The 61,519-nt window shown below is 37.4% G+C and overlaps 11 protein-coding genes and 1 long non-coding RNA gene across 15 annotated transcripts; 8 read left to right on the top strand and 4 right to left on the bottom strand.

Moving 5' to 3' along the window:
* Positions 1–1,165: 1,165 nt before the first annotated feature.
* Positions 1,166–12,983, bottom strand: LOC133845689 (uncharacterized). Of its 2 annotated transcripts, none has more exons than XM_062280234.1 (6): positions 12,879–12,983; positions 5,568–5,722; positions 5,399–5,460; positions 4,666–4,831; positions 4,132–4,364; positions 1,166–2,225 (listed from the first exon to the last, which is right to left on the bottom strand). In XM_062280234.1, exons 2-6 carry the CDS (start codon positions 5,585–5,587, stop codon positions 1,450–1,452), a joined length of 1,257 nt encoding a protein of 418 aa, XP_062136218.1. In that variant the 5' UTR covers positions 5,588–5,722; positions 12,879–12,983; the 3' UTR covers positions 1,166–1,449. The 2 variants fall into 2 exon arrangements, with proteins under 2 accessions (XP_062136218.1, XP_062136226.1); XM_062280242.1 differs by having other exon boundaries at positions 12,831–12,962.
* An 881-nt stretch (positions 12,984–13,864) lies between these two features.
* On the top strand, positions 13,865–14,319 carry LOC133845756 (anaphase-promoting complex subunit 11). The gene has a single exon (XM_062280318.1). The coding sequence runs from the start codon at positions 14,062–14,064 to the stop codon at positions 14,317–14,319; it is 258 nt and encodes an 85-aa protein (XP_062136302.1). The 5' UTR covers positions 13,865–14,061.
* A 144-nt stretch (positions 14,320–14,463) lies between these two features.
* LOC133845706 (MPN domain-containing protein CG4751) lies at positions 14,464–18,310 on the top strand. The gene has a single exon (XM_062280253.1). It carries the CDS (start codon positions 14,464–14,466, stop codon positions 15,616–15,618), a length of 1,155 nt encoding a protein of 384 aa, XP_062136237.1. The 3' UTR covers positions 15,619–18,310.
* LOC133845620 (angiotensin-converting enzyme-related protein) lies at positions 17,117–20,516 on the bottom strand. Its single transcript, XM_062280124.1, has 4 exons — positions 20,117–20,516; positions 19,495–20,062; positions 18,157–19,398; positions 17,117–18,094 (listed from the first exon to the last, which is right to left on the bottom strand). Exons 1-4 carry the CDS (start codon positions 20,165–20,167, stop codon positions 18,057–18,059), a joined length of 1,899 nt encoding a protein of 632 aa, XP_062136108.1. The 5' UTR covers positions 20,168–20,516; the 3' UTR covers positions 17,117–18,056.
* Positions 20,517–21,682: 1,166 nt separating this feature from the next.
* On the top strand, positions 21,683–22,494 carry LOC133845716 (calcium load-activated calcium channel). The gene is given in 4 exon segments (XM_062280264.1): positions 21,683–21,841; positions 21,901–21,978; positions 22,042–22,268; positions 22,270–22,494. Coding segments are annotated over 4 exon segments (552 nt in total). The 5' UTR covers positions 21,683–21,780; the 3' UTR covers positions 22,456–22,494.
* A 19-nt stretch (positions 22,495–22,513) lies between these two features.
* On the bottom strand, positions 22,514–24,299 carry LOC133845628 (FAD-dependent oxidoreductase domain-containing protein 1). Its single transcript, XM_062280132.1, has 2 exons — positions 23,766–24,299; positions 22,514–23,656 (listed from the first exon to the last, which is right to left on the bottom strand). The coding sequence occupies exons 1-2, from the start codon at positions 24,162–24,164 to the stop codon at positions 22,514–22,516; spliced, it is 1,542 nt and encodes a 513-aa protein (XP_062136116.1). The 5' UTR covers positions 24,165–24,299.
* Positions 24,300–24,431: 132 nt separating this feature from the next.
* LOC133845649 (probable 26S proteasome non-ATPase regulatory subunit 3) lies at positions 24,432–26,169 on the top strand. Its single transcript, XM_062280154.1, has 2 exons — positions 24,432–24,696; positions 24,759–26,169. Exons 1-2 carry the CDS (start codon positions 24,539–24,541, stop codon positions 26,077–26,079), a joined length of 1,479 nt encoding a protein of 492 aa, XP_062136138.1. The 5' UTR covers positions 24,432–24,538; the 3' UTR covers positions 26,080–26,169.
* A 2,005-nt stretch (positions 26,170–28,174) lies between these two features.
* LOC133845611 (histone-lysine N-methyltransferase 2D) lies at positions 28,175–32,767 on the top strand. Its single transcript, XM_062280112.1, has 3 exons — positions 28,175–29,614; positions 29,702–30,160; positions 30,229–32,767. The coding sequence occupies exons 1-3, from the start codon at positions 28,910–28,912 to the stop codon at positions 31,612–31,614; spliced, it is 2,550 nt and encodes an 849-aa protein (XP_062136096.1). The 5' UTR covers positions 28,175–28,909; the 3' UTR covers positions 31,615–32,767.
* A 133-nt stretch (positions 32,768–32,900) lies between these two features.
* On the top strand, positions 32,901–38,815 carry LOC133845586 (protein phosphatase PHLPP-like protein). Its single transcript, XM_062280083.1, has 5 exons — positions 32,901–33,586; positions 33,751–34,179; positions 34,258–34,411; positions 35,500–36,938; positions 37,631–38,815. The coding sequence occupies exons 2-5, from the start codon at positions 33,868–33,870 to the stop codon at positions 38,708–38,710; spliced, it is 2,985 nt and encodes a 994-aa protein (XP_062136067.1). The 5' UTR covers positions 32,901–33,586; positions 33,751–33,867; the 3' UTR covers positions 38,711–38,815.
* A 272-nt stretch (positions 38,816–39,087) lies between these two features.
* Positions 39,088–39,716, top strand: LOC133845746 (keratin, type II cytoskeletal 1b-like). Its single transcript, XM_062280308.1, has 2 exons — positions 39,088–39,250; positions 39,314–39,716. The coding sequence occupies exons 1-2, from the start codon at positions 39,239–39,241 to the stop codon at positions 39,581–39,583; spliced, it is 282 nt and encodes a 93-aa protein (XP_062136292.1). The 5' UTR covers positions 39,088–39,238; the 3' UTR covers positions 39,584–39,716.
* Positions 39,717–46,761: 7,045 nt separating this feature from the next.
* On the top strand, positions 46,762–49,346 carry LOC133845521 (kinesin-like protein Klp59C). The gene is made up of 2 exons (XM_062279998.1): positions 46,762–48,053; positions 48,117–49,346. Exons 1-2 carry the CDS (start codon positions 46,968–46,970, stop codon positions 49,233–49,235), a joined length of 2,205 nt encoding a protein of 734 aa, XP_062135982.1. The 5' UTR covers positions 46,762–46,967; the 3' UTR covers positions 49,236–49,346.
* A 3,885-nt stretch (positions 49,347–53,231) lies between these two features.
* Positions 53,232–56,734, bottom strand: LOC133847234 (uncharacterized). Of its 3 annotated transcripts, XR_009895142.1 has the most exons (4): positions 56,540–56,734; positions 55,179–55,280; positions 54,944–55,111; positions 54,587–54,884 (listed from the first exon to the last, which is right to left on the bottom strand). It is a non-coding gene; the product is annotated as an uncharacterized LOC133847234 (long non-coding RNA). The 3 variants fall into 3 exon arrangements; XR_009895141.1 differs by lacking the exons at positions 54,587–54,884; positions 54,944–55,111; positions 55,179–55,280 and adding exons at positions 53,232–53,611; positions 53,681–53,754 and having other exon boundaries at positions 56,540–56,706; XR_009895140.1 differs by having other exon boundaries at positions 54,634–55,111; positions 56,540–56,729.
* Between the last annotated feature and the right edge of the window lie 4,785 nt (positions 56,735–61,519).

The following is a 61,519-nucleotide window of genomic DNA, read 5'->3' as shown; positions in this document are numbered from 1 at the left end:
TCCCATACAACCTTAGTATGGCTTATATGCCGATAGTGCGCCAAAATACTTCCGGTGGAGTTACAGTGCTAAAATTTGATTATTAGCATCCAAGATATGCATAAGAGTATTTAAGTTACCTTTCTGCTTTCTTCTACTAAACTAATTACTTTTCGAGTTTTTTCTGCATTCATGCCCTCTTCTGTGCACCAAAGATCAAAGATGTACATGCGTTAAAGCTCGTAGTTATAAGAAGCGCCAATAAAAAATGATAATATAAAAATAAGCGAAAAAAAGAATATGTAAAATTGTCCACAAACACAAAAAACATCACAAAGGCAAAGAAGGAGCAGCAGATTGCTCGCAAATTTGACCTTGAAAACAGTAAGATAGCTTGAGTTTATTAATGAGTATATACACATCTGCAAAAATCTGCAGCTGAACTTAACATTTTATTACCTGAAAACATTGGCAAATGCACTGATATCACTATAAAGGGGAATCGGGGCAACATACCTAAAAATCTACTTAAACAGAGATAATGACGATCACAATTCACTGAAAATTACTATTAATTAAAATTAAACAATAACAAATAATAAATAATTCAAATTAATTTCAGTAAAAGAACTTGTTAAAGTAAATATCTTCAACTTTAATACCCTTTTTAAATATTTCAATTTGGTGAATTTTTGCGAACGTCCGACCACTTTGAACTTCACTTTTAAAAGCTCACTAAACGCAGTTGCAGCAGCAAAATTGAAGACGTGTTCACACTTTGCATTCTATTTTTAGAATGTTCCGTTAGATTTCCAGAAAAATCTAGTTTGCAATGAAGAAGCTTGGACATTTTAGTAACGATTTGTTTACTTTTCGTAAATTTTTGTTGTTATGACTTTTATTATTTTTGGCCTATGGGCGGAACCACTGTGCATTCTATTATGGCTATTAAAAATAATGTCAACTATGATGCTTTAGGATTACGCATTGTATTGTTATTATTTTTGCAAGACTCTTGTGGTATTTTATTTTAATAAAAATATATAATATAGGAATATAAAAATAACTATATATAGAATTTTTACCACTTTATGTATGTATATAAATCATATTTTTAAATATATTTAAAAATTTAAGCAGAATTCTATAATAACCTTGGTTTAAATTCATAAAATACAAAATTGAATAGTGTAGTGGCAAAAATCACTTTATTAGAATGATATAACAGTGATATCAGAGTTGCAACCAATAGTGCAATGAAGGTATAACATTATCATTTAACTATAAAGAGTAATACAATGATAATACCAATAATGTTTATAATACATACAACATTTAAGATTAAACAAGCATACGAGTATACGAGTGTACTTTTTTCGTTCAATATTATACATTCCCTTTAACATTAACAAAACAGATTTAGTAAATATACTTTTGTCGTTGTGTGAATCCGTTAATGTGGTACAATGCCTAATCGACTTGTCTGCTTTCGTCCCGATTGCGCTTGAAGGAGACTGAATGGATAAGAAGTGGTGGCAAGTTGCCACGCAACATCTGCAGACGCTTGCTCTTTACCTGCTCGGGACGACGCAATTCGTCCTTGGATGAAGAGGTAGAGGCAGCTGAAGCAGATGTGGATAGGGATGCGAGCGAAGTGGAGCCGGGCAGAATTTCAGTGCTTTGTGTCGTCAAGAGAATGTTGGATCTGCGGAAGTAGCGCGGCATGGAATAATCATCCTGCGAAGCCCGAGCTGCATTCGCATTCTGAATGGAGAAGAGACTCTGCGAGACGCGATACTTTTCAATTGTCGGCGTGTCTTCGTAGTTCTTCGGCAGATTGCTAAACGATATTGACGGTACCTCGGGCGTCATACTGATCTGGCTGCCAGTTCCAGTGATCGCGAATATATCAGTTTCGCTGACCGCATCCCTAACGTTCATGTGGGGCACGCTCTTCGCAGATCGAAGAATGCGCTTCGATGTTGCTGACATTCCGCCAACGCTTGGCATCAAGTGTGGATGTCGATCAATAAGGCGAGGTCGCAATATCACCTCATCATCCTTCTCCTCTTCCTTATCTACCTCGGCAATCGGTTCGAACTTTTTCGGGGTCAACGTCTGACTTCCCTCTGGTGACGAGTCCGAGGGGGCTAATGTGAATGTGATTCGTTTTTCCGTTGTAGCAGAAGGCACCACAGCCTCAAGTTCAGGCTTCGTAGAGTCGGTGGCATCTCTCTGAAGACCAGCTGTAAATACGAAAAAGTTGAGTTAATGAATTTAATTTACTTAGTTTTAGCTCTTATCACATTGTTTGCCATCTAATTAGTTCAATCTATCAACACAAATGACTAAGGTAGCAACAGATCGTCAGAATGGGCAAGACGTAAGATAACATATACATATGTATGAGTTCAACCAACATCATTTGTATTTGGAGTTATTAAGAAGAGTTTTTTATTTATTATTACTTGCGTATTGAATCTAAATAAACTTGATAGCTATAGCGCTATTGATCTCTGACACAGACAAACATCTCTCAGATATTTCTTCAATTCAATATGATCAATTAATTTTAATTGTATTTCATGTTCATGACTCTACTACTTTGCTTTGTTACATTCGACTACTTATAAGTTATTATAACTCTATACATCTTGGGTATAGGGTACAAATAATTATTTCCTTTACATAATGGAGTGCAAAAGAACAGTCGAAGAAGAGGTGAAACAGCACGAATTCACTTTATCTGTATACACATTATATTGGCTTTACTTATCATCGAAGTAAACAAAAATAAAAATAAATGATTTACGTTCTATACTTGTCCAGCGATTGGAGCATACACGATTACGCCACGGTTGGCATTATCTATTGAATATGGTGCAACTTTCCTGAACCCATGGAAGAAACGATGTGCATAGTCTTGAGAGAAAGACTATATACATATGTATGTTTTAGTCATAATCAAATTTGTATATTATCCATTATCATCAATTAGCCATCCTAAAACTTATTATCACATTTTTTGGCTCCTTACTTCTAGTGGTCGATAAATATTTAATAATTATTTAATCACGTCCAACCACATTATTGCCAATAATGAATGAAATAAATAATCATGGTATCCTGATATTTATTATGATACCTATAACAAATCTTCATTTGTAGTCTCTTATGGTCAAAAGTTTCCCATCCGCGAAATGCTTCTCTAACAGCACAGCGCCGCCTGGTGTTTGTTTAATGCGTAATGGTGTTGTGGCTAACCCTGCATATGAACAATCTTGATAACACCGACTTAATATTGCTATCTTTTACATTGTAATAAACAAATAGCAGTGTGAATTATACAGACACACGATTGAAGTCGATTTATGCAAAGAGGGGGCATGAAAGGGTCCCAGACTAAAGAGCGAATCGCGTGGTAACCGGTATCTTTACTGGTTGTAGATCCTTTAGGGGCAATATTTCGACAAAAGAATACCTCCAGCAATTTCATTTCCTTGTACAAACATTACACATCAAGATTGTTTTATCAGGGTTTTTCGATTTTCGTGCTCTTCCTCTCAACTTTCAAGTCAACTTCAATAAGTATAAACAAATTATAAGAATATAAGTACAAGATTGTTTATAAAATACATGCGGTAGGTTTTCGGTTAATTGTTATTTTGTTTTACCATTTTCATTTTCATTTCATTAGAACTACATTACAAGGTCTAACAATGTCCATACATAAAACTTAAATGTAGCTAAGTACTTACAATAACATAATACTAGTAATAATAAAATCTAAGTGTTTTTTTTTTGTTTTTTTCTCACTCTTTGCCATCTAAGTTGGCTAACTAATTATTAATATTTATAATATTAAGTCATTTCTCACTAATGTCTTAATGAAATTAGTATCTCCCATATTTACGCTGGGGAAAATAAGTATCTTTGGCACAAATACTGCTGCAGGAAGTTACCAAGATTTGTCAACGCAATCGACTTTGAGCTAGATTTTCAGAATTCGCCGATTGAACGCCATTTAGCTTAGATAGAACTTAACCTTGGGAACGCCGGCAGAGACAATACTGCTACTGCGCGTGCTCTTGCCACTAGTCTTGCCACTGCCCCCAATTGGAACGATGTGAGCATGACAATGGCCATCATTACCTTCCAAACGGCGCAGCAAGCGATCCTGTTCGCTGAGGCGTGGTGTTGTGGGCATCTCCTTGTTGGGCGAGTGGACGCCAGCTAAGTAAGTCTTTGTGCTGATACGGTTTAGCTTAGTCGGTTGGTGATCCTGGAAGATCTGCGAGTTGGCAAACACCGCCAGTATCTCTGGTCCGAGCATCGGTACATTCGTTTGCGTCACCCTTCGATAATCTTCCTCATGTATCTTGCCGCTATTCAGGTTGAGATCGAAATCCAATATAACAAAACAACATTAAATTTGCATACTAATTTTAAAACTGCAAATTGATATTGAATGAAATTACCGCGAGATGCAAATGCCAAAGGCAAATAATTCGCGTTCGCATTTGCACGTCGCTTGTTGTCGTCAACTCAATTGATCAATGGCCAGCAATTCAAATCAGATACACAAGTAATTTAATAAAAGATGTGTGAAAGCATTCGCCATTGACTAACTGAGAGCTTGGACAATTTACTACCATTCGACGATATATTTTCCCCGTTAATTAGTACCTCATCAGGCCAGAGTTACCACCCCTCCCCACGGGCTGATCGCAAATCGGCTGCGGCACAGTTAGCAGATTGTTGTTGTCGGTAGCCGTAGGTTGGATTCGGTTAATGATGACGCCGTTCTTCTGGGAAGCCAGATATTCCTCATCATCGTCTGCATTGTAGTTAGCTGTAAAGGGCAACATATAAATACTTCATCAGTAGCAGTTTAACATTGTAACAATCATAAAACTTCAACGATTTGTCCTGATTTGCAATTGATCCACTCTTTTTACATATGGAACTATCTCTTAATATTTATCTTATTTTCCCCCTTTTGTCATCAATTCAGCTATTACTTAGTTTTAGTTTCTATGTATGTATACAATTAAGTTTATTTTTCGCTCCCTCTTTCATGTTAATCACGTTCACCTCAAGGCGCACGTGCTTAAGTGTGTGCGTGTGTGTATGTATGTTGAAGATCTACATTGAAAACGACTGTCGCATAATTTAACGGCTTCAAAAACACACACACAAACACACACACATTCTATATATGTATGTATGAACAAAGCACCGCGTAAGGTAAACATGCACCGGCTAACCATCAACTGCCTAACAACAGCAACATCAACAACAAGACAGGCGGACAGCGCAAAATAAAGAAAGAGAGTACAATGATTGTGAGCAAAAAGCTAAATAAATATGTATGAGTATGTATGTACATGTACTCGTATATATGTAAATTGAGACTTACCGATCGATTCATCATAGCAAAAGCGTTCCTCAAAGCAGTTCCAGTATAAATCTTCTAAGCAGCTGAAAGGTGCATAAGTATATGTGGGTGTGGAGGAGAAAAGTAAGTTGGGAGGGCATTCAAATATTAGCAGTAACTCAAGTTGGATAACATTTTAAGTTTTGCTTACTTCTGACAACAGCGGCACATGTTGATGGCCCCCCGAAGAGTGGAGAGAAGCGGGTATCTAAAATTTTACCGTACTCGAAGTACCCGTGTGGCCCGTGCTGTCGTGTTTGGCTTGAAGTGTTTTCGCCTTGTTGAAATTTATTTACTTCTCTGTTGCTGATTATGTGCGACATGGAAGAAGCGAAACAAATTACATTTATGTATTACGAGTATTGTGGAATGTATTGTCGTGTGACTCGTTCGAAAATAATTATTTTCGTGACGCAGAGCGTGGAGCGTGGAATCAGTTTGACGTTTTATCGGCAACTGAAGTAGTAAGGCCCAAGAGTATCTCTCAGATAGCGCAATGCTACCTCGCTCTTGAAATCTCTCTCCCTCTCTCCCTGTATCTCTTGCTCATTCATACCTCCCTCTCTCGCTCGGTCTATCTCGCTCGTCCGTTAGTTGACAAGCAACAAAGAGCGCGGAGTTTCCAAATCTCACACCTGTGCCTATGTATTTGTAATAATATCAACCCATACACCTATAAGTTTAAATATGTGAACACACATTTTATTTACGATTGTATGTGTGAGTGTCTTGCTTAATACAGTTTTGCGAGCAAACGAAGCTTTTGTCAACTACGTATGCCGCTCCAGCTCCAATTCATTCGACTTGCACAGTCTTTATAACAAACCAATTTTGACTCGTTAACGTAAGCTCATAGAGAGCATCGTACGATTGATCGACGACAAAAGCCAGAGCGAGCCTACGCTTGCGCCGAACGTATTCACTCTCTTGGTAATGCGCTCTCCCTCAATCTCGCTTAGTCACTCGCAAAAGCATGAATAAAGTTACTCTCTCGCATTATTATTTCGCTTTGCACAGTGCAACTAAGGTGATAATATTCAAAAATAATATTAAAATATTATATCGGCATGTAGTTTAATTGCTTAATTCAACTAATGCTAAAAATATAATTACATTTCATACATTGTTATTACAGTCGAATAACGAGCTTATAACCTAAAGTGCACATTTATATCATCTCAATTTTGAAGTGTGTATCAATCGTAGGTAGACAGTGTATTTGAATATTTCAATCACTCTTGCACATACTTGCGCCTATACTGCGATAGCGTTTACTTAGCACTTTTAGCGATAAGCAAGCCGAACAGCGTCTGCGATTTGGGCCAGATTTCGAACAGAGGTTGCACGATCACGGACTCCAGTGTCTATCTTGGACGAAGGCAAGACGGAAATTTTGAAAAATATAGAATATACTTTTAGGGTTTAATGGGATAAGTACATTAAGATGCGTATATTTCGTAGAGTCTGGATATCCATGTGATAACTGATTTTTTATGATCTTGCTGGTGGAGAACTGGAAATTATTTGACTGCATGGTAAAAATATTTGAAATTCTCAAATGTAAATTACTTAGTAACTCTTCCAGTTTCGGCAAAAAGATAGGCTGAAACAAAAAAAATTTGTTTGATTTTAAGCCTCTATCTAAATGAGATATATATATCTTCACATTAAATGCTTCTTTAAAAAAAGTCAGTGTCTTATTGACAAGATACATTTGATAAATGAAAGGAAAAAAAAAATATAATTCGGTTTGTACGAACAATACACACTATATTATTTATCAATAATGTGTGATATAAACTATATTGAATTATTGAATATATCTGAAATTAGATAAGGGAAGATATAATCTTTGAGCATAGGAGGTGTAAGATTATATGTTCACACTACATACAATATCAAAGGGCAATCACAAAGATTGAAACACAAGTATTGAATCACAATATATTTTCATTTACTACACTTCATACTTAATGATTAATAAAACGAGTTTCTTGTTTTATTTTATTTTTATCTTACAAACAAGGTGTAGTTCAAAGCTCAGTCGTCATTTGAGAATGCGGTTCCAGTGCATGAAAAATCCCCAGCAGTTCATTAACAAGTTCATGAATAACGAAAAGCATTTACAGATGAAATCCGATCGATATGTAACCGTATGCCGTATACTCTTTAACTGTTCGAGCACTAAGTTTCTGACCCCGGAGAATAGAAATGCGTTCTATACTCATTTGGAATTGGTTACAAAATTAGCAATATTGTTACGTAAGTCTGTTCTCGTCATCTATATTCATTTTTCTTTTCACATTTGAGATTCAAATAAATGTCAATATTATAAAGTGTTGAATGGTAAGTGACATTATAAGTGACAATGATAATTAAATCGATATTATTTGGCCATGCCCTTTCTATCCACCATACAAATAAAATAATAACTATATATTAAAATCAAATTATAGAGCAACAAAATACCTACCACAATATGAATCCAAATCTACAACAAGGATAATTAATAAAAGGCATTATATACTTATAATATATGAAATTATAAATGCTTTAAACTGGATTTAACAATCAAAATGTTCATCTTTCCAGTTTCATTGAGATAACAACAACACAAACGAAAGCGAATTTTTGAAAATAACTTCCGCTCGCTTAAAACAATACGAAAAAAATGAAGCATTAGCAAAAGTCACAGAAATATAAAATACCACAATAGCTTTTAACATACAACCACTCAACCGAATCACGCGATGATGTCGATTACTCGAGTGCTTACTCGATCCTGTTCATATGTACATTTGCATGCAATTGAAAATTTACTTACATAATTATATTAAAAACAATAATACAAATTTAAATCAAGTAAAAATGCTACTGTCGAGTGTCCTCGACTGTGAGATATCCACTACCCATTTTGAAATAAAACAAATTAGACTACTATGGTATATTTCGGATATAAAACTTCATAAATATACCGAATATGACCTTCGGTAGATTTTTGTGTATTTTCGGTAAAGCACACAGCGATTTAACAATCTGTAGTTAAACACAAGTGAGAGAGTAATATTAATGTTATATTAATTGTAAATAAATATGAAATTCAATGAAAAATCACAAAGTTTAAGAGGGAAGAAAATAAACACGTCCGACTGCGACTGCGAGAGCGAGCGGATAAAATTTAAGAAGAAGAAAAGATGTACATGGCCATATCATCTCGGCTGCTAACGCTGAATAAAAATATATATACTTAATGAGGTCAGAGATGACCCTTTCTGCCTATTACCTTCATTGCCAATTTCCACAAAGTTTTATTACCCCACAGCTATAAAATAAAAATTTCATTCTTTGTCACTGGTGAAAACAAATTTTGCTCTAATATATAACATATATTATACGATTAGCTTATTAGTTACTCAGTTAATGCCATCAATTTTTCTAATAATAAAATGCAAATGAATGTGCATAAAACTAATATAAAATTTCTGACTGGAATAATGCAAAGTTGTTGTTTCCAACAAAACATTTGTGTATTTGATATTAACCTTAGTTCAAAAGACTATTTTGTAATGCTTAAGGTTTAGTGCTTGTTAACCTGAAGATATGATAGAATGTGAGAACTAAAATGTCATTAAATTTAAATACGATCCAAATCGATCCAAATGATTTACGTATCAACATTCCATTAAATAATGTACTGTGGGTATGTAACAGTCGAGCTTACTCGACTACTAACTATATACTGGTTTTTAAATAGGCATTCGGGAACTCAATATGAATAAATTCAGCTTGAACATGTATTCACTTTAAAACAAATGAGAGAGTATGCTTGAGTACGAGATGCCCTATGAGTATTCCTTAATAATCGTAATAAACATGAGCGAAGAGATATGTTATCAGAGTTCTGGCAAAAGCTTTTCTCAATTTCGACGCAAAACATTTTGTGATTTATGTATGATTGCTTGTACCTTAATTATACTTATAATCTGGGTATTGAAGAATATACATATGCAACTAAGGATATTTGTATAAGGACAGGGTATAAACAAAACAATTCAAAACAGTTACAGTCAACTGTAAGACTATTCCAGTGAATCGATTATATATTATATTATATAAAAAACGAAAAGAAACTTAAATGTCTGCATGATCATTCTTAAAATATAACTTTGTAAATGACAAGCAAACAATAACAAAGAATGAGTCATCATATAAGCAATCGCTCCAATAAACGCAAATTAAAACAAGCTATAGCTATATATATATATATATACATATATATATGTACCTATGGGTATCTACATATATACTCAACCAATTGGATAAACGCTAACAAGTTAAACAATGGCTAAACGCAAGCATCAAGTCATGACTGAAAAATATTTGAGTGCTCCATTACAGCCAACTTACTAATTGATAATTTCAATATAGATTGTTGCGCGTGTTTAACGAAGTCGGCAGTGGTAAACTAAAAAAATACCTAGTAATTTATTTCAGAATATCTTTTTAGATTGTTATCTTATTTTTTGGATCATATCGTCTTTGATTACAATAAATCTGCGTATAATTCTGCATTAACTTTTTGGTTGAATTGATTGGAAAGTCTGACTATATATATATATAATTAGCACTCTCTCACATATCTTACATGTTCTCATACACGTACAATTTAAACTAACTGACTCGAATAATGCTCTTGCATATTCGAAAAGATATTAGTTTAATTCGAGTTCTTTCCAATTGAATCCCCTCTAACTAATCTCGTGTGTTCGAATGAATATACACTTTATATACATATGTATGCATAATGTTTATGTATGCGTTAGAGCTGCATCAAAAATAAATAAACAAAAATGAAGTCAGACCAGCGAAACTCGACTGGAATTGGAACACGACCGGTTGATCGTTGCATCGATCGATCGATTGCATGCGCAAAATACAACCACTTGATTTTTAACTGTCAAAGCCAAAAAAAAGGGGACAGACAGTGCTTGCTGGTCTGGTTTAAATTGTAGATACGATAGGCCATGAACATCGAACGTGCAAACGGTTATTGACACTTTCGAAGTGGCCTGAATGTTTCAATGAACATTTACGGCGTAGTAATCGTATACGATTTATACACACATATGTATATTTTATATTTATCTGTATTGTCTCTTGATATTCACGCACATGTGTAGTCAAATACTGAAATTAAGATTGAAGCCGAACCTTAAAATAAAGTTGGAATGCAACTCGAGTAAGGTTTTGGTGTAAATACGATTTTAAATACAACTAAAAGTTAACAACGTTATGCATAGTTTCAATAAATACACACACCACGCATTGTTATAAAGTTTTTTAATTTTACATGTCTCTCAAGGTCTTTTAAAGCTTTTTGTCTAGTGTTTTATTTAATAGGTAATTGAAGAGATCAATTCCAAATATTAGAAACAAATAAAATGTGACCAAATTTTAAATAAAAAAATATTATATTTTTATTTACAAAACCGATTCCAGCAACAAATAACCTTTCAGATTTCTGTGAAAATGGGTAGCCATATTGCTATTGTAATTTGTATTTAAATGTATTGTTATTAATTGTCTTTGCGTACATAGTACAAATTGTGTTCATATGTATTTGTACATACAAATGCAAAGACACAGCCACTCTCCACGAGATAGTTGTTTATAAGCAATTTACAACGAAACGGCATGCGTATTTACCAGATCTAAGCGCGGACAGGTTTTGAATCATTCAACCCTAATAGATAAGTTAAAATGCTTTTAACATTCACTCCGCATTCTGATACACATCAACGTATATCCTCGTTCCCGCGAGTGAGTATTATATAATGTATCTATTGTGTCTCAAAGTATATTCTACGCACTTAAGTCGATAATTCTCAGTAATTTTAATAATTGCTTTTCTTAATCTGAGTTCCGCTTGCTTGAATACAAAGTCAATCAGTCACGAGAGATGTTGGAAGACGGAAGATAATGAATCATACATCAACTAAAAATTGAATCTATGAAATAGCTTTGAAAATGCATTTTTAGGTTAACCTGTCTAAATACAATAAAGTCGTTTTGTGTGTTGAAAACATTGTGTTTAAGATTTCAAGCTAAATATCATATTCATGATTAGAGTGAACATTTTATCAGTTGGCTAATTGCCCTTTTGCTTATAAATGACAAACGTACACAGTACATGTGTGTACATGTGTTTGTATGCTTTATACAGTGTTCATAGTTAAGATAGCAAGTGCCTTTTGAGGCTAAATCGTCAGACATTGAGCGATTGACACAAACCTTATCATTATTGAATGCCTTTGTAGCTAATTTCGATTATTTGTGATGTTGACAATCATATTGATATTTGCCACAAGTCGTGTCTTACAAGCTTCATTAATTGGCCTCTCGACAAAAATATAAATAAGTTTCCCTTGCTCTATAAACTATGGACATTTACTTACATGCATATGTACTTAAACAAACAAAAGTTTGAAAATAAGTAATTGTCAAGCAATATCAATTTGTTTCAAAGATGTGATTGCACTTCACGCATTAAAATACACTCGAGAATACAAATTAGTGAATATTGTTGTTATTGTTATTAGCGACTTTTTATTGCAAAGGCACATGACTGCTCACGCGCATATTTTCACAGACAGCACACCACATTTTGCACAAATCGAAGAAATTGAATTCGCATTTGATTTGTAATTGCAGGCACATAATCACACACTCACTCACGTTTATATGTATGTATGCATGTTGATGTAAATATACCAGTACATACATATATGTATTTTTAGTTGATTTCAGGTTTCAGTAATTCGAAGAACTCGGGAAAAGCTCAGAAATGACCTTAACGAGAAACAGAGAATCTCGTCTCGAGATCTGCATCTGGCGAATCCGACATTACAACGGTATTCTTTTCTCTCTTTGTGCGCATACGCATGAGCCCAAGAGTTGAGACAAGTGATTACAACTGCAACATTAACAGCTCAAAAGAGACAGACGGTTCGTTAGTAGTCGCGAATTTTCGTGCACAACAGTTTGTGCCTCAGGGTCAGCATAAATACACATGTATGTACAACACTCGTACACATACTCACGTACACACGTATGTATACACACACTCGCAAAAACAGTTTTGTTGCGTTTTCAATTACAGGTTTCTGATCAAAATTTTATGTATTATTTTCATTTGAAGTTAATCACATCACATTTAAAATGTTAGCAAACATATACCCAAGGTACGAGGAGCCCCAAATCTATTTTTTACTTTCTCTCATATCATAAATGTTTGTTTGTATTTATTTAACAATTTCCTTGAAGCTTAAAAAAGCATTCACCAACTCCTTATTCACTCTCAAGAACTAAAATATTCAAATGGAGTTTCCAGCACTTTTGACACTTAATTATTTACCACATTCGACGTCTTTAATCAAAGAATGAAATGACTTTTAGCACGTACTTTTTCACAGATGGAATAAACCAAAACAAACCGTGGTTTGAACGACAAAAGCTCGACGCGCACGTTAATCAAGTTCAACATTCGTCGGTTTACTGAATGCGTCAACAACGACACAGCACGACGACACGAACTTCTCGTCAACGATCTGAATACAATACAGTTTAAAAGAGTTTGCAAGGCATGATGGTAAATTGAGCGTTGGCATATAATATATTTGTCTCCAGGAAATGTTATGAAACTCGGTTCTATATGCATAATACAGAATACTCAAGTACAAGTGAGTCACAAAGTAAAGTTAAAAACAAGTGCATACTTACAAATTATATTTTGCAAAAACCGCACTTTTTAAATTTGTTTACTTTTTTTAAATAATTCCAAAAAATAAATAAATTAAATGAATGGAAAACATTTTTAAAAACTTCAAAAACTTCAAACTTCAAATTTGAAACTGAAATTTTCAAATTAAATAAATAATTTCTACAATAGCTAGAGGTGGAAGTGAAAAATCGGTGATATACGATGCATTCAACATTTTTTAATATTTTTTATGATCGCATCGCTGTTTTTTGCACTCAAGTAACATAATTATTATTAAATATTTTCTATTAAATAAATCATACTGTTCCCTATTTATTTTAAAGATTTACTGTTTACTAACATTCAAGTGTCACATTTTAAATAAATTCAAAGTACTTTCTTATTCTGTATTTGTTAAGATGTCTATACAATGGATATGAAATGAAGATTAAAAAAAGCAATAATCTGATGAACATCAATGAACTTAAAAAAGTTCAGATTGACGCCTTGTTTAATTACAATTTTTAGTATTTTGTTAACGGCAAGCAATAAATGGTCAAACTTCGATTCGATCTGCGCAATCGATTACATTTATGTATGAATCTAATCGAAACACACAACATCCCTAAGTGTACTAACAGTCTCATTTGGAGCATAACAGATGTTAATATTAACATTTCCCAACGAGTACAACAAGAAAACCACGGCAAAAACGAGAGAAAAGAGGAAAACACATCGCTGCGCTCGACCTATTTTCTCAGGTAGTAGGCGAAAAAGCAATATTTTTGCGAAAACGAACGAAAAAAATAGCTGCCTGACTGAGTATATCGCTTATAGTACATTTGAATGAGCATTATCAACATATTCGATAGCAAATGTGCGCAAAATGAAAGTAACAATCAAGTCATGGACGGGAGTTGCATCTTGGCGTTGGATAGCAAATGATGAGAACTGTGGCATTTGTCGCATGTCCTTCGAGAGCACTTGCCCCGAGTGTGCGCTGCCCGGTGACGATTGCCCCCTGGTGTGGGGTGTCTGCTCCCATTGCTTTCACATGCATTGCATTGTCAAGTGGCTAAACTTGCAACCGTTGAACAAACAGTGTCCAATGTGCCGCCAAAGTTGGAAATTCAATATACATTAAAAGCAAAAATTAATTTGAGAAGTATACACACACACAAACGAGAAGCAAAAAAAAAAAAGTAAATCGAAAAGCAACCACAAGGAATTCAACAAAGAAGAACAATAAGCGAATCGGTTGAGCTTGAAACTCAAAATTGTATTTAAAATGATGGATAACCCTGAGCAACAACAACGTCAACAGCAGCTGCAGCTGCAACAACAAAACTCTTTAGCTGGTCTGCCACCACTGCCAAAAAGTCTTAGCGCTGCTGCAACCACAATCGGTCCTGCTGTTCCAGGACATGGGCTTGGACAGGGTCAGACTCAAGTACGTTCCCACACTTCGTCGCCGTCGTTGCAGTTGCAGGCAGTGGCTCCAGTGGTAGCCCTAACCGTGGCCGCTGGAGATCTCTATCTGGGACCATCCACCTCGACGGCGGCAGCATCGCGGAATCGCAACTACAATGGCCACGGGCGCCACGGCAGCCTAAGCTCCACGCAAGAATCGTTGAGTGATCGCGAGAGCGTTCATAGTCGCGCCTCGTCCACCTACAGCGCTAGCGGTGGCAGTGGAGCAACTCAGCAGCACACACCAACGAACAACGCGTCCAGCACCATTGACAACCAGTTGGCCATATTGCGACGTGAAATGTATGGATTGCGTCAATTGGATTTGTCACTTTTGTCGCAGCTTTGGGCGCTCAACGAGTCGATTCAAGGATTTCGCGTATTTCTACAAGAGCAGGACGCGATCTCGCCGCCGTCGCGATCCCGCACGCCCTCCGATGCCAACTCGCTGTCGTCAGACGAGGACGATGGGTCCTATGCGCCAGTTCCAGTGCCCAAGCTTAATGCGGCGCCAGCCGTGATTGCGGCTGCTCTGGGATCGCCAGCGGCTAGCGGCGGTTTGCCGACCAAACTCGCGACGGGCTCAACGACATCGCACGCCTCGACAAGTTCAACATCGGGAGCATCCGGCTCTTCATCAGCAGCCTCTTCCATGGGCAAACACCATCAGCAACAGTTACAGCAGCAGCAGCTGCCACATTATCATCATCATCACCATCAGCGATCAGCAGCACCACCAGCACCGCCAGCTCAACACAAGGCACATCCTCAACTGCCGCGAATCTTGCAGCAACGCATGCGGCATGCACCGCCTCCACCGCCTCCCACACGGCCCAAGGGCAGTGGTGGTGGGGCGAGCAGCAGCAGCAGCAACCACAGCATAAGCAGCGTCACACAACAACAACAACAACAGCAGCAACAACAATTGCATCAACATCAGCATGCAGTGGGACATCATCAAAGGCCTGTATGACAAAACCCGTTCTTGGACTAAGACTGCCATGGTCCAAGAACGTAGTGCAACTAGAGACAACAAGCACAGCAACATCAACAGCATCAGATACTACCACACCCAAGCAACAAATAAGAAAAAGAAACAAAACATTTCACAAATGTCAATTGCACATTCATCAAGGAGTCAATTTAAATCTGTTGATTACAGTTGAATCATCCAACTCATCCATGCTTGCCATTTTTGAACGTTTCCTTGCAAGCTTTTGTAACGAATCTTTTGGTGTGCATTCGACAACCACAAAAAAAGTCTAGTGTATTATTGCGAAAATGGCAAGGAAATTGTATTCAATAATATTCTTTAAATAGTAAAGGATAAGATCCTTCAATAAGCTACATACATAAATACATTTATCGCTTATACCATATATATCGCATATATATATGTATATATATATATGTATATTACTTACTTGCTACTTGGAAATACAAATCTTGCATCGAAATAAATAATAGTAGGGAATCTTTTGTTGCAGAGAGTTCTTGAATGGATAAAAAATATTTGATGATGATGTTGAAATGATAGAGCAAACACATATATAATTAGTTAAATTACTTATTGTACTACTTGAAGCTATTCTAAATAATTAAAAACTAAAACACATTACCTACCATTAACCAAAACTAAACTCTTGGCCTAAACACATTAAAGCTAGCCATTATATCGATAAATATCCATACATTTTTCGTTGCACTTTAAAAAGAAACCTTAAAATCTTGGTTCAATCGCGATTCTACTTAAAAGAAATGTTACTATGCGTAATTACCAATATGGAGAAGCACTTGGGAATCACGAAGTCCGATTGTTTTTTCTCTCTTTCGTGTCAGATTTGATCAATTCAATAGTGAACTCAAGAAATAACCACTATTATCGGTAATTTAATTATCCTCTGTAGACTCGGAAAGTAAATACCCGCTTCATAGGTGCTTGAGAATATACATAGATGGGATCTTAGAATATTCATATACATATGTGAAAAGTAACATCGGTGCAGAGAATAGAAATTATCGACACGAACAAATCGATAATACACATAATAATAATATATGTAATTTGAAATTGGTTAAATTGACACGTTTGCTGATGCTGATGATATTCTGTACCCTATATAAACATATTCTTATATTATCGGGGATGCCTCCCTTCGATCGTTACAATACATTTACATTTACACAAATTTATTACACCCACTCCATTTAATGGGTACACAAGGGAGATTTACATTAAATTAGTCTTGTATCTGCGGTTACTGTCAAGGATTAATCTCAAGAAAACTCCTATATCAACATTACATGATTCGTGTGTATTCGAAAAGAAAAACAATATGCTAGCTTAGTTCGCGCATATCAAAATGTATGTTCGTAACGTATGTGTAACTAACTAATCGTAAGGAAGTTCATGTTTTCTTCTATATTAGCATTATTTATGCAAGAAACCAACAACGATTTTTGGCCTAACCTTTTTCCTTCTTCATAGAGAATTCAATCAAAATGTGAAAACCATGAGTCAAATAAATGGATTTTTATATGAAGTGAAAGAAATTGCATTTATTGTACTAGACACTTAGCAATGTGCAGAATAGTTTTCTAGTACGAAGAAAACATTCGAGAGCAAAATCTGAATCACTTTTTAGTGTGCGATGTACGAACTATTTGGTAAGCAATTTGTTGATATTTATAACTGGACGGTCGGTTTTTGTAATGTAGTCATAAAAGAAAATCAAACAATATCGTCGATATGTAACGTGTACTGCAAATAATTTAAAAGAATGAAATGAAAGATCTGAACAATAAATATCACCTTAAATATTATACTTGTTCTGGTTTATGTGGGATTTGCTACAATCAATTTAACGTTAGTTTCGATGGAGATACAGAATTTCTGGTAATATTTAATATTCAATAAATGTCTATTTCGGTTTATTAAAAATAATCTTTATCCTTCAGTCAATATCTACAAAATACGCTGAGACTTGTACATGTCATTCTGATAAATATCGGCAAATTTTATTGAAAAGTAACTGCAATACAACACAATCAAGTCTTGCAAAATAATACTCAATCAAAAATAATTGTAACCTCTTTGTACATCATTTACAGACATTGCAATAGTGGATCAAGAAAAAGACACGCAGGTTCCATTCTCTAAATTTATTATTTGTATAATTGTAGTATCATAGTCCTACCTTTTTTTGGATACGCGGGGATAGTTCAATTATATTTTAATTATGATGTATTTATATGGTAATGATCTTGATTTACTTATATGTTACTAGATTGCTAATATTTTTAGAAAAAATATATATTATTTATTTTTTTAATATTACTTAAGCTATGCATAGGAAATTAAGTCTATAGCTGGTCAAATTGAAAATAAATGGGTGTCCTCGATATTCGATATTAAGTACTGAACGGCCCACAGCAATTCGAAGAGATCTCTGCAAGAAAGCAAAAAATATATATATATTAGATGTGACAACATAAGTTCCTTGCCACTTACTGTTGGTATCACCCCAACCCAGAGGAACACCAAGGCGTCTGTTTTCCTGCTTCAGCCATTGGTAGAGCGGATCAAAATATTCCAGCAACGCAGCAGAATCCATCTCGGTTTCGCCCGTGAACTCCTCCAATATTTGCTTCCAATGCCTTGAATTGCCGGCTGACAAAAACTTCTTGAATGCTTCTCCAGCCTTCTTGCTGCCAAATATGTCGCAGTTATCCAAAGTGAGGCGACTGTCGCCGGGCACATACTGATCGGCTAGACGGCACAAAGCCTTGTGAAACTGGAATTGGAATATGTGGGCTGCAAAGTAGCGCAAGTATTCGACATCGGCATCTATATGGTATTTGGCCGGTGGATCAAAGTCGGTCTCGTTGCGTGCAAATGGCGGATCGACGCCACCGAACTCCGAGCGCATTTGCCAAAAGCCACAGTTCCATTGTGATTCATCGAGTTCATTGCGGAAAACAGAATAACGATACTTGTCCATGGTATAGCCAAAGGGCAGGAAAACAATTTTTGAAAGCGCCTGCTTGAACAGCTCATTGATGCGACTCTTTTCATCCCAACGCCCATTGGTGATGAGACCAATGCTTTTCAGATGTTTGGCGGACATCACAGACAATGCTATGACATCGCCGACAGCCTCGTGGAAGCCAGGATTCGGGGCTCCACGAAACACAGCGGGCTGTTGCTCATACTGCAAGTAGTATTGAATATGACCAAGCTCATGGTGGACAACATACAAGTAGTGAGTGTTGATCTCGGTACACATCTTGATACGCACATCACTATCCTGATAAAAGTCCCAGGCTGAGGCGTGACAAACGACTTCGCGATCATTGGGACGAGTGAGCACACTTAGGTTCCAAAAACTTGGGGGCAAGGCTCGCATGCCGAGCGATTGAAAGAACTGATCGCCCAACTGGAATAATTTCTGCACACTGTACTGCTGCCTGTTCATTTCCGCGGTGACATCGACAAATGATTTCTCGGGGAATGGTGTAAATAAGTCGATGACGTCGTTCCACGACTGTGCCCACATGTTGCCAAGCAGATGCATCGGAATGTTACCCTCGGCAGGCACTACATCAGAACCATAATGCTGACGCAAACGATAGCGAACATAACCATGGATTTGTCTGTAGAATGGCAGCAATGCTTTGTAGGTGTCATCCAGCTGACGCTCAAAATCGGCATCTTCGTAAAAGTGCACCCAGTAGTCGGCATACGAACGGAAGCCTATAAAGATCGAGTATATTTATATTTATAGTACAACTAGAGAGCTCATTATAGTAAAGGTTGATGGGGTTATCAGACAGTCGATCGATCACTCACCATTAAGTTGCGCTGCTTTGCGTGTTAGACGCACATACTTGCCAAAGTTCTGGCGCATGGGCGTACCCGCCTTGTCGTACCATTCACGCCAATACCAGGCCAGCTCAGCAGGATCACGACTTTTGGATAGGCGCTCTTGTATGTGTGGCTCCAGGGTTAGAGAGCAATCACTGCGATTGGCAAAGGAGCAGACACTGGTAGTGGCATAGTTCGACTGCATTGCGCTAATAGCATTCTTCAGCTCTAGATAATCGCTGGCCTCGAGCACATCCGCACCCAGATTCTGCAGCATCCTTGCCTGCCTGCGTATGCTCGCGTCACTTGACTTCACATAATCGCCCGACTTCACAGCCTGGGCCAGCAGCTTGTTGTCCCTGGCACTGTCTGCATACACTTGAATCATGGCCTGTCTGTTCTCCTCGGTCACATTCGTGTTGTAGGCGTACGCAGCTGAGTACTCCGCATGGTATCGTTCCCGTAGCTTAGAGTTCTCCTGATCGAAGAAGCGGCGCGCCTGGAGCTCAAATGCTGAGCAGCTGTTGCTACCATCGCCCTGGCCAAGGGGCAGCTGAATACAAAGGGATCAGACAGCTTTCCAAATTAATAAAAGTGTTACACTTACCCAGAATAAAATGGCAAATACGAATATTAATGACACCAGGTGTCCGTCCATTTTGTGATCTTAGTCTAAAATATTTTAGACTAGGAAATTCTTACATCGACCGCCTTTTAATACCTTAAATTTAGTCTGTCAATGCCTGCTATTACTTGATTGGTCTCGAATTTCAGGCAAAATATTTAGTCCTTGTAGTCGATACTCCTTAGCTTCCAGGCAATCTGCTCCGATAGTTTCAATCTATTCTAATGCTAGTCCGCTTCTGAGCCGAAGTTGAGAAACAGAACTGCTTATATGCCTATTTGGCGCCCATTGACACAGGTATGTGTACTCGCAAATGCAAATACACAGACTCGCATGCCGATACCGATAACAAGCAAAGCGCAAGTTTCACACTTGCTGCAAATAAAATATGTTAGCAATTGATTTTTTCTTTCATGTTTTTTTATTTAAACAATGAACACCCGTCCCAATTCTGAAACCAGCACCTGCCTTTTAATCTACACTTGCAGCCACTGTCAGTGTGAAGCATTTCTGTGTATTGCATTTGTACTGCAAATGATCAGTGCACACGAACACATGCTTGGAAGCTTATCAGCTGTTGTTGAGTTTTCTATTTGAATGGAAACGGAATATTAGCATTTCTTCCAAATATTTAAATGAACTAATTGTTATTATAATATTAAGATGAGAGACTATGATCTACATAGACACAAGCATTATTCAATATTTGCATTTCTATAATAGTATAAAATCTATTATATCAAAGCAACCTTAAAAAGATATCTTATATTTTGCATTATATTATACAAATTCTGATTCCATTAATTTTTAATGAGCCTGAGCATTAAATTTTAAGTTTTATAACAAATTTGCTAATATCGTTAAATATCGAGTTGCTAAATTCGATAATTGCTGACGCTTGGCATTGTTATCAATTATTTACAGCCTGATTAATTCGACTTTGTGATAAAAATTGAACCAAACTGAATTTATTCGAAGATACGTTTATAAAAATATAAAGATTTACAAAAAGCAATTTAATTAATAATGTGGGCTGAAAAAATTTGCAAATGCAATAATCAGCTGGTTGCCATTTATGGGGCTTTTTCCGATACATATACCGAAATATTAGAAGGAAAAAAGGGCCACACTTTCCAAATCATTGTAGATGCGACTTCTAGCCTGTTTTCGCAATCACTCCTTATTTTCTACAATGCAGCCAATATGCGGCGAAAGATTCGACTTTGGCTGTATTAGCCTAATTTATTATAACTGACAATTAATTATTAAATATTATCTGCTCTTTTTAGCAAAATAAAATTGATAATAAGTTTTACGTTGCACAACCGAAAAAATCGGCAAAAAATGGTTTGATAAGATTATTTTTATTTCAAAGCGAAAATTAAGAAAATTACATAAATGAGAATAATTAATTAAAAGTTAAATATTAATTAATATTTTAAAATTAAATTGATAGATTTTCAATAAAGTAGATCGACTTCATAGAGTAGAAGCTAAATGGAATTCGGTATATTTTTCGACCTTAAATAAAGTATTTTATAAATGACAGTCACCTGTTCTCTGAGTTGCTTTTCGATTACATTATGTGGGTCAAAGTAGTAGAACTTTAATCAGTATCATTAACAATTAAACTTTAAAGAAGAGAAATGTGGTCAGACACCTTTTTAATCGTTTTTATATCAATATGCACAGCATTTTTGGGCGAAGGTATGGAAAAAATACAGACATTAAGCAAAAGTTAATTCATTTTCAATTGAATTTATTAGGCCTTACCTGGGTGCTCGTATATCGCACAGAAAAATACCAAAGACTAAAGACTGAGGTGGACAAGCAGAGCAAGAAGCGTAAGTGATGAATGAAAAATTAAAAATGCGAAATGACATGCCGCGCAATTCTATTTGTTGCAGTGGAACGACGAAAGGAGACGCATGGCGATTCCTTGGACAAGTCGGTGAAGAAGAGAATTGAACGTTATGAGGAGAAACTGAAGAACAACAATCGCGATTTGTCGCTGGTCAAGATGAAATCAATGTTTGCCACGGGTTTCGCGTTCACCGCCTTGCTTAGCATGTTCAACAGCATTTTCGATGGTCGCGTCGTGGCCCAATTGCCGTTTACGCCCATCTCCTGGATCCCAAGGTCTAAGCCATCGTAATTTGTCTGGTGATGATTACACCGACTGTTCTTTCATCTTCCTTTATATCCTGTGCACTATGTCGATTCGACAGAATATCCAAAAACTCTTGGGCTTCGCTCCATCGCGTGCAGCAAGTAAACAAGGCGGTGGACTTTTTGGTCCCACACCCGGTCAATTTAAATAGAAATTTCAGTGGAAATTTTGTTTTTTTTTTGGTTTTTTTCTTAAAAAAGTACAATAAATTAAATTGAATTTAAAGAATTGAACTCATACATCGGCTTGTCCACAATTAATCTATCGAAACTGAGTCGCGACAAGTCCAGAGTGCGAAATTGTCCATCCATGATAAGCTCGGAGACGGCGCGTCCCACAGCTGGCGACTGCTGCATACCTTGGCCACTGAATCCCGTCGCAATATACAGATTATGGTAATACGGATGTGCGCCTAAAATGCCGTTCTCGTCGTAAACATTGTAAGCGTAACTGCCGCTTGAGCAATGTTCAATTGTGGCACCCTCAAATGCTGGAATTCGCTTTGTGAGTGACGGTCTGATCATCAAATCAAAGTTGGTGGAATCTGCTGCTGACGCAGAATTGATTCCATAGACATAGTGACCTCCCAATCCTTGACGGCGAATGTACGAACCTGAGGTGTCGACAATCATTGGCATTGACATTGCCATTGAATGTGTTTTCTCTTCCTGCGTGCTGATGACATAAGTGTGACGCTGTCGTGCATCAATTGGTAGTGGAACCTGCAGTATTCCAGCTCCTTGACCAATGTGCGCTAGCCGCGCAACTTGGCCGGAGTCGCTGCCAGCTGCAATGACGCAGAGAGCAAACTTAATTGTGCGTTCAGTACCATCTGGCATTTGAACAAGAACTTTGTCCAAACTTTGGTAGTTGCTCTCAGTAGTGCCGCTGGTGTCGCCGGTCACAATAATGTCAGACTGACTCTGGTACTGGAATCCTGTCACCTGGCCATGAACAATATGGGCACCATAACCGCATGCTGCGCGCCGCAGATTAGTGAGCAGCGCCCACGAATCGAACCAACCTTCGCCCTCCAAGCTGAGACAGCCGAGTGCAACGTTTTGGGTGTTGAGCCAGGGAAATCTTGTTTGTAGACGATCAGGAGTCAGCAGTTGATTGCGAGCACCCAACTCATTCTGTAGCTGCGAGGATTGCTGCAGTGCAACCGCATCGGACTCCTGGGCGAGCACCAGCTGACCATGTGGAGTGTAGTGTAGTGGAATATCTGAGCCAAAGTGTTCGTTGGCCTTGCGCATGAATTCGGCCCCGAAGAGCGACATCTGTATGTTCTCCGGCAAAGAGAATTGCTGACACAATGCTCCCGTGGACACGTGAACGCCAGACTTGGCATACTGGAAATAATCATAAGGTGTAAATTAATTCAAATGGATCAAATACACCAGCTTATAAAACTAGCTGATAGTTTATGCCCACAAATCCTGGTAACATTGTTCTACATACCGTCTCGTCTTTTTCAACAACAACCACATTGAGACCATCGCGCGCCTTTTGCTTGAGCCAAAAGGCAATGGAGCTGCCGATGGCGCCACCTCCGATAATTAGGACATCACAATGCGTTTGAAATTCATCGAGATTTCCTTTGTCGCCGCCAAATTTACCCAGATTTTTCGCTGGGCCTTTTTTGTATTCTAATTGGCTGTCAATCTCTTGTTCCTGTGGCACAAAGAACTCCTTTATCTTTCGCATATCATTGCCCAGCAATCGAAAAGTTCGCCTAATGGGGTGAGAATCCTCCTTTCCTTCTGATTCGTTGTCGCCACCCTTGGACTTGTCGCTAGTTGCATAGGCACGATGAAATGGCATCTGTAGCCGACTCATTAGATGTCGACAGCGCAGCATATTTACATATGTCGATCATTCAATATTCACTCGCAAATTAGTTTAAAACACGTCAAAAATATATTTAGGCCTTATGCCATAACGAACATGCATTCCAACTGCAATAGGTAGCGCTCCGACAAAGAGCGTGACTGACGTCACAAACTGAATACCAGCTGACCGCTATTTACATCGCAACTAAATCGATAAGTGTAAAAATACTTGCGGTATCACGTGAATGGTCTGCCAAAATGAGTAACGAGCAAACTTTAGTATGTTGTCATAACATAATTCTTTGGCCACACTGGTTGGCTTTGCATTACTCGGCAAATTTAATGCAAGGGAGAGAATCGTACATAAAATATAAATAAAATCAGAAATTAAAATTACTTGAAATGACAAAAACGCAAGAGACACATGACCTCGACATGGAGGTGGATCCCACAGCCGAGACCTTAGCAGATGAAAAAAAAAATCAAGATCTTGCCACGGTCCAGGAAATACGCGAGCAAATTCGTCAGATAGAAAAGTCAGTCGCTTCGAAGGAGTCGCGGTAAGTTTTTCCCGTTGTTGTTGATTATTCAGCAAATCTGTATGCAAAGTATATCTTTGCAGTTTTATTTTGCGTGTGCTGCGTAATTTGCCCAACACACGACGCAAACTAAACAGCGTCGTGTTCCGCAACCTGGCACAAAGTATTTATCCAGTTGGTGCCGATCGTGAGGCTGTTTTGGCGCTGACACCCGAGCTTGAAAAGGACGCTAGCGAATTGCCCGATGTGGTCAAGAAGCAAGTAGCAACTAAGGCACCAATTGCCGAGGTGGATGCCTACTTTTATTTGTTATTGCTGGTTAAACTGATCGATGCCAGTGATTTAAAGCGTGCTGGAACTTGCGCCGACGCATTGATGTCCAAAATATCCGTACAGAATCGTCGCACTCTGGATCTGATAGGGGCCAAGTCGTATTTCTACTATTCACGCGTAGCAGAGCTCAACAACGCTCTTGAAGGCATCCGCGCATTTCTCCACGCTCGCTTACGCACCGCAACTCTACGCAATGACTTCGAAGGTCAGGCTGTGCTATTGAACTGCCTGCTTCGCAATTATTTGCACTATGCCCTCTACGATCAAGCGGATAAGTTGGTGAAAAAGTCAGTGTACCCGGAGTCAGCCAGTAACAATGAATGGGCGCGTTTCCTATACTATTTAGGTCGCATAAAGGCGGCCAAGCTGGAGTATAGTGATGCACATAAGCATCTGGTGCAGGCCCTGCGCAAGTCGCCGCAACATGCAGCTATCGGTTTTCGCCAGACAGTGCAGAAGTTAATCATTGTTGTGGAACTGTTGCTGGGCAACATTCCGGAACGTGTTGTTTTCCGGCAGTCTGGACTTCGTCAATCCTTGGGACCATACTTCCAGCTAACACAGGCTGTGCGCTTGGGTAACTTGAAGCGATTCGGTGATGTTGTGTCGCAGTTTGGACCCAAGTTCCAAATGGATCACACCTTCACCTTGATCATACGTTTGCGTCACAATGTTATTAAGACCGCCATACGCTCCATTGGACTATCGTATTCGCGTATTTCGCCAAAGGACATTGCAAAGCGTTTAATGCTCGACTCGGCAGAGGATGCCGAGTTTATTGTATCAAAGGCCATACGTGATGGTGTGATTGAGGCGACTCTGGATCCAGCTCAGAACTATATGCGCAGCAAAGAGAGCACCGATATTTATAGTACTCGCGAACCTCAGTTGGCTTTTCATGAACGCATCTCATTTTGCCTGAATCTGCATAATCAGAGCGTCAAGGCTATGCGCTATCCTCCCAAGTCGTACGGAAAAGATTTAGAAAGTGCCGAGGAACGACGCGAGCGAGAGCAACAGGACTTGGAGCTAGCCAAGGAAATGGCCGAGGATGACGAGGATGGTTTCTAAAAGTATTGTGTATTCTGGAATTGCAAATTATACATTACTAATTCATAAATGTGTCGCTGATTTAATAATAAAATTAATTTTCAATACTAAGGAGTTCTATATTTTCTTAATGAGTTGTAAATACATTTGCAAGCCAATTTTACAGTTGTTGCATCCTAAACACAGTGGAGGAATAACAAATTAAATAAATTAACTGAGTTTCATTCCAATCCATAACCCATTTGCGTTGGGCAATTGATCATGGAATATCTCATAATGGAATCTCCTAAAACCTTCAGGGCGAGTGGGAAAAATACATATATTAATTCTTTAACATTAACACTTTAGTATTTACAAAAAAAAAATGTAATACAAAAGTTGTTATTGGATTAAACAAATGACTAAAGTGGCTATGACCCTTTAGTCACCTCCGTTTTTTGTCAGATTATGTGTTTATAAATTGTGATAAATTCGGCTCTCATTTTGGTTGATTAAACAATTTCAATAATTTTCCTCATCATCGTTTTGCAGAAGAGTAATCTATTTTATTCTTAGCAAAAGCAACTAAGACCCAAGGCAGTAGGCGTTTTATACCATATAAAAGTATTTGGACGTAGCGAAATTTGTGCAAAAATAATAAGTGTTGTCGACATATTGTCGTATTCTTATCGAAAAAAGGCGGTATTGATTATTTATTTCACTTGCAAATTTTTGCGCCTTCAAATCGCTTTGCAATTCTTAAAAACAAAAGTCGAAAAAATTAAAGGAAATAGACAGAGCCATAAGAAAGTGTTTAAAGATAATCGCCAAGGTGATAAATTGAACAACTTTGTATTGAAATATGATCGTTGTAGGGCGAGTTGCTTATTATGATGTAAAATCAATTGATGAATAAAAAATATCGTTTATATAAACATATAATTTTTGAATGCCCTCAGCGTCGCATAATTTATAAAATAGCTTATATTCGGTTGATTTTTTATTGCCTTTTATATTCTTTTTCTTCCTGCCTCCGGTTTTTACCTTTTCACCCTTAAATATCAGTTCGCGTGATGCAGTTTTGGTGTAAACACTTGCATCATAGAACTGCATCATTGAAACAGATGCACGAGGTCTAAATAAAGCATATAATGCAATAATTTACACCAACGGCGCATCGTTCGTGCAGCTGTTTAGTCTATAAAATTAAACAAATTCAGTCTGGAAAAAGAAAATATTCAAAGGAAATAAAAACCAATTTACTATTCATTTATTGATTAAACTATTTCCGTTTTGTATAATATTAAATAAATAATAAACTCGATCTGCAATGATTAGGTTTCTGAACAAAGTGGTCAAATTGGTCCTCTTGGCGATTTTTTTCAAAATTTTTTTTTTGTTTCTGTCTATTTCCTTTTTTCAAAATACATAATTTTTAAGGAGTTGGTGAGCAATTTAAAATAATATTAAACCGCCAAAATTGGAATAATTAGAATAATCATCTGATTTCCTTCGATAACAAAAACAAAATATTATGGACTTTTAGAATCAATTACATCATTGAAGATGTGGCTTCATCAGCCGTTTTAGGGAAAAGTGCACCAGAAGGTTCAACTTTTCAAAAATTTAAAGTGATAATGTTAGTATTAATAGGGTAAAAATTTTGTTTGGGATCTATCGGAATCGCTTTCTTTTGAGAGTAGAATTGCTCGTTGGTATATAATTATTTTTAAAAAGTACTAAAAGTGTTTAGTGGTATTTTTTTGGGAACTTAAAATTGCTGCTACTTACACATCTTTGCTTTAAGTCCATTTGAATGGAAAAAAGCTGCTACTCTTTCTTTGATCTCAGATTTTCATTGAGATCTTTTTATTACCGGGGATCTGAAAAGCTGAAGGAAGATTATCGAATATTTTCGGGTATTTGCTGTTTAAAAAGTGGAGCGGCTTTAGCAGTGTTAGAACTGTGTTCTAAACAAGAAAAATTTGCAATATAGAAAATAACGAAATTAATTTAAATGATAATTTGGAGTTATAAGCATTGATATTCGCAATGAAAATCGATATTTTGATAAAATTAAAAAAACATCGGCTTATCGATTTTTCCATCGATGTTTCGCCACCATCTCTACTTTGTCTGTCATCAACCCTATCAGTTGGTTGCATTATTTTTGCTTGGAGCAGCGAAGAAAATTTTGTGAATACTCAGGCGGAATTAAAATGATGTAAAGTGCGCAAATGTAATTACAAAAGAATGAGTTCAATTATGTGGTCAGAGCCAAATAAATAAAAAGTGTTCATGCGTTATTTATAGTCGGAAAAAATACATGCAAAAGAAATAGCAGCAGTCGCAGCATTCTGTGGCAGCGACGAGTAGCGAGTAGATTGTATTTGGAGTCTCTCTGGCCACATTGGTGCAGCAGCAGCGCCCGCAAATGTATGCGACAAGCAACAACAAGAACAATAAAAACAACAACAACTAGTTGTGGGCAGCAGCAGTCTTTGTGAAGCATACAAAGAAGAAGCAGAAGCGAAAAGAAGAGAAACAACACACACAAAAAGTTAGAACAAAATAAAACGTGCGTAAAAGTTAATTAGCTGCCGCTTGCTTAGCGACGAGCTTAAAGGAGTGAGTGATTGAGAGGGCAAGTTGAATATCAGCAGCTGCTGCTCTAAAGAATTCGACATATTAGCTATATTTTTTCTTTATTATTTTTGTTGTTGCGGTTTTTGCACCCACCAGACGTAACTAGAGCAGCAGCCACTCTACAAACACATACGCATACACAAACACAAATAAACAAACACACATACATAGAAATCCTTTGGGTAGACTTAGCAGTAGATGCGTGCGAGCCGCAACAAGATTGGAAATGATTTGTCCAAAAGACGTGCTGCAGTGGTTTAAGACTCTGGAGAGCTACAAACGCATCGATACCATGTGTTCATTGCTCGAAGCGTGCCTGCCCTTTGAGCTACGCTTTCTGGGCACCTGCCTGGAGGAGCTCGGGCGCCGAGATTCGCCCGAGTTTCGCAGCATGGAGTTACGTGCGAACAATCCACAGGATCTGGCCACCGATATGCACAACTGTCAGAAGGGTGAGCCAACTGACATCAAGATTCGACGAAAGATGGCTTTATATTTGGCCATGATACGCGCCTGTAATCGCAGCTGTGTTACCGAAATATTTCGCACCCTCGAGTGCTGGGGCGAAAGAGATTTTGCCAGCATGAGCGATCAGGATACGTTGCTGGAGCTGTTGCTTGTCTACACAATGGCCGCCAGACATCCGGTATTCTCGTACCATCAGCATACCAAATGTGGTGAGATTTTGGCTAAGATCAAGGAGGTGAAACGTGTCACGGACGAAACAACGCAAACTGAGAGTCCGCCTCAGCAGCAACAGCAGCAGCCACCGCAACTCCAACAGCAGCAGCATCCGCAACTTGTGCTGCATCAGCAGCAACAACAACCGGGTCAATCGCAACCACAGCCGTCGTATCATTCACAGATGGTGCAAATGTTGCAGACGCCGCAAGGAACAACTCCAATGATATTTTCACAACATTGGCCCAAAGTAAGCGTTACTTGCGTATTCCCCCAACTACTATCAAGGTCACTAACAATTCAATTCCCTTACGCATATGCTATTATTTTTCTTCAGCTTATGCCTAGCAATGAAGTCGATGGCATGTCACATTTGATGCCATCCAACATCACCATTCCAGCGGACTCAAATGCCATAGCTGCGGCAGCGGGCGCTTGGTCTATGCGCAGCATGTATGCGGCGCCGCCGCCACCGCAACATGGACAACAGAGCAGCATGGACCATCAGGTGCCGCCGCCTCCACAAGCCAGCTCGCCCATGTTGAGTAGTCAGCAGTCATCTCCATCGAGCAGTCGCACCACAAGTCCACAGCGTGAGCGTGTGGGCAGTGCGCCATTACAGCAACAACAACAGCAGCAGCAGCAACTGCGAAGTTTGTCGCAGCGCATAACAGGCGGTGTTAAAAATGTACGTCGACCGTCGGTGGAAACAACGCCACCACCTCCATCATCATCCTCATCCATTGGCAGTGGAGACCCAACCATGTCTGCACAGCATGGCAAGCACTTGGATGAGGTAAAATTGGACTGATTTCGTGTCTCTCTGTATTTTATATTGTTTTTGGTCTCTTTGTAAACTTACAGAGTATCAGCGAAAGTGGCGGCACCTCTACAGGAGCAAGCCTGCCCAGTATTATACGCAACAGTTTTCCGAGAGCGGTGCATCAGCGTATTAATGCGAATGCTTATATGTCACCTCACCAGCAACAGCAGCAGCAGTCGCCGGTGAGTCAACAGTCGCAGCAGCAACAGCAGCAGCACTATCAGATGAATAACTACATTAAACCCAGCACGATTGTTTACACTATGCATAACATGCATATTAATGATGATGGCAGCGGCTCAATGAGGAGCATAAATTCTAGTAAAAGCGCTGCAACAACTGGTAGTGAATCGGGCAGCTCGAATGGATCGTGTGGTGAGATATCGCCACCGGAAACGCCAACGCCGCTCTCGATGCATTGTACGGTAGGTACAGGCATGCCCCTTGTGCCTGGTTATCAGCAGCCTCAGCCGCAGCAGCAGCAACAACACCAACAACAACAGAAACAACACCATCTGAGCTATAAGCAACAACAGCAGATGAATCTACAGCAGCGTTTAAATGGACGCAATGGAGTGGAAAAGAGCTACCAGCAAATTTACACGACGAGCAATCCCAGCGATGCTCAGAGTTTACAACAACAACAACAGCAGCAGCAGCAACAAGCGCTGCTCATAAGTCCATCAGCAGTGAGTACACCAACAACAACGGTGATACTACAGCCTCAACAACAACCACAGCCAACAGCCACAGCGTACAATACAGCCACATATCCATATCATACGGCAAGCCCGCGAGGTCCACCACAGACTTTAATTCAGGCACATAATGCGCCTCCCCCGCAAGCGTTACACCATCCATTTCGTTTTCCACTGGCGCCACCGCATAATGGTGAACTGCTTTATCCAGCATACCATGCCGGATTGGCCTTTTCGCCAGTACCCGTAACAGCTGCGACCGCTGGTGCGCCCACCGCTTTGGCGGGTGGACAAATGCGCAACTCAGCTGCCACCGTTGCAGTTGTGAGTACGAATGCCGTTACAGTGCAAACACAAACACCCACGTCCCAACATCAACAACAGCAGCAACAATTGTTGGCTGCAACGGTGCCGACGACGCCGTATACAACAATGAATGTTTGTCCTATAACCGGTGTTAGCAGCGGCATCACCCAGAAGGTAATTTCTTGCTATAATTGTGGCTCGCAGACACATAGTGGACGTGATTGCCAGGAGGCCTCCATGGAAGATGTGACACGCAGTGCCACCTACAAACTGGACTACAGCACGTCAACGAATCCCAGCGGTGGCGGCATCCCTGACACTTCCATAGAACACAAGGAAGCGCCCGGCAGCATTCTGAAAAACGTCACAGGGACAACGCCAACGCCGTCGTCGGCAACGGTGGTATCAGGTATTGGCAAATAGACGGTGCATATGCATAACAACAGAATATATATACACACATGTGAATGTATATATAAATACATATACACATTTCGATTTATAATTAATACTTATTGTAATTCTTAACTATTAACACAATTTCAACATTTATTATGAATGTAAAATCGCGGAAATCAAATTTCACGCCTTAGCCACTTCTCTTTATTGTTTAAGCCATTTTTAAATTGCGATCGCCACAGTATGTCGCCCGTAAAATAGAAACTTACAACCTTGCATACCACAGGGAAATTATATATGTATATAAAAATATATATACAAATATATATACAGAATGCATCTCCACTTCTCTAAATATGAATACATTAAGTGGACAAGCAAAAAATGAGCAATAGAATGCTTAGTATTGAAGCGATTGATTTAGAATTCACGAAGAATACTTAGTAGGGCAGAGGAGGAAAATATACGAAGTGTAGCAACTATCAAAAAAATTAATAATGACATTTGTATAGCAACTAATGCAGAGGACTCCACGCAATTCAAATAGCTATAAAATCTATTCAAATTGCGTGCATAATGTACTAAAACTATAATTTTAAGAAAAAGGAAAAAACTAAATTTAACAAAAAAGGAAAAAAGAAAAAAATATATAAAGTAGATTACATTAAAATGTTAGCAAATACCTTTCAAAAACTGTATAAACAAATGTGCGCACAGCACACCAACACAAATACATAAACACACACACACATAAAGTGCTAGGTTGTGTGTGATTAGTTAACGTTATCTATTAATATAATTATACATTAATTTTTTCTTGCTAGTAATTATTTATTTTCTGCGCCTTGTTTGATCGAAAAATAATTTAGCATCGGTTTTTACATTGTATTATAGTATCTTAGACAACTATTTGAATATGGAAGGCATTATTTTCCCCTATTTTTTTTATATTATCTCAAACTATTTGACCATAAATTTAATGCATAAATCATACGTATACATAACGATAATCAATATTGTCCAGGTTGAGATTTATGGCAAATATCACGCCCACAATTATAATCTAATTACTTGTGTTTCGGTTACTTGTGTAAAAACGTTGTTACCTTTTTTATGAAAGTGAAACAAGAACAGATAAACAAAAAAAAAAAAAAAACGAAAATAAAAAAATATAAAAGCAAGTAATCTGATAAATAATATTGATTGTGAGAATGAAATAAAAACATAATTCAAGAGTTGCTACTACTTCGTTAGTGCATAACAAAATGATTATTATATTTCAGTGAAAATAAAAACAAATTGTTTCTTAAATTCGTGTACAAAAAACACAAAGCTACAATTTAACATGTTTTTCTTATTATTGCAAGAAAAAAAAAATACCACAATGTTGGCATATGATATGTGTGTAGTATTGGTCACGAGCTCATGACAGACCATTTAAGTTGGTTGTGGAACGGATGGTGAGCTGAACGAAACCATCAACTTCAATTACTTTTCAGATACAGTAAAACGTGTCTGTAGTTTAACTTGTTTTATAAGCGTGATACCGATAATTCTCAATAATGCACAAGGATCTATTGTGTACAATGTATGTAAATTTCAATTGTGATCTTAAGTAAGCAGTACATATGTACATACATATACTTATGTATATTTCTTTACAACGATTTGGCACTGTAGCTTTTATCCAAGAGGCAAAGAAATAATGGTTGCGCCAGAGATCTCGATATGTTGTATGTGTGGCATATAGTTTACTTATGTACATATATATGTGTACAATTCGGAGACTACTTCAGACCTATTGCAACGAGCACAGCCACAACTGTATAGAGGGAGCAACCGTGGCGTTCTCTCAAGCGTGGCAACTGCTGCTTGTCGTAACGGCAAACGCTCTTCAGTTGAGCGTAGACCTGGATCCGGTATTGTTGTCGTTAAAGAAGAAGCTCTAAGACATAGTACAACACACATTTTTGTAATTGTTACAAAACTCTATAAGGTTAAAATCCGATGTTTATAAGCATCATATATATCAAATCGGATAATAGTGTAGTATCGTGGATTCTTAAAGATAGTTTCAACTTTTCAAAAGTTGTTAGTTGTTTGTTCAAAAGTTTGTTTCTTCAACATTGGTTTTTTCATAATTTTTCTTTCTGTATGCAGTAAGTTAGACGTGCTTGTTCATGCATGCAGTGTGGTAAGTTGTTGCCGTTTGGACATCAACCTCTCCACCTACGCCGTTTGTCGTGAGTTAGAGAAAAAGGAAAACGTGTGTAAACAATGCTTAAGGCCGTAAAGAAATCGACCGAGGTAAACAAAGCCAAGTTAAAACTCAGTGCCAGCAATGGTAACGAGAACAACATCAACACCACCACCACCAACAACAACAACAACAAAATCAGCAGCAGCAGCGGCATTAATAGTAACAAAGACAGCGACAACAACTCCGAAGTGTCTAGTGCACTGGATCTCAAAAGGGAGACCATCGTTGGTCAAATATTGGAGGGTTCTTCAAATGACTGTTTACCTCTGAAGAAGCTCAGCCTGAAGGGCAATCAACTCTGTGGCAGTATTTTGATTGGAAATTATAATGTGAGTTAACGAGGATTATTATGTAACATAGCATTATAAACTGAAAATAATCAATGCATTCTATATTTGATAATTTAGTATTTGACCCAGTTGGAGGTATGCGAGAACGAAATGGAAGTCTTGGATTTGAGTTCTCTTGCCCAGCTGGAGACATTAAAATGCAGTTACAACAAGTTAATTGAACTCATTTTCAATGGAAGCAACTTACAGACCCTCATTGCGGATCATAACTGTACGTAATCGAAAGTTATCAAGCTCAATCTACTGGAGATAATATGGTGAATGTATCCCTTTAGTGCACTAAGTCTATTTTTGAAACCATCCTAAAAGTATACATTTCTTATTTTATATACAATGAGTTTGATTGCTTATACATATAGTGCTTATGTCTCCTGTGTGACACTACTTAGTGTATACATTCATATTATAGAGATAAAATCAGAAATCAATCAAAAATTGTATTGACTCTCTTTTGCATTAATCACTCTGTGTGTTTGCCAAAATTGTATTAACTAGTTTTCTAGAATTGCAATCTATATTTAAATGCTAGTGACTTGGTTTCGCTATTTATTTTTAAAATGTGCTAAAACTAGGAATAAATTAAGTAAAAACATGTTAGAAAGCTACAGTAGAGTGTACTCGACTGAGAGAGCAATACTATTCTCAAAATATACCAAACTAATATACCGCAAGATACTAAAATATAACGAATGGTAATTCGGTATATTGATATAGTACTACATACTAAATACAGTACTATACAGTACCAAATTGTCAGCCAAAGCATGTAAGACCCGATTATAGTATACAAAAAAATTTCTTTAATAACTCCTACAAATCATAAATAATGTAGTTATGATTGTATGTACCACAACTCTAGCTTCAAAAGCGGACAGACGTCTGCTCTGCTTTTAACGCTGATCAAGAATATATATACTTTATAGGGTCGGAGATGACTTCATCCGTCTGTTACCTACATTTCCTGCAGGCAGAAAGTTAGAACACTTTAACACTATGGGTGCCGGGTATAATTATTATAAGTAATCCCACAATCAATTCACAAAGAAATTTAACTTTAATCTACTTATTGCTCACTTGCAACTGGTTTGTCATTTTCAATCAAAAGATATTAAAAAATAAATTATGCGTTCCCTTGTCGCTTTTGTGTAAATCTATTAAATTAAGTATAGATTTCTATGTTTAGTATATTAAAATCTCATATTGGGATATTTGTGCAACTTATAATTGAATTGAATCTGACTTGTATTTTGTTGTGCATAACTGACCGATTTCAATCTTATTTTCGGGTTCTTTTTTTAGGTCTGCAGAGCGTTCCTATATCGAAGAGTGTGCCCCTGAAGCTTCTGCACATTGACTTATCGCACAATTACTTTAGTGAGTTGCCAAAATGGATTGGAGAGTGCGTATCATTGGTGACACTCTCCGCATCGCACAATCTTTTGAACAATGTCACGGAACTGCTAAGCAATTGTCGTATCAAATGCCTACAGACATTGGATTTGGCCTACAATAGATTACAGGAACTTAACTATCTACCGGACGCATTTTGCAGCGTGAGGCAGCTACAGCTACAAAGCAATGAACTGCAGTGCTTGCCAGCGAACTTCTTTGCCGTAACTCACTCGCATTTAAGTTCACTGAATGCCTCATGCAATCGACTGACGTCGCTTCCGCGTTACGAGCAGAACAACAATGCGGCACTTGAAGAACTCTGTCTGACGTCAAATCATCTGAACGACAATATATTTGATGTCCTCTTGCATGCTAGCAGGCTCAAGACTCTTCGCTTAGCCCATAATCGAATTGCAGTTTTGCCAGCGGATTGTGTGCACAACTGGCCTGACTTGGAGGTGTTGGTATTGTCAGGTAACATGCTGCAGCAACTGCCAGAGCAATTGTCAGCTCTAAGCCAATTGCGGGTGCTGAGATGCTGCAACAATCTATTGCTGAGCACTCCGAAGCTGGCCAAGCTGAAGAAGCTAAAGATTTTGGATTTGGCACACAACCATTTGGATCGCATCAATTTGTTGTCCTTGGTACCGGTGCGAATTCTCAAGTACCTCGATTTATCAGGCAATTTGCAGCTGCAGGTAGATGAGCAGCAGTTGAAGGCCTGTCAGACGCAGAGCCAACGCATCTGGAGTCTGATTGATGTGTCTGGTAATAATCGTGCCGCTTTACCCACCAGCATCAACACTCAGATATTGCCCTCGGAGTCGAACGAGAAGCGCACGTCTAAAGCCAAGACGCAGTCCTGGTCCTTGGGATTTGCCGAAACGCCAGGTGATCTACGACGTCTACTAGTTTCGCAGCTTCGCGCTAGTCCCATGAATGGATTCGATCAGGCGCTGTTCGGTATGTTCGAGTCAGAGTCTGAGGCAGACGCCCGAATAGCCCAGCAAATGGCGCAGCTGGTGCCAGAGCTGTTGAAGCAGGAACAGACCCTAAATGAGACATCCCACAACGACTACATGAAATACACTTTGTTGGCAGCGCAACGCCAATGCAGTGGCAATCTGCGCAGCGCCACGCTCTTCCACTTGGTACGGCTACCGACCAAGGTGCACGCTCTGAAGACGAAGCGCTTTGTTCTTCGAATGGCCAATATGGGATACCTTGATGCATATCTCGTTCGTCGTACAACGCACCTGCGACTAACCCAACCCGAAATCCAACTTGGCGTTAACACTCGTAAACAAGCCGTCGGCCATTCTCTGCCCGATCCAGAAATATTAGAGGTGTGTTTATTGTATATTTTTTGTGAGTGTGTTGTGTTTTGTGTTTATTTCATTTGCATTTGAAATAACAGTCAATATGAAATAACAGTCAGTATGAATATAGATTCTTTAGATAAACAATCTATTCTATCTTTCTTTTCGTTTATTGAATATGCAAAACATGATTCTTTAATTAACTTTTATGCGGCTGAGTAGCGGTTCATTTTCAACTCAGATCTAAGGGATTTCAAGTCAAGTCATCGAGGGGCACATACAAATGTATGTATGTATGTATGTATGTATGTAGTATCGAAAAACTAGAAACTATAGAATTCTGAGAACTTGTGAACTAACAAACATACGAGTAACAGCAGGGTGTGAGCTATGTCTGTATGTGTGTTCGAATGTCTGTAAACATCATACCCGGAAATTTATGGAACCAAATGACTCTTTCTTATGTTGAAGATTAAATACCCTATAATATAGTCTCTAACGATAATTTTTTTCCGTCCAACACAATAATTTTTAGCAGTCACGAAATTAATAAAGCCTACGCGAATGAGTTGAAAAAATCGCACAAACATACATACATACATACATTTGTACATATGTATGTGTGTGCGTAAAATAAAGCAAAACAGTTATATTTTTGAAGATCCTACGTTATATATGTAGCTATATTTGTTTTCTTCTTTATTGATTGCTTCTTGCAGGTAACTCTGAGCAATGATGACCAGTACCTGGTGCTGGCTAATGACCAGTTATGGTCGGTTATGGATATTGGCAGGGCCGCAAGGGAGATACGCAAGGAAGAGAATGCCTTGCTTGCGGCTAAACGGTTGCTGGAGATAGCGCAGAGCTTTGGAGCGACAAAGAATCTCAGCTTGATTGTTGTTCGCTTCTGTCACCTGAGTACCGATGTGGATCATCTCATACGCGAGCTCAAACAGAGTGTGCGGAAAAAACCAGCAGTGATTGCTTCGCAGTCTCAGAACTTGTCTGTGAGTAAGCGCACCTGTTGTGATCGAAGTAATGCGTGTCGCCATCGCACATTGGATCAGGAACTGCTGGCAGGTCGCTACTCGCCCAGTGGTCAAAGCAATCCCGATATTTTGGCCAAAGACATTGGCGGCAGTTCTGGCCACGTTGTGGCCAAAGATGAGTTTATATTGGCGCATGCCCGTGTGATGCAGGAGGAGCAACAATTGGAAATGCTAGACGAAACAGAATCTGTGTTGTCGGAGGAGCAGTTTAAGTGCTGGGAGTATATGCTTGAGCAGAACACTCAACTGCTCTTTGACAAGGAGTTGAATACTATCTCGAAATCATTCTCCAAACAACGAATGCCCACAACAGCTAAGCTTACAGCTGCCGATTGCAATGATCTGAAGTCAAATCTCATTCGGAATGTGACCAACAAATTCATATCGAGCAGCACGCCCCATCTGCCTCAGTCGACGGCGACTATAGCCGCATACCAGCAGCCGGTAAAGAAACCGTTGACCACTGAACACTTTGGCAGTATGCGATCCTTTCAGCAATCCCATAATTATGGATACAATCTCATAGATGGCAAGGCTCGTGATGCCTTTGCCAAGTTGGGCGGAGGTCCCCATGCGGCCTACTTTGGTTCCCTTCAGCGCCGCATGCCCTATAATTTTGAGTACGATTTTCCCGTCCCCCAGGAGAGAAATCATGACGTATTGGATGAGGAAGATGTCGATGAGGATGTCTACACAGAACACGAAAGTCGTATGAGAAAGTATTGGGGTGTGGCAACCACTGAGCTATAAGCTGAGAAACAAACATCTTGGCATTGTTATTTACTACTGTACTTCATTTTCAAGATTGTTTTGAATCGAATAAAACTCTGTGTAAGATTACATACATAAGTAGAACAGCACCCAATGTTATCTCTTTCTCAAATATTATTTTATGTGCTTCACGGGTACACAGCATAAACAGCATAAACCTCGGACTCGAAACTAAATGGAAACTTTTCTGAACTATCTGCTCCGCGTATTTAAATTTGACCCTTTTTTTGTCAATACATATTTTCAATCACGCAGTAGGCGACTGATCGAAAATCGGAAAGAACCATAGAAAACCGGTCAGACTTATCTGGCCTCATAATTATTGAGTTTTTGGGTTCGGGGATGCCCAGATGTCTGTCTAGTGTCTAGGCCAGAATCGAACCAGTTTTGCACCGAGAAATTGATAACGATCCCAAAAATCGTATAAATAGACGGCTCTCTGTGAGAAGCAGCACAGTTGGAAAGACGATTCTGTGTTTGACACAACTTAAATATTAAAAACTAAACATGAAATTCCTGGTATGTTAAAATTGTAGGATCTGTTATTATGTTATTAACTTTTGTACTTTCTTTATTTTGTAGTCGGTTATCTTAATCGCAATTGCCATGTTCGCTGTGGCATCGGCTCAGTGGGGATTTGGTGGTGGTGAACAACAACAACAACAGCAGGGTGGCGGTGGATTTGGAGGTGGCTTTGAACAGCAACAGCAGCAACAAGAAGGCTTTGGAGGTGGCTTTGGAGGCGGCTTTGAACAGCAACAGCAACAACAAGAAGGCTTTGGAGGTGGCTTTGGAGGTGGCTTTGGAGATCAGCAACAACAGCAACAACAGGGAGGCTTTGGAGGATGGTAATTTCATGTTGAATCCCAAGCCTAAGTAAACTGGACGAATGCTGAGACTGACATAATTGTACATTCGATTTTAATGAATGCTGTTATAATGCTACGTTTTTATAAAATTGCTTATCAAAGCGCCAAAAGAGTAATGAATTAATTTTTCTATTATCAATTGGCAACTCAATATTTTTTTTGCAGTGAAAATAGACGGTGTCTCTATATGATAAAGATGTAGATAGAATTGCCCGTAAGGGAAAATATTGTTAGATAGAAAGAATGCAGCAAATAATTTCAAAGTCTGTAATTAGCAAATTTACCAAATAGAAACATATTTTCGAGCTTATTACAAGCTCAAACATTTTAGCACTCAGCATAGCACTCAATTGTGTGTTGTTGGTTAGCACTTGTAAAATATGTCGTTTTTAATACGCTACTCATGAAGTAAGAAACTTCAAAATAATTGTAAATGATATTTGAATTTTAACTTCTTGAAATCAGTTGGAAAATACAAAATAGCGAATTGTTTAGTTGGTCATTAGTGCACAGTACAGTATAGGTCATCTACTACTGGGGGCCAAAAAAAAATACGGGAATGTCTCCCTTTTTTATATCATCGAGGTTAAAAAAGTGGTTTATCCATCCATCCTTTTGGAAACATCCGACATTGGGTTTTTCATTTTTGTGCTTTGTCTGAAGCTAATCAGCAATGCGTTGCACTGCATTTTATAAATCTTTGAACATTTTTTAAAGAGTATCTAAAATAACAGGTAATGGATGGTCCATTTCAAAAAGAATTCACATGAAAAGTAGATTGCAAATGTCGAGTTAGGAACTTTAAGATCTCAAAAAAATCTTGAAACAAGAATTCCAGACTACTACATTCTTAAAGCAAGATATCGTTCTCCAATCATTGTTTTGAGATTAAAAATCTCAATCTCAAACTTTCAATTAGTTTTAGTTTTTTTTTTCTTGAACAAAGTATTCTAAATATTGGCAGAGCGAATTGCGAAAGTTTTTGTGAAACGTTTGTTGTTAATTTAAGATTTTGCCTTCTGGGTTAAATTTTGCAATTTTAAAGAAAGATTTTATTATTGTATTTCAAGAATCTAGAATATTTGTTAAATTTTGATTTGAGAATTAAGAGCTCATCATGATGGGCTTTAACGATTTAACACCACGCTGACAATGTTAGAATATCTAAAATTAGAGCCACAGATTGATAAAATCTCTATTGGATTTCATTAAAAAATAGCTTTCACATTACCCTCTACTATTCTTAAATACCCTTTACAATTTTTATTTGAACGTAACTCAATACTCAGGAATCATAAAGTCTACAATTATTGTTTTTACCAAACATCCTTCTGTCTATTTCATACATATTCCGGAGTCACAAAGTTATAATATATAATACCCATGGGTATTAGAAATTTTTTAGATATATGTAGACGATGTTTTTTTTAACCGCTGTAGTAAACAATAATTATCTATCGCGTACTTCGAATATTCGTACATACTAATTTAACATCAATATTATTTATTTTGAATTACCGCTGCACTGCTTGAATAGTCATTACAAAAACGGAAACCGGTATTTTATAACTGCTTGGCTTTGACAGTGGAAACTGCTTTATACAAGCAGTACATAGACCAAAATTAAGTTTTACGATTATCCGATAGATGGCTATCAAAAGTATAAGACGTGTATCGTAGCACCCGAAATGAATAATCAAATTATATTATATGTATATTTTAATTTTTTGCATAAAATATGGGCAGTTCAACACAAATAATTAGTTAGCAAGAATAAGCATTCTTCTACGGTTAGCAAGGGAAGGCAGGGTTACTAAAAACCAATCTATGTTACGATGACAGTATTACATTAACATTCCAATTTAAAACGCGCAGAGCAAAAAGTAACAAATTTAGTTGAACGGATTCAATACGTTCCTGGTGCACAAACAAGAGAAGAATAAAGTGTTTTAGTAATACAAGAGTAACCAAATTCGTTTGACCACCCCCTATAAAAATTTGGAACACAGCTTTATACATATATATTTAAGAGAATACCTACATACATAGATAAAGAACGGAAAAATTTTGTCCAAATCATTAGCGTTCAGTATGTATGAAATCAAGAATGGATTGGACTCTATATATATGTATATACATATATAATAATATATATAATGCTTGCTGTGGGTTTTTCATGGGGATGCGTAAAAATTTGTATAAACGATACGATATCAAAATTTATAAAAATTCAGTTTTTCACATTATTTTGGTCTGTAATTATCACGTCCATAATTATAAAGTAACAATTATTTTATGATTATTGCCAAATGCTAACAAAACTGTAGTATCTGCATAAAGAGCGTTGAATATTGTGAAATTATTGAACTTTGAACTGATTATTTGTTGATGCATCAAACAAGTGTCGACAGCGACACAAAAGTGCCCATTAAAATTGAGAACTTCATTTAACAAGCGCACAAATACATGCACAAGTTTGTATGTGTATGCCTATGTTCGAGTGTCTATGTATGTGTATGTGTATGTGTGTGCTAATGCTGCCGGAGAAACTAACGCCCCGTATTTTTGGCGTCACTGATGCGCATAATTCATGTCAATATCAGAACTCATTTACTTGCGGTTGTTTTAGCGCCTCGTTGCGAAAAGAAAATCATCTAAATGGCAGCTACATCGGCTGACTGGTGGGTGTCTGAAAGAGAGAAAGAGTGAGAGTGAGAGAAAGAAAGAGATGCGAAGGAGATACTTGCGAGATACACATTTGGGTTTGATTTTCTAATCACTTTGAGCAGTTCAACTGTAGAACCGATGAGCAGTGGGATAATATGAATATTTGAAACACAGAAATTAAATTCGTGTTTGAAGTATTATAATAAAAAATTCATTTGCAATGATCCATTTTAGCTAGAAGTATTTTATGAGCAAAGTTTATTAGAGCATGAGATGAGTGTAAAATTTGTTTGTTACTTTAAATAGATTTTCTAACAATATTTAGAAGCCACATCTTATTTCTCTAATCTTTCAATTTGGTTAATAATATAATGGGAAAAAATACTGACTCAGAAATCTATTTCGCCCATTGTATGACAAAGAAGTCAGGTGATGGAGTATATGAGATGCAACATCCCTTATCCGACGTCAAGCGGTGTAGTGGTAATTTTAATTATTTAGGACATTTGTATTTTACTTGTTGGCCATCAGTTAGAAATAAGCTTGAAACTGGCAAATATAATTCTCTTTTCATTTTCTATTTCGCGTATTTTACACTTGAAAGGTTCTCACTGATGTCTATCAGTGGACGGCTTCTTTTAATACACTAAATTAACTTTTGAACAATTTCGACAGCCGGACGACTCCCAAAGAAAATCTTAATGACGATTCGTTACCCTTTAGCAGACATCACGAAAACACTCTATTGTCTCTTTATCTTGATAAGTAGCATTGTGCTAATTAATTTGAAGTAAATTAAGTTGAACGAGAACTAATTCTCGTAGAAAACAACTTACTTTGAATGCTCAAATCAATATTAAATTAGTAAATTATTCATGTATTATTACTGATTTTACATATTGTGGATAGTTTAAGAGAGAAGAAGTGATATTAAAGTTTTCCAAAATAAATAAAATTTACTCTAAATTATGGAGAGACATATATACACATATATATAATAGTTTTGTGCGCCCAATTATATAGTTTCTAGTTTGAGAAGATCTGAATATGCTATGTCTACCTTTAAATGTGTTAATTGAAACAAAATTATGATCAATACTTACATACGTATATTTGAAAACCGACTTCAAGTTTCGCTCTAATAAACAACGTTAAAATACGAATATTTAAAAAGATTTAAGTAAATTGCATTGTTTTGCTTTTATTAAAGGTGGCTCTCTAACTTGCTTATTTTTAATTTTTAGCATCGTGATCTTGTGAAAATTCCTACAAATAACGTTGGCTTTTGAACTCTTAAGTACATAAGCGATACCCCATTGTTATTAGAACTAGATAATTTTTACGACATCAATTTATGGTTCCTGATATTTAATAATATAATCCATAAATATATTTATGTTATGTATTTACTAATTTATCCCTTTAATTATCATTATGTAACATAATTTAAAATGAGAAGTCTCTAGTTGAAGCTATTTCAAGTTTGCCTTTCTATAATCTCGATATTGACTGATTTATGATTTACGGAAATGGTAGCACCTTGCAAACTATTCAGCACAATATTAGCTCACAGACACCTTAAACTTTTCTCATTATATATCTCAACGCACAGGTTGCCAGGTGCTAACTTCCTGCCAGTTTCATCCTCCTACAACTCATGTACTTCCTGCAGCGCCTTATAAGGCCTTTCAACGCATCGGTTCCTTCAATGACTTCCGTCATCGCCGACACACTCGACGTGTCAATTTACATTTGCTTGTAATTACGGGAACAACACTGCGGATGATGTTGATGCAGAGAATGGGTAATGGTTAGGCCTAGGACCAGATGGAGGTGGCGCATAACTTTTATCACCCGCATCTGGTGACGCAACCACATCTACCTCTTGTGGCAAGTGCAATTTAGAAATTCAATTATATTTATATATTTTTATGCGGATTGCCTGGCCTCCCCTTGGAGCCAACTCTCCCACTTCCCGTCTCCCTCACCACCTTAGATGTCACTCGGAAACACTATAAATCAAGTGCCACGCACGCAAATTTCCTTTAATTAAAACTAAACTTTTAAGAGTTTGCCTTCGGCAACTGCATTGCACCTGCAGCTGCAGACAGACAAATACACTCACGCCGATCCCACATAAACACACACTCATTTACTCCAAACATGCCAGCTTCATTTGTATCTGTATCTGTATCTGAGTCTGCATCAGCTTTTGCGCTCCTACTGCCAAGTACCACAAACTTGCATAAGACACTCAGGGTGGTATGAAGTTGGCATCTTACAGTTGTTCGTTGCAGGCAACCTAATGTTGGTTAAGTACATAACTTGCCAACAAGTGTACCTAAAATACGAGAAATTAGTGTGTAAATCCCCTAAAATAATGATGGTTGAGCTCGTAGCTGAAGTAGAGTTTTTACTGAGGAAACTCGCATTTTGTCTCTTTTGAGATTTTCAGTTTATGAAGTAGTGGGGTTTTGTTTGTATTGATCTTGATGAATTCCATACTACTCACAAGTGATGCTAACACAAAATGTAATTACAATCGACGTAATGAAGTATCATATACATATATGTTACATATCGTATGTTCGATCATCATTGTCCTTTTAAAAACCAATACGGAGAACTGATGCTTTAAATTTAAAGCGTACATACAGATATTTCTATAATATAAATTTAATAGTTGTCATCTCGAATAAAATAAACAACACAAAAGACATCATTTGTTCTGCTCTCGTCTCGTTCTCAGTCATTAGCGACCTTTTCGGCAACGCAGAGCGCACCCTTTTGTTCCTTCAAACATTATTTTTAGATCCTTTGCTCCATGATTGTAGACTTTCTAACCGTATCTCATATTCCACGTTTCATACATAACTAGATTTATTTTTATATTTAAATAATATTATTTTATCATTTATACTAGCTAGCTTATATATGTTATCTATAGTGGCTAATTAATTTTATTGTGGCTGCTTGTGAACAAGTAATTAAGCTACAGTCATTTATGTGCTTGACTGAGATACCAGCTACCTATTTTCAATAAAACCGTAACTGTTTTTGAAATATACCAAATTAGTATACCGAAAATTATCTTTTTATACCCGCTACCTGTAGGGTAGAAGGTCGAGCACACTCGACTGTAACTTTCTTACTTGTTATTATTGTTATAGAGTACAAAATATTCCAGATTGTCTACCAAAGCAACTATGTCCCGACTGCAGTATCTGGGCATTTCCCAGGAAAAGGTCCACCACGATCCAAATAATAAATTTAATTCATTTTTATTTTTTTGAATGTATTTATTGTTTGTTATTTGTAGAATAAATGAAACTTTAGAAATACTTCATAATAGTGCCTACTAATAAAAAACGACCCCATATTATTATGATTCAAAAGTATTGTATTAGAAAGTACTAGCCATATGTCCCGGACAGAATTTTACAAAATTTAATTACGTGTGCAATGCAGTGTTTTTCATTTATAATTCGAAAACGATAAGTCTTTGATTAGAAGCGAAGCGGTGCGGTATTATTCTTAAAATGTACCTTAAAATACTAAAATATACTAAAAGTTATATATAATTGGTATATGGATATAGTATTACATTGGAAATATACCATATAGTGTAAAAATATACCAGATTGCCATACAAAGCTATTGTGACCCGTAGTAAGTGGGCGTTTTTGCCCATACAAAAGTATTCCATAAATAACTTCTACAATTCAGATATAAATTATCTCTCAATTTTCAGGAATCTTATAGTGAATATTATACTGACTATTTTATTTTTGGGGGCGTAACTGCACGTTGCATAAATTTAAAACAAAAATTTGCAAACACACTCGACTGCAGCCTTCTTACTTGTTTTTATTTGCGGCGACGTGTCAAAAATCTATAACAAATTTGATTTGATGCTTTCGAAAAAAAATTTTAACATTATTATTTCTTATAGTTTCTGAGCTCCAGTGTTTTATACGAACAGATAGACATACACACAGATTGACGCACATACAGCCATGGCTATATCGTCTTGGTTGTTCACGCTCATTATAGTGTACATAATTATAGTTTGTATGATTCTTGAAACTTTGCTTGCCATCAATTAAAAATTGTAGAAGTTATCTAACAAATAAATTTAATTACGACTTCTGGAGACGAATCTTTACTTTGTGTAATAATCTGGAATATTTTTTACTCTATAGTATATTTGAAATGTTGTAATGGGTTTATATATTAGGCGTATTTTTAGAATTATTCCGCAATATTTTGTTTTTACTTTAGTACTGTAGCTTACTTACTTGCCTAATATTAATGTGATGCAACACATAATATCCTACCAAGCCACAACGCGTTGTGAATGAATGTAGATAGCTAGTCACTAGTTAGGACAAAGAAATTTACATTTAGTTGAAACAGTTGAAAAATGTTTAGGCTGAAAATTTTCGCCACTAGATTTTTCAGTAGTATTTCGCTTTGAATATATCATGTTATCATTGAATTAACTGACAATCGAATATTTATTGAAAACACAAGAGCATTTCATTACACTCGGATAACAGACTAAACCAGCAAATCTCTGAAAGCATACCAAAATTTGGTATAGACACATCCGAGGCACGTTGTCTTACTTTTGGCATCATTATTTAACCCAGCTAGATAAATATAAGTTGTCTACGCATAGGCAAGCGATTTGCTGCTTTATGGAATTGTTAAAGATTGGCGAAAAGATTAATATAAGGCGGTCTGACGGATGCATACAATCCGTAATAGTTGGCTTAAAGAGTATCGATCGTCAAGTGGTTACCGTTGAATGGACTGAAGGTTCCAAGATTAAAGGCAAGGAGGTAGCCTGGAGTGCTGTACTAGAATTGAATCCGTCTGTGGGAAAAAGGAAGGTTAAGGTTGTGGAGAAGATACCCTCAAAAGTCGAAACAAAAACGCAGAACTCTCCAAACTATTATATGTATCGTAAGAAAATCGCAAACAGCCCTTATAAGAAACGTCTTCGTGGTGTTAGTAAATCCGATATGGTCATGACTCCGACATCCATTGTAAAGCAATCAAACCCACATGGGGACAACTCGATTTTGAATCAGTCGAGTTCCTCGAGCCTCGTGCCCCGTTCAAGTGTTGTCCGTGAGATCGAGCGGTTGAAGGAGCAACGGGAACTTCGCCGTGCTCTTCAGGATGAACAGCGGCGAGAACGCAGTGCATTGAAGAGCAAAGATCCAAACAATCCCAACTGGGAAGTGGCCCTAATGGTGCGCACTTATCGTGATCAGTTACAATTGAATCCGTTGCGCTATTTTAATCCGCACTTAGCTCGGGTCCAACAGATTACCGTGTGCGTTCGAAAGCGGCCAATGAGTCGACGTGAACTGCAGAGCAAGGCTGTGGATATTATCTCAGTGCCAAATCGTGATTCACTGATCGTTCACGAACTGCGCCACAAAGTGGACTTGACCAAGTTCCTGGAGCATCACAAGTTTCGCTTCGACTACACTTTCGATGAGGAATGCAGCAATATGCTGGTATATGAGCACACTGCTCGTCCGTTGATTCTCACTATGTTTGAGGGCGGTAATGCCACTTGCTTTGCCTATGGCCAGACGGGAAGTGGCAAAACCCACACTATGGGTGGCGAGTTTCGTGGCAAGACCCAAGACTGTACTACAGGCATTTACGCCCTTGCCGCTAAAGATGTCTTCTCGGAGCTGGCCAAGCCCAAGTACCGCGATCAAGGCGCTACTATCACTTGCAGTTACTTCGAGATCTATGGCAGCAAAGTAAGTTTATTACAATACCATTTATATTGAATACATTATTTCAATTCAATTCAATTCGAACAGGTCTTCGATTTGCTGTTGCCAGATAAGCCAATGCTTCGTGTACTGGAAGATGGCCGTCAGCAAGTAGTGATTTGTGACTTGACCCAAAGGCCAGTTACCAAAGTCGAGGAAGTGCTTAACATCATTGAACAGGGAAATCGGGAGCGCACATCCGGTCAAACATCTGTGAATATCAAGTCATCGCGATCACATGCAGTCTTCCAAATGTCGCTTTTTGTGCCTGGTCAGGCTGAAGCCTGCGGCAAGTGCTCCTTTGTCGATTTGGCCGGCAATGAACGTGGTGCGGACACACAGTCTGCGAGTCTTCAGACACGCCGCGAGGGAGCCGAGATTAATAAATCCCTGTTGGCTCTCAAGGAGTGTATTCGAGCATTGAGTCGACATTCAAGTCATTTGCCTTTTCGTGGCTCCAAGTTGACCCAAGTGCTGCGTGATTCATTCATTGGCGGCGAACAGAATAGGACATGCATGATAGCTATGATATCACCTAGTTTGAGTTCCGTGGAGAACTCTTTAAATACGCTGCGGTATGCGGATCGTGTTAAGGAATTGATAGCTAAGGAAGATGATCCAGGAGAGGTTAGTTGCAGTCAACCATGTTCAGATGGAGGTGGAAAGAGTTCTGAAATGGATGATGACCTGCAGCCACACATGGAGCAAAGCTCTTCTGAATTCAAATACAATACAGATACGGAATCGGATGATTCTGAGTCCGACATCATTAATAAGACCAACGGATTTATTGACTTTTCTTCTAGCCAAATTGCAGAGTTTAACATTTCATTCAATGAAAGTGACAGCCACCCGGACATTAGTGAGATCGATAGTGAAAGAAAAACTGATCAACATTACATTGAAATGGAAGATGTGTTGAGGCAACACGATGTGCTCTTTGAGTTCTTCCTTAGTTTCAAACAGAAGTATGACAAGGTCTCTTCCGAGACTTCATCATTAAAGAAAGGTATGCTTGTCTCAAAGTTTTTGATGGATGCAGAGACGACATTACGTGAACTGGAGAGTGCCGTAAAGCATACTCAGCATATGGTCAACAGCTTCAATTCACAGCAATACTTTGATGATGGGGATGAGGATCAGGGCGCAGAGAACATTGAGATGTAATAGAAGGTATTCATATTTTATTTATTTTGTATGACACATCATTGTATTGCTTTTTAGCTGAGCTCGTCTAAATATATGTAAATATAACATAGTTACATAAATGTAAATGATAAGCTCAGAACAAAGGCTATCATTATTTTGTCAAACATTGAAGCGATCAAAATTTAATATATATTTTTTTTGTATCTGCCGGAAGTGCACTTGAAAAGAACTTTCTATTTTGGCCTGGAATGGGCATAGTCTCCAAAAAGTTTTGCTTTACATTGAAGCAAATATTTCATGAAATATGAATGTGAGCTGGAGCTGGAGATTAGAGTGGGTGGCAGAAACGCAAACATCTATGAGATTGCAGTCAATTGTTCATTGACTTGGCACAAGATGCCTCGACTTTTTAGCTACCCGACTTTCTGAGTTATCCCAGTTCCGGGTGCAGAGTGCTCAGTCTTAAGCCCTGCTAACATGCCAAAGACCAAATGCAGCTGTGACGACGACGACGACGACGATGAAGATGGCGAAAATGGACGCCGAAAGATGAGAACGTTAGAAACAAAGTTCTAGGCGTGGAATGAGATTTGAGTTTGGGGGAAGTGGGGACTTTTGGGTTAGTTGGGAGTTTAGTTTACGTGTGCGAGGATTTCAAGCTGTGCGCGCACATAAGTTTACGGCTTAAGCATGTGAAATTCATAAGAGCAGCAGCTGGATTGCAGACCCTAACACAACTGTTGTAAGTTCTAACCCTTGCCACCTACTCCAACTCTCATACATATCCACGTTTTCACCTGTACTCTCATAAGCCACCACCGTCGCGGCACTCTAATGCATAGTCAACCTCCTAAATAACCCCAAACGAACCACAACGAGCCAAAAACGCATGCACAGCAACTCAAAAAGTTGCCGTATGAAAAGTTTTAAATTAAACGAACTTGGATTTAGCTACTTTTTTTTTCTGGGAATCCACGTACGATATGAGTATATTTAAACAAGATATATATTTTATTTTTGATGCAAATATGTAAAATATAAATAAAACCTTATCATCCTCAACCCTAGACTCGAGAATCACAAATGTACAGGGTTTAAAGCAAATGGATGTAGAGTGCTACGAAGATGACTTTAAACAAATATATAAATAATTTTATAATTGATGTTTGCAACAATGTGAATATTATTTTACTTCAAATTATCCTAACTATCCAAACTATTGACCACTTTTGCAGACTGAAAACTTGATTAAACTACTAACATTTTAAAAAATTAAAAATCGTAAATTTTGTACCTCTTCCATAAGGTTTTATTCTGTTGTGATCATTGAACATTGTGTACATTAAACAAAATAAATAACAGTCTCTAAAATAAAATATTTTTAAAATCAAATTATTAAAACTAAGAACATTAAAAAATAGCAATTAAAAAATCCAAGAAATCTTTCAGGTTTTCATCAGTTTTTTCGCTTATAGCCCAATTAGTCGAGCTGCTGCGATGCGTTCACTATTGTGGACTGAGGAGATTTTGGGTCGCAAATGCTGCGATAAGTTTTCATATAAATAGATACAAATACATCTTACCAGTTGTACTGTAAGTAACTTCTGAATTCTAATAAATTAGTGCAAGCAACATAATGTTATATGTTGGTGGTCTTAAAATTATTTTTCATTTCTTAAATAAAACTTGGAATTTTCCCCAACAATTTTGTTCTTATGTATGCACATATGCATTTAATTAAGAGTAACTTTTAACTTGGTTTTGTACTTTCCTGGGACTTTCTAAAAAATAAAATGTACAAAATTTATTTTTATATTACTATTATTTTGTCATGCAACGCAAATCATACTTATTTGCTTAAAACTTTGAATCGGTTTGGTTGATATTTAATTTTTTTATTATACTTGTAGATATACTATTCCCATATGAGCAAGATATTTCGAAAGTTCCACAAATTTTAGAGTCACGATTTTTGGTAACCTTTAAGACCCTAAATTTGCCACGGAAAAAAAAAATTCATTGCCTATTAGCCTATATTGCTTCACTTTTCCGATATGAGTGCGGAACAAAAGGTTGTCTATTTTTTGGAATGTGGAACTGCAGATTTAGTATCGACATGCTTAAATTTTTTTGTGCTGGGAACTGCGGAACGAAATGACGTCGAAAGGTTTTATATCTTTTTTTTTGAGCAATCATTAAGGATGAGAAGTTCATTTCTCATTGCCAACCTTGAACATGTGAAAATTTGATTGAAAAAAAAAAAACTGCAGAGCTCTAAAAGTAAAAAGTACTGCGTGCTTAAGATAATTATGTTTTGGGCTAGAAACTCTAATAGAATATAATTTGGGCAAAATTATTGAAAATTGACGGTAATTGAAATGAATTTGAACAAATTTGAATGTATAGCCATGTGTCGTGATGGGCAACCATCAAAACATCGAAAAGTGTTGAGGCCAGACTTTGGGTTTAGCAACACGCGACAGAGAAACGTGCTCTTCAATGGTAGCTAAAAGGACTTTGCAATTTGAATAGTAAGTCAAAAAGCGTCTATTAGGCATTTTACTCAAGCTGTGGAAATTACCGGCACGTTCTCTATGATTATAGACAGGGATGTGGATTTTTGGTGTTGCAAGATTTAAGGATTTACTTGGATGAACATTACACGCAAACGTGGGTATTATAACTTTATGCCGGCAGGCAATGTGTGTAACAGGTGGAAGGAGGCATCTCCGACCCTGTAAAGTATATATACTCTTGATCAGCATCAACAGCCGAGACGATCTAGCCATGTCCGTCTGTCCGTATGAACACCTACATCTCAGAGACTCTAAGAGATAGAGCTATAATTTTCGACAGCATTTGTTATGTTTGCACGCAAATCAAGTTTGTTACAAATTTTTGCCACGCCCACTTCCGCCCCCGAAAATCAATAAAATCGAATAACAAGCGTCATTTTCAATCTACAGCTGCGGTGTATACAATAATACCTATAGTATTGATGATTTCTTGAAATACTTTTGCATGTGCAAAAACGCCTACTTAATAGTAGTAATAAATATATTGTGCCGTCTATGGTATATTTCGAATGTGGTACTATATCGATATACAAAATATACTATTTGGTATATTTTTAGTATATTTGTATTTTTAATATATCTTAAAAAATACCGCAATATTTTGCTTTTATTCAAAATGGGTATCGGATATCTTACAGTCGAGCACACTCGAATGTAACTTTCTTACTTGTTTAAATTGATAAACATGGTTTTTCTGGACAAAAAAGGCGGTTTAAATATATTAAATAAAGGATAAAATGTAACTATTTTAAAGTGAACAAGAGCATAAAAAACGACACATGCGCATGTCTAGTACAAAACATGCAGCTGCTCCTGATGCTGAACTGTTGCGTGGGTCGCTAAACAAACTCAATATATATAAAAAATTAACTGCAAGTAAATGAGCCAAATAAATTCATTTACCGCTTACTCGCGTCTTTGATGGTGCAATCCCCAGCGAGTCCTGGGTGTCTCAACTGCACCTTCTATCCTGACACGTATCCAGTAAACTCAATTGTCGGCGGGGTGGCCAGAGGGAAAAGCTAAATGCAGACTGAACTTGTACTTGTTACTTGCGTAGCCAAGTTGCCAAGAGGGCAAGAATAAACCAAACAAACTAAATAAGCTGAACGACTAAAAGTCGACGGTCGAGGGTTTGTCTGAGTCGTACTTTATCCCCTGCTTACAATTGCAGGTGGTGTCTGCTCTTGACAATATCAGCGTTCATACTATAGCTGACTGGCTCCGGTTTACTTGGCTCATGTCTTGCTACTATCAAAAATATATATTGTATTTATATTGCAAGCATGTAAACGTAAATTTGAACTTTAGCACTCATATGTATGTGAGCAACTAAGGATAGTGCATAAGTAGTTGGTGGTTTGAACGAAAAATTAATAAAACGTGTATATAGTTTTCTTCTTTGTATGGTTTTAAAACATAGGTTTTTAAAACTTTTCTTTGTATGTTATTAGGTTTTTAAAACTGTTTATTCTCTTCAAGATTAAAAAGTAAAGTTCGCGGTAAGAGTAAATATTACATATCGACAGATCCATCGAAAGTGTCTGGTTGGTATGGATAACCGTTATAAAAATCTGCTTCCAGCTGTGGTTGGTTTATTAAATTGATTTCGGAAATTGATGGTGGTTGGAGTTCTATTCCACCACCGAATCCTTCCTCATGCTCTTCCAAGTCATATCCGAATTCAGGAGGAAGCGGTTGCTCAAAAATATTGCCGAAGTCGTTGCCAAAATATCCTTGCTGCTCTCCTCCAAAACCAGGCCAAGCCCATTGTGCGTGAGTTAATGTGAACATTGTTGTCAAAAGCAAAATATAATGCTAAACAATTGTTGATTATTCAAATTTATAAAATATCAGATTATAATTGAATACTTGAAGCTGACTTACACAATTTTTCATGTTTGCTCGAAGCTTGTAGCTTAACGTAGATTTCACGACTGTGGTTAGTCACAATTTTAGTTCTATTTATACGCACAAAAGAAATAAGGAAATGAAATTTAGAGTCATAGAAACTGGTTAGAAATTAGGCTACTCTCTACCTGTCCATTTGCATTTTTCAGCATATGATGATAAAAAATTTAGAATGATCAATAAAAAGTGTAGTTTTAAGATATGATTTTCAAGAAACCCATTTAAAAAAAGTGTTGTTTTCAAAAAATTAATTTTATGATCGAAAATATCGAAAACACTAGAAGAATTTATTCATTTACATTCTCTAAAACATTTTCATCAGAGTTGCAGAGTTGCACCTGACTTAGGTTCAGTGATCGAGAGACCAGTTTTGGAGTACAATGAATGAAATTATAATAAGATAGCAGCTTGACTCCTTAAATCATTGGACCTGTATAGGCATTGAATTGAGTATGCCAGATAGTTTCGTATCATAGTAGTAATGTTAGACTAATTTTTTTGGCCAATTGCATTTATGGCTAACTGTTATTGTCAAAAGTTTCGTTGAGAATATGACTCAGTTAACAGTAAAAAATGACCCAAACTTTAATGAGTGGGTTGTTGAAGAGTTTGGCGTGGTGTTTGGTCGGGAATTAGCAAAGAATTGGCTCTTAGCTGTTTTCCCATCGAAACCGTTAAACGTTAAACCTTTGGCGGTATCCTCTGTTCCCAGCTTGCAGGATCTGCTTAAAATGACTTTCTCTTTGTGGCGCTTTCGGGCACTTTGACACTTTGGGCTCGTTGGCAGAGAGTGTTCTTATGGTTGTATTCGCACAGAGCTATTGCCCTGGTGTGGTGTTTAGGCAACAACAACAACAATTGCAATAACAACAACAGTAATAATAATAATAACAACAACAAGAATACGAACAAGAACAAGAACAAGAGCAATACAAACGCAACATTCGCAACTAAACAACTTTTTAATTGCAATTAAATACGTAACAAGTTTTTAGTTGAAAGAGCGTTGAGCTGCGCTGAGCGAATCCACAAAACTTGGCTCGGGTCCTTTTTGTCTCTTCACAGTTTTCACAGTGGCCATTGTTGCCATTCTCGTTGTTGTGTCTGTTGTTTTTCTTGTTATTCTTGTCTTGTTCTTTTGTCATTCTTGCTGTTGCGGTTTGCTATCGAAGTCAGTTATCTGGAAATACTATATGAAATTGCCTTTGTCTATGCGCTATATACTATGTATAAGAGTACCGTACTATACGAATATGTGCATGTACATATGTTTGTGTGTGTGTGTGTTACACGAAATTGAGTTGCGCGCTTTGGGGTTTTAATTGGTAATTGTTGGCTGGGGTAACGTTTGACGCTGATGACAACTTCTCCCCAAAGAGCATGAGATAATATTGGAGTGCTTAATGGCTAAAGAGGATGAAAAGGGTTACGGAATGGTTTACATTTGAAGCCTTTTAGCCGGTAAGCCGCATACTTGCCATGCTTTTGCAATTTAACATTTTAAATTCTTCGATTTAATGTCCGACTTATCTCATTAATTTAAGGAGTTCCATTTTATTTGAGGCATACATTCAATCTTTAAAAAACATCCATTATTGAAGGGAATATTTATAACTAAATAAGTGGATATTATTATTTCATGATAAAACAATAATATTTTGGGTGCAGCTCATAATTAAACGATTAAACGACTAAACGATTTCTCAGATTTCATAAAAGTATTTTTAAAACTTTCAAAATTACAAAAGCCAATGAAAGTATTGTCAAGATAAACTGCTAGTTTAAAAAAAAGTAAGAAACCTACAATCGAGTGTGCTCGACTGTGAGATACCTCCTACTCATTTAAGATAAAAGTATAACAGTGTGATACTATTCTTAAAATATACAAAATTAATGTACCACAAAAATACTAATATATGCCAAATGCTATAGTATAGTACTACATTCAACATATACCATAGAGTTCAAAATACGCCAGATTGTCAGCCAAAGTAAACAAGATAAATAGTAAGTAGGCGTTTTGTTGTAATACAAAAGTTTTTCTTAAATAACTTCTATTTTTTATCTGCTCGCATCCAAATTTTTGGGAAACATAAAGGCTATATCTATTATTGTATGTAACAAAATTCTAGCTTAGAAAAAAAAACTATTATTACATTTTTGTCGATTTGTGGGAGCGGAAGTGCGCGTTTCAAAAATTTGAAACAAACTTGATCTATCTCTAATAGTCTCTGAAAAATAGGTGCTAGGACGGACAAACGACTATGGCTATATCCTCTTGGCTTATGATTCTGATTAAGAATATATGTACATATATTCTTTATGGTTCTACCCTATGGGTAGTGGGTTTAAAAAGTTTTCGCATAATAATAAGGCCAGTGTAGACTCGCACATTCATTTTTTTTTCTCATCGGCAGCATAGGAATTGAGATTTACTCATTGTTTTGTTTTGCAAGTTATAGATAAATAGATAGACACCATTTGCGAAATTATACAATAAATAAAAATTTCACAAAGTGGGAAATTGATATGAAATTTATGTATTTAAACTATCTCTTATAGTCTCTCTATCTCTATCTCTTATAGTTTCTTCATAGGTGTACCATATGGACAGCCAGACAGACGGACAGACAGATAGACGAGCGGCTGTTGATGATCAATAATATGTATACTTTGTGAGATGCGTTCTTAGACATAATACCCGTCTACCCCTATGGGTATAGGGTATAGAAAGTCTATTCATATGATGATTATTGTAGAATACCCCCTCTCCCCATATAACCCGATTTCTGACGGGCTTGTTTTTACTCAAAGTGAATACCGAGAATCTCTTACCTGTTGTTGTTCAATTTGCAAACCACTCATATGATATTTATGCCTGCAACTTGTGTATTATTTCTAGAGGCAAAATGAAATTTGATTATAAATTCAACTGCAATAACTGAGCTTTGCATCACTTTCAGAGAGTTTTGAGTAGTTGAACGGCTTTTATCCAAACACCGCTGCCCCACATGTCATATGTGTCTGTCTGTCTTCTCTTGACATATGTTATGTGAGTGGAAGAGAACAATTCTCAGATTCACGATTCAGACGAAACGTTATTCTGCATCTGGATTATTGGAACGGAGAGAGACATCATCAGTTTTATGTTACATTTATTTTATTCCATTTGACTATATCTATCCCTCTTCAATCGCTATCTCTTTCTTTTACTTTGTTTTGCTGTCAGTTAAGGCCAGTTTGTCCATTGTTGGTAATTATTCAGATTTTGGCTGCATTTCATGCATAAATAATTTTTGAAATTACTACGCAAAACTATAAATGCAAAGGCATACAGCTGTCATCTCTCGGATGGGCACTAAAATGCAGATGGCTGTCATTAGGGCAGATGTCTGACCATTCTCCACTCCCCACTTCCTGTATCTCAACTTTTCGACCGACTACTGACTTCATGTGTAATTTAATCAAGTTATGTGAGAAGGAAATGCTCGAAGGCTTCCTAACATTGCTTTCGTTCGCTGCCTTTTTTTGGTACCTTCTCCAAATATATGCAAAAATTACGTTGACTCACAACTTTTGCGACGCGGTCTTTATGCAAATAGCCAGGCAAATTAGTAAAAACCGCGGACAGGTAAGAAAAGAAAGAACAGAGCACATCAACTTAAAGGTGCGGTTCAAGTCGATGACCCCCAATGACCTTAGCCCCGAGGTAAGTACTCGTCATAAAGTTTCATTAGAGTATAAGTAAAGCGGCGATAGCTACAACAACGCTTACATCGTCACCGGAGGCATCAAGAAACTCAATGTTTCCATCTTTTAATTTGTATTTAAATGAAACGGTAGATCAAGAGACAACTGCAATGACAAGGAGAACGACAACCGAAGTCAAAATGAGAACCTACCGCGGCGGGGACACGGACATGTCGTGGGAGTGCTCACCGTTTTATTATTCTTTTACCAGGGGAAGCATACTTTCAACAACAAAAATTCTAACTAAATATACATCGATATCTTGATGAAAATATTAATAAGCCTTTTCGATTGGTTATTAGACGCTGAAACAACTAAAAAATCAAGTTTGCAATCCGCTACTAATAAGGTAAAAAGTTATTATTACTTTGTCACAGCTAGAGTTTCTATTTTGATTTTCTCAAAAATAAATTGTTGTCATTTTATCACGAAGATTTAATTCAGTTTTAGATGCACATTCGTGTGCACATGTAAATCGAGGGGGGACTGCTGTTCAATATATTTTAGGTGTTCTTAAGTTAAATAACTGATGAAATTACGGATAGAGATGCAACGCAAGTCAAAACTTTGTCCGATTATCAATAAATCTTACAATAAGCTTAACAGAGCCAAACAAGTTCCCATGTTTGTGAGACAACAAACTTTGGACTAGTTCACACCCATCTATCCGGAATTCCGGCTTGGCCTTTTGGTCACCCCATGTCCCGTTGCCTTTGCCGTTGCCGTTGCCATCGCCTTTTGCCTTTGGCAATGCTATTTTCTACTGCAGCAGTAAAAAATGACTGCACACAGCTGTGTTTCATGGCTCTGCGACGTTGCGGCAGTAAGATTTTATTAGCGGTGGTATTAGCAGCGACAGCGCGACCACCATCTCCACTAACAAAGCAGCGAAAGCAGAAGTAGAAGCAGAAGCAGAAGCAGAAGTAGAAGCTGTAAGGCCAGCGGCCCAGCACAGTGGTGGTCGTTGCATATTAATGCAGGCATAAAAATATTTACAACTTTTTTATACTGCAGAATTTTTGGCAAATTTAATATAATTTTTGGTCATTTAATGAGACCATTCAAAAATGTTTTCCGTCAACTCATCAGAAATACTTGGCATCAAGGGTGGATGAGGGTGGATACCTTGCAGGCACAACAAGTGTTTCAACCATAATGGGCTCAAACTCTCGTTGCTGTTGGCCAACTCATAAAAATTGGCACAACAAAACATTATGCTCACACAAAGTCAAACAAATAGCCATTAAGTGGGATGCCTAGTCGGCATTTCCATAGGTCGACCATCCGACCACTGTGCCAAGCCCAGTTTTACATTTTATCCGGGAACTGAGAACTTGGGATGCTTTTTGTCTTTCGTCTAATCCAACTGGCGGCTCGCACATTCCAATTCTGGTTTCTGTCATGTGCAAAAGATGGTGGGCGGGCTATAAGCGAAAGGATTATACAAATAAAAATAAAGGCCAGACCAGGGCTAGGGCGGGCCGACTAGGCAAGAAGTGTTATAAATTTGGGACAGCAGGTGAAAACAATTTCGTCCATAAACTTTCGCTTAGCAGTGCCCACCCTCTCGATCCACCAAGGAAGTTTTTCTGGCCTCGCTTTTCGGCAAATGCGGTTGGACACAAAACATATTAAGAAGCTCACCGTGGGCCTTCTGAGCAAAGCAAAAAATATTGAGAGAATAATACTCGGGAGTACTTATACCCGTTCATAATAATGTAAAAAGGTATTATTACTTTGTGACAGCTCGAAACTCTATATATATATATTCTTGATTAGCATTAACGCCTTAGGCGATATAGCTATTTTTATTGTGGATAAAAGAAAAGTTTGCAAAATTGCAAACTTAAACTCTTGATATTCAGTACATATAATATTACCTGCTTTCTTTATGATTCTTGAAAACATGATTGGGATCAGATAAAAAACTAAGATGTTTAAGTAATCATTTTATATTGCCAAAAATAGGTTCAGCTGTCGCTGTTAATTGCTTGATTTGACAATCTGGTATATTTTGTTATCTATGATATATTAAAGTAATACATCGATCTTTAAAATATACCGAAATTTTCGTATTTTTGGAATATACATTTAGCATCTTTTATCAACAGCGCTTTCGCACTGTTTTGCTTTCAGTGAAAATTGGGTATCTCACAGTCGAGCACATTTAACTTTTATTTTTTCGTGTTTTGGTTTGAGAAGAGGAAAGTCAGTTAAACGAAACCAGCTAAAAGATTTACGCAAATGTTTGTGCTGGGTTAATAAAATTATTGTGTGGTTTCAAGAGACATCTGGAAATAAATACAATTATTGAGTAACTGCTTGTTATTGAGTTTTTTGAATAGAATAAATGTCAGCTGGCTCTTGTGTTTAAAATAATAATAAGTATATCATGAATTATAAATACGCTTTCTAGGCAACAACTAACCAAATCCAGCTAAATATAATAATGGTATGGTTAAAGAAACTAAAAGCCAACAATAAAGCTGACGGAAAGTGCTGCAATGACAGCCATTTCTCATGTTAGAAGTGTTTTTTATGGGCACGGAAATTAAAGTAATCATTTTTTATTGCGCGAACAAACAAAGGCATTATATTTTACAACATTGCTGAACGAATAAAAAGAGGTGGAGACAAAAAGTAAGAAAGAGAGAGAGAAAGAGAGAGAGAGAAAGATGGAGCGAGAGAGATAGAAATATAAAATGCAAACACAAACATATCAAGAGAATGGGAAAGAGCAAGGTAGGAAGTAGAAGCCGTGGCAAACCACAAAATGTGCTGAAGGACAATTGAGTGCAGAAATATGGCGCGCTTGAGAAACTTGCAAGCGGATACGACGTCCAAACAAGTAAGCAAACCGATCCCAATCTAACTGAACCGAACCGAACCGAACCCAGTCCACGCTAACGAGAGCGAACCGTACCAAACTCAACAAAATCAGCGAAGCGGCCAGCGGTCGTTCGGAATCGGACCTAGACAAGAACAAAGACATTGGCAGCTGCCACAACGACAACAGCGAAATAAAAACATATAAAATCCCTAGAAAATTGCATTAAAATCTATGGAGTGTGCATAGAAACCAGCAAAACCCTATTCAACCCCACAATCGCACTAGATGGAGGCAGGGACACAACAGGACTGGAGGCGGAGACCCATTATGAACTAGACAAGGGAGCACAAGAAGTAGAAGGAAAATGCAGTGAGCTGTGGGCGGAGAATCCCCCCTATTTTTCCATGACTCTTTTTCTCCATCTCTTCGATACTCCCTCTCCCTCTCTGTCTTTCTGCCTCTGGTTTTGGTTTTCGGAACTACGAAACGGTAAATTCGAGAAAAATTAAGGGAAAAAGGATATGACGCCACATTGCAGCATGAACGCAAAATTGCGATTTTATTATATTTTAACAATGCACTTCGTTACGTGATTCCCACTAGAAATAGTTCTCATCGTTTTTGTCCTAGTCCATGTCTTTTACCCCAACTCCATCGTCATTTTCACTCTCGTCCCATTTCTGGTCCAGAGTCGAGTTGATTTCGTTACTCTCCAGCGAATCCCATAACCGAGTCGAGTGCTTAGAACAAACCAATGCTGACAATGATGATGATCCCTCCATAACTCTGGTTTTTCTCTTGAAATTAATTTACTGTATTTATTACATCATTTCGGATTTTAATATGCTTATGAGCTTGTTGTGCGTAGTATTAATTTACACATAACTTAAGGTCATCGTTAAGTTCAATTCGATTTAGTTTCACTGTAGTGCACGATAGAGTTAGGGAAGCATTGCAAGTTATTCTTTTAATAATAAATAATATATTAATATTCATCGCGAAGTGCAACAGTTTATTTTCTTCATTTTCAATTTGGATTTTAATGTTCTGTGAGTAAAAGAGTAGAGAATCAACAACGCAAGTGTGAGAGACCTCTTGTCAGGTTTAATCTATCTCACAGTTGATCTCACCTGTACTCTACTCACTTTCAGTTAAAGCTAAACGGTACAAACGCGACATTATCGTTAAGCTATACGAAATAAATTTTCTGAAAAAGACAAATATATTCGATATAA

Source organism: Drosophila sulfurigaster, chromosome 2L (assembly GCF_023558435.1).
Source record: "Drosophila sulfurigaster albostrigata strain 15112-1811.04 chromosome 2L, ASM2355843v2, whole genome shotgun sequence".
Taxonomy (NCBI): domain Eukaryota; kingdom Metazoa; phylum Arthropoda; class Insecta; order Diptera; family Drosophilidae; genus Drosophila; species Drosophila sulfurigaster.
The sequence above is the reverse complement of the archived record's forward strand: the minus strand, read 5'-3'. Positions and strand labels throughout refer to the sequence as shown.

Excerpts from the sequence above, each read along its gene's own strand:
- LOC133845689 (XM_062280234.1), bottom strand. The coding sequence starts at position 5,587 with ATGTGCCGCTGTTGTCAGAA. Across the intron at positions 5,461-5,567 it reads ATGTGCCGCTGTTGTCAGAA|CTGCTTAGAAGATTTATACT; the intron begins GTAAGCAAAACT and ends TGCACCTTTCAG. Across the intron at positions 4,832-5,398 it reads TTGCTATGATGAATCGATCG|CTAACTACAATGCAGACGAT; the intron begins GTAAGTCTCAAT and ends TGCCCTTTACAG.
- LOC133845756 (XM_062280318.1), top strand. The coding sequence starts at position 14,062 with ATGAAAGTAACAATCAAGTCATGGACGGGAGTTGCATCTTGGCGTTGG.
- LOC133845706 (XM_062280253.1), top strand. The coding sequence starts at position 14,464 with ATGATGGATAACCCTGAGCAACAACAACGTCAACAGCAGCTGCAGCTG.
- LOC133845620 (XM_062280124.1), bottom strand. The coding sequence starts at position 20,167 with ATGGACGGACACCTGGTGTCATTAATATTCGTATTTGCCATTTTATTC. Across the intron at positions 20,063-20,116 it reads TATTTGCCATTTTATTCTGG|CTGCCCCTTGGCCAGGGCGA; the intron begins GTAAGTGTAACA and ends CTTTGTATTCAG. Across the intron at positions 18,095-18,156 it reads GGGTTGGGGTGATACCAACA|AGATCTCTTCGAATTGCTGT; the intron begins GTAAGTGGCAAG and ends GCTTTCTTGCAG.
- LOC133845628 (XM_062280132.1), bottom strand. The coding sequence starts at position 24,164 with ATGCTGCGCTGTCGACATCTAATGAGTCGGCTACAGATGCCATTTCAT. Across the intron at positions 23,657-23,765 it reads TTGTTGAAAAAGACGAGACG|TATGCCAAGTCTGGCGTTCA; the intron begins GTATGTAGAACA and ends GATTATTTCCAG.
- LOC133845649 (XM_062280154.1), top strand. The coding sequence starts at position 24,539 with ATGACAAAAACGCAAGAGACACATGACCTCGACATGGAGGTGGATCCC. Across the intron at positions 24,697-24,758 it reads GTCGCTTCGAAGGAGTCGCG|TTTTATTTTGCGTGTGCTGC; the intron begins GTAAGTTTTTCC and ends ATATCTTTGCAG.
- LOC133845611 (XM_062280112.1), top strand. The coding sequence starts at position 28,910 with ATGATTTGTCCAAAAGACGTGCTGCAGTGGTTTAAGACTCTGGAGAGC. Across the intron at positions 29,615-29,701 it reads TTTCACAACATTGGCCCAAA|CTTATGCCTAGCAATGAAGT; the intron begins GTAAGCGTTACT and ends ATTTTTCTTCAG. Across the intron at positions 30,161-30,228 it reads ATGGCAAGCACTTGGATGAG|AGTATCAGCGAAAGTGGCGG; the intron begins GTAAAATTGGAC and ends GTAAACTTACAG.
- LOC133845586 (XM_062280083.1), top strand. The coding sequence starts at position 33,868 with ATGCTTAAGGCCGTAAAGAAATCGACCGAGGTAAACAAAGCCAAGTTA. Across the intron at positions 34,412-35,499 it reads CCTCATTGCGGATCATAACT|GTCTGCAGAGCGTTCCTATA; the intron begins GTACGTAATCGA and ends TTCTTTTTTTAG. Across the intron at positions 36,939-37,630 it reads CCGATCCAGAAATATTAGAG|GTAACTCTGAGCAATGATGA; the intron begins GTGTGTTTATTG and ends TGCTTCTTGCAG.
- LOC133845521 (XM_062279998.1), top strand. The coding sequence starts at position 46,968 with ATGGAATTGTTAAAGATTGGCGAAAAGATTAATATAAGGCGGTCTGAC. Across the intron at positions 48,054-48,116 it reads TCGAGATCTATGGCAGCAAA|GTCTTCGATTTGCTGTTGCC; the intron begins GTAAGTTTATTA and ends CAATTCGAACAG.